The 72,089-nt window shown below is 42.5% G+C and overlaps 3 protein-coding genes across 3 annotated transcripts; all 3 read right to left on the bottom strand.

Moving 5' to 3' along the window:
• Positions 1-29,003: 29,003 nt before the first annotated feature.
• Positions 29,004-35,414, bottom strand: LOC115794024 (sialoadhesin-like). Its single transcript, XM_030749256.1, has 9 exons — positions 35,387-35,414; positions 33,292-33,361; positions 32,576-32,941; positions 31,243-31,533; positions 30,100-30,351; positions 29,734-29,994; positions 29,552-29,642; positions 29,246-29,338; positions 29,004-29,115 (listed from the first exon to the last, which is right to left on the bottom strand). Exons 2-9 carry the CDS (start codon positions 33,338-33,340, stop codon positions 29,004-29,006), a joined length of 1,515 nt encoding a protein of 504 aa, XP_030605116.1. The 5' UTR covers positions 33,341-33,361; positions 35,387-35,414.
• Positions 35,415-41,366: 5,952 nt separating this feature from the next.
• On the bottom strand, positions 41,367-47,746 carry LOC115794023 (myelin-associated glycoprotein-like). Its single transcript, XM_030749255.1, has 10 exons — positions 47,698-47,746; positions 47,152-47,517; positions 46,152-46,441; positions 45,382-45,595; positions 42,662-42,913; positions 42,299-42,559; positions 42,070-42,160; positions 41,676-41,768; positions 41,482-41,542; positions 41,367-41,402 (listed from the first exon to the last, which is right to left on the bottom strand). Exons 1-10 carry the CDS (start codon positions 47,744-47,746, stop codon positions 41,367-41,369), a joined length of 1,713 nt encoding a protein of 570 aa, XP_030605115.1.
• Positions 47,747-67,968: 20,222 nt separating this feature from the next.
• Positions 67,969-71,453, bottom strand: LOC115794022 (myelin-associated glycoprotein-like). The gene is given in 13 exon segments (XM_030749253.1): positions 67,969-68,004; positions 68,086-68,149; positions 68,281-68,373; positions 68,651-68,741; positions 68,857-69,069; positions 69,072-69,116; positions 69,212-69,306; positions 69,308-69,461; positions 70,014-70,304; positions 70,859-70,900; positions 70,903-71,142; positions 71,145-71,213; positions 71,405-71,453. Coding segments are annotated over 13 exon segments (1,482 nt in total).
• Between the last annotated feature and the right edge of the window lie 636 nt (positions 71,454-72,089).

Genomic DNA, 72,089 nt, shown 5'->3' with positions numbered 1-72,089 from the left:
GCGGCTGGAGGGATAGGGAGCTCCCGGGCGGATGTCGATGGCGCAGTCGTAGGGGCGATGAGGCGGCAAGGAGACAGCGTGATCTCTGCTGAACACTTCAGCGAGGTCGTGGTATATTTCGGGCACTCCGGAGAGGTCGGGTGGCGTGTTGTCCTTAGGAGATGCTGCGGGCGGGACGGAGGGAGTAGCGGCCTTAAGGCATCGCAGGTGACACTGCTCGCTCCATCCAGAGATGCTCCGAGTGGTCCAATTTATGTGTGGATTGTGTCGTTGAAGCCAAGGAAAGCCGAGAACGATGGGTGTCTGGGGAGACTCGAAAAGGTAAAATGAGATTAGTTCAGAGTGGTTACCTGAGAGAGTGAGCGAGATGGGGTCAGTCCGGTGGTTAATTGTGGAAAGTTTGGCGCCATCTAGGCCAACCACCTGAAGCGGCTGAGGAAGCGGGACGAAGGGAATACCATACTGGTGAGCGAGAGCACGGTCCAAAAGATTTTGCTCAGCCCCTGAGTCCACTAAGGCGAGCGCCGGATGACTCCCGGGAGGAAGGTTAATTTTTGCCTGGATGGTTAACCTGGGTTGGGAGGGACTAGCATTGACCGCGCCCGTCAGTATCCCCACCATTACCGACGGGCGGCCCCTTTTGGCCGAGTCGGGCAGGAATTAATGAAATGCCCTTTTAGTCCACAATAAAGACACTCACCGCTCGCCATCCTCCGGCGGCGCTCCGCTGCTGACAGCCGCGAGTGACCGAGCTGCATGGGCTGCTCCACCAGGCCAACAGGTGTCCCCGCAACCTCTGGTCCCTCTTCCGGGGTGTCATCCCGATCAGCCGGGGCCGTGCGACGAGAGGCCTGATGGGAATTGTAGTTTCGCAGCCCGCGCCGGGTGCTCAGGCGATCGTCCAGGCGAATACAAAGGGAGATCACAGCCCCCAGGGATGGCGGCAGGTCTCGGGTGGCGAGTTCATATTTGATTTCCTCATTTAGGCTGTTAAGAAATATACCTCTGAGCGATTTTTCTTCCCAGCCCGCCTCCGCCGCGAGGATCCGGAAGTCCACTGAAAAGTCTGCAACGCTTCTTTTCCCTTGGCGTGCATTTATGAGTTTTTGCGCGGCCGCCTCCGGACAGGAGCCCTTATCAAACACCTCTTTGAATTGAGATAGGAACTCACGGTAAGTAATTCCAGGGTCCCTCTGCAGCACCGCGTCTCCCCAGTCCAGCGCCCGTCCCCGTAGTAATCCGAGAATGAAGCCGATCTTGGTGCCGTCTGAGGCAAATGCGGTCCGCTGCTGTTGGAAAACAAAAAGGCATTGGGTGAGAAAACCCCCACATTTTCCCAGGTCCCCATGGAAAGGCTCCGGAGTCGGAAGGGCTCTTTCGATCGGTCCGGCTGGTCCCGGGAGGTCTCCCAGCGGCAGCTGGGGCTGTGGTGGAGCCGAAAAGAGGGGAGCGGAGGGCGTTCGTGATGCGGTGGCCTCCAGCATACCTTTCAGCTCCGCGAGCTGCTGCGTGGTGGCGCCCAGCTGGCTGGAAACCAGCCGCAGCATGTGCTCATGCCGCTGGAGAGTCTCCTCCTGTAGAGCCATGGTCCGATCCAGGGGGCTGGCGGTCGACGCGTCAGTTTGTGGCTGGATCATTCTGTCACGTCCACAGAACGAAAAGACACAAGGAGGGTGAGCGTTAACAGGTTTATTAACAGTAGAATGTGCGAAGGGAAGTGAGCAGGGGCGAGAGTTGTTGAGGGAGAGGAGAGGCTGCCTCCGACGAGGAATACGAGTGACGGTGGTCCCAAGGGTCCGCAGGAGCGGGGGGGCAAGACGGTGGCGGCGATGGAGCGCGGGCAGGAATCCACAGCTGACCTGAGGCGAGAGACGAGGAGTTAGATAAGACAAATGGAACAGGTAAGTCATTAGCCTGATACTGAGCCGACACTGACTGTAACTCTGTCAATGATCCAGCAATGAGTCGAGGTCTGCTGTCATCTTAAGAAGGCTGTGCTGATTGCCTCAATGGAGAACAGGTGTGGAGCAGCTCCATGGAGGGACCGCCCTCACAGGGCATGACAGATGCAATTGTCACAGAAGAAAAGTCATTCTCAGTCTCTTAATGCAGTTCTCAACACAGTTAATTTTTCATAACACAGAATCACCTGTGCAAAAGACACTACTACAATCAAAATCTTTTTCACATATGTCAAAATATGAAAAGGAAGTCAACTCTCTGTTGAATGAATAAAAACCTTTCACCACCATTTTAAGACATAGACATCAAATTTTTTTTTTACTAGTTTCAAAACTTTATTGACTTTGGAGGCAAACATGTGGGCATACAGACATTCAGCAGCCACTTCACTGGTTACACCTGTTTAACTACTCGTTAATGAAAATATCTAGTCAGCATTTAGGGACGTCAAGATAGAATGCAGTAGTTCAAATTGAGCATCAGGGATAAAGGTTGAGTGAAAGTGGCATGGTTGTCTGAGCGCTTCAGAAATTGTTAACCTGCTGGGATTTTTTGACAACTATATCTAGGGTTTACAGAGAATGTTGACAAAGAATGTACCAAAAATAGAAAATACCCATTGAGTTCTTGATGAAGACTCTTAGGGTCCTGTTGATCTTCTAGGCATTCCAGGATCCATGTGTGCGGCATCGAGTCATAGATGGCATTACGATGGTATTTGTTCTTCACATGTATTTGCTTTAACAGTTTGGCTCGTGCATATATTTAGTGTGTGTTTTGGGTTTGTAATGTTTGATAGTTTTACGTGTTCACTCTTTTTAATATTTATAATTGTTTCTAAATGTAAGTATTAGTTTTGCAGGAACCTTTTCATGTTTTTTCTTTAAAATTTGGCTTACAGCACCATCTTCTGCCCAGTATTAATATTCTGACTGCATACCAAAGGTCTCTGTTTATTTTAACATACTTAATATGAAGGTCTGTGTAAACATGAATTCCAAACAAATTGTCTTTGGCACAGATGATTAGTTTATGCGCACAAAAACCGAAGCTATTCACACAGTTAAAGCTCATGTATCAACAACATGAATCGAAACTGCTGAACTCTAAGCACATTTTCTATCTACATAGTATGTTTTGCAAATCTCTGAACACAAATTGCATCACACATTAGCACACTTTCTTCACCTAGGTACACTGACCATCAGTATCCAACATGCATACCAATTAGCCTCACTCATGTTGCACCTGCTGAAACTGAATTAAAAGAAAAATTCAAAAGAGGCCTCGAGTGACTTACACAGGGACTGGAGAAAAGGATAAAGCAGCGAGAACACAGAGTAAAAGTGAGGGGAGGCCTGGGAGGCAGATGGAAATTTGTGTCCTTGAATACATCTGAACATGTAAAATGTCCTCATGGAGCCAGAACATAGATGAACACTTCTGGTGGCCGTGCTTTGAATCATTTTTTGATACTCTGTACGACAAAATGTGGTTGAGTAGAACACTTTTTCTTTTTTGTTCATCATACACTAATATTCAGGACTCCTGTGTCGCTGTTCTTTGGAACTACATTTATCCCAATTCCATCTACCAAAAGATCCTGAACAGGTAGTCAGGATTCTGGAAAGAAGAACAAGTCACTCACAACCACTATCCATAAATAGAAATTCCACTCAGGGTACAAAAAACTGCACTCAATCTTGGGAGGCCTGAGAATGTTGAAACTGTATGATGCTGCTGGATAGTGTCTGAAGCACTGATGTTATATGAGAAGAGCTGGGCAGGGTAATAGCAGCAGCAGAACAGGAGAACCCTACAAAATGTCCACTAGGGGGCTACTCACCTGCACGTTTGAAATCAAACTGTCAGAAACAGACTCCGAGGGTGACATGAGGGCCCAGCATCCTTTAGCAGTACCTGTGCTCACAGGTCAGCACATGCAGCTTAACTGATGTGGTATTTGATAACCTATGACAACCCATAACTGTAGTGTCCCTAAAAAGTAATGTTACTGAACATAAATGATGAGCAAAATAGTTTTCAAACATGTTTATTAACTTTTTGTAAAATTTTGTAATTATTACACAATTATTAACACCTTAATGGTAAATCTTGACAGTACTCAGTTAATATTTTACAATAATAGCTCCAACTGCCATTTTACACATCATTGTATTTTCACTGCAAGTTTTAAAAAAAAGAAAATGTGAAATACAGATCGGAGAAAAAAATGTCATAAATAATAATAAAACATTTTTAATTAAATGTTTTTAGTAAGTTAGCAACTTTGAAATTATTGTAATACTTGATCGGTAACTTTTCAAAGCACATCATTTGAGCAGACAAACAAAGAAATGTTATGGATGAAAGGAATGATAACTGCAAGCACAAGTTTAAACATTACTATTTATACTGTATTTTACAAAGCTAATGTGAATTACAGATGAAAGAAATGGATGGTAAAAAAAAATTTGCTTTCTGACTTTTTGAAAACATTTTTTTTTAACTCACATCAGAGGACATATACATGAACTGCTGCTGGTTTTCCACACTTTATACACTGATGTATATAGACTCAGTCAATCTGCACAGAAAAAACAGAAAAAAAAATCTCTTCCTTTCTTCAGGCATGCACATCATGGATAAGTTAATAAAGAAAAGATTACTTATCCCTACTTTGGCATACACCTGATCATTGGCACACGTCAAAGCAAGGGATATCTTCCATGTTGTATATTTAATCATGGGAAGGATTTTTTTTTTTTTTTTGGTTGGTTGGAAACTGAAGTGAAGAATTAAAAGCTCTGTTGGGGCATGATGAACGAGCTCCACAGGTGTGTCTGACTTCATGCTGTTCAGGTTATTTGTTGTTGGTGTTGTGTCTCCTGATTGCCCCCTGCTGGCAGTGAAATGTTTCTAAGTATGTGAGAAAACACTTCTCACAACCTCTGAAATTAAACACTGGTTGTAAGAACCTAAAAAAATAAATAAATAAAGATGAAAAAATGTGCCTAAGGCTGTAATTGTAATTGTGACTATTATATGACAAATGTTGCTACAGTATATTAACAGATTCTCACACATGCACGAGTTACATATATATCTGCCATTATTGCTTTCAGAGCAACTTACCATTTTTTAACACCTCCAGTTCCAATCAAAATAATCAGCAAAACTGAACCTGCTCCAGAGGCAATAAAAAACATTCTGCATGTTGTCTGTCCCAAAAGAAAGCAAAAGAAATGGGAGTTTTCTGCAGTGTGAATTTAGAGAGATACAATCTATGCTGTTTTATTACCATTAACAGGTATAGAAAGCACGAGGTTAGCATTTCCCATCACATTGTTTGCCAAGCAGTGCACAACCCTGAAGGACCCAAAGTCTGTCTGCACAGTCTCAGTAGTAACTGAGTCATTTTTCTCTACTTTGCTGCTTTGCAGGACTGTCAGCAAGAACAAATTGAACCGTGCTGGGAAGCTTGGATTCTACAGTGCACTCACACTCTAGTCTGAGGAGCACTTAGAGGAAGTTTTGATGTCAGGGGCATCTTTAAGGACAACAATATAATTAGGAGACAGCCAGACATTTATGATACATGTTTGAATTAAAAAACACTTTTGTTGGATATATTCTAGTGTAACACCGCCCTTAAATACATCCTTCTTCATTGATAGTAGTGCAGTACAGGGCCTGTACTGAATGTCTGAAGACATTTGACGTCACAACTAGGGATGGCACGATACCACTTTTTTATGTCCGATACCGATACCGATATTTTACATTTGGATATCGGCCGATACCGATATAAATCCGATATTTAAAATTGATCCAGGCATTTAAAAACAAAACAAAAAAAAAGTCAACAGTCTCTCACACAACAAAACCAAAGTCTTTTAGTTGTCCCACATACAAGACTAAGGACCAGGGTGGACAGAGCTTTTTAGGCAGTGGCACCAAAGCTCTGGAACTGTTTACCACTCCAGCTCCATTTAGCTGACTCTGTGGTGTCATTTAAAAAATAGTTGAGAACTTCTCTGTTTAACCAGGCTTTCTGGTTTCTGACTTTATTAGGGCCCGAGCACGAACTGTGCGAAGGCCCTATTGTAATTGTTTCGTTTATTATTATTTTTTTTTTTATTATTATTTTTATTAGGCCCGAGCCTCACGAAGTGATCGGCGAGGAGCCTATTGTATTCGCTCGCGCGAAAAACGAAAAAAGGTCAAAGTCGAGCGCGAAGCGCTCGACTTTGACAACGGACCCTAAAACAAGGTAGGTCAGGTCGAACGCTTCTCGAAAACGTATATATGGGGGTGAATGGAACAGGCCATAATTGAAATCGTTAGCATCATCAGTTAGCTTGCGCGACGAAAGTGGGTCAATGACGAGCGCAACGCGCTCGTCATTGACCATGGACCTCACGACAACGTTGGTCGTGTCGAGACGTTTCCGAAAACGTATATATGAAGGTGACTGGAATGGCGCATTATTGGAATCGTTGGCGTTCTCCATTATTATTAGGCCCGAGCCTCACGAAGTGATCGGCGAGGAGCCTATTGTATTCGCTCGCGCGAAAACAACGGACCCTCAAACAACGTAGGTCAGGTCGAACGCTTCTCGAAAACGTATATATGGGGGTGAATGGAGCAGCCCATAATTGAAATCGTTAGCGTCATGAGCTAGCTTGCGCGATGAAATTGGGTCAATGACGAGCGCAACGCGCTCGTCATTGACCATGGACCTCACGACAACGTGGGTCGTGTCGAGACGTTTCCGAAAACGTATATATGAAGGTGACTGGAATGGCGCATTATTGGAATCGTTGGCGTTCTCCATTATTATTAGGCCCGAGCCTCACGAAGTGATCGGCGAGGAGCCTATTGTATTCGCTCGCGCGAAAACAACGGACCCTCAAACAACGTAGGTCAGGTCGAACGCTTCTCGAAAACGTATATATGGGGGTGAATGGAGCAGCCCATAATTGAAATCGTTAGCGTCATGAGCTAGCTTGCGCGATGAAATTGGGTCAATGACGAGCGCAACGCGCTCGTCATTGACCATGGACCTCACGACAACGTGGGTCGTGTCGAGACGTTTCCGAAAACGTATATATGAAGGTGACTGGAATGGCGCATTATTGGAATCGTTGGCGTTCTCCATTATTAGGGCCCGAGCACGAACTGTGCGAAGGCCCTATTGTAATTGCTTCGTTTATTATTATTATTTTTTTTTTTTTTTTTATTATTATTATTATTATTATTCAGGCAAATGAATTGGCTTTTTGGGGGCTTTATCATATTCAAAAACTCATGAAACTTTGCACATGCGTCACACCTGGTGAAAATTTAAGTATTTTAATGGGCTCGGGCAAGGGCGCGCCCAAATGGCTCGCTAGCGCCCCCTAAACTGGAGCCCCACCGCTGTGTTTCACGTACATGAATGAAACTTCATACACATGTATATCATGTCCAGGCGCACAAAAAATCCTCTTGGAGCCATGCCCTAAACCCAACAGGAAGTCCGCCATTTTGAATTAATTATGCAAATTTGGCGATTTGCAGCCCTCACACTTTTTCTAATAACTCAGAGGTTTTAGACGTTATCATCTTCATATTTGGTTTGTCTAACCTACACCCCCAGGGGAATCTAAATCTTGAAAATGGTGAGTTTTTGCCAAGGGGGAGGGGTCCTTATGCCCCTTTGAACTTTGATCATTCGCCATGAAATTTTGATTGCCTCTCATTCATACCTACATGATCCAATGTGCATCAAACTTCTCCAGTAGGATGAGGGTGCCCCCCTGAACACATACATATGACAATATTTAATATCAGTCGCAGCGCCACCTAGTGGGAACAGGAAATGTCATATTTTACACTTGGAGGTCCAGCTCCAAGGTGGTTTAGCAGAACCATCTCAAATTTCACCTGGAAAGCCTTAAGAAGTTGGACTTACTGTGTTTTCAAAACTGTGACTTTTTGACAAAAGGGCGTGACCCTTATGGGACGGCAAAGTTCGATGATTCGCCATGAACACAAAAATGGCTGTAACTCAAAGCCAACTTGCCCAATCTGGCTCAAACTTCAGTGGTGTGATAAGCACCCTGTCCTGAACACACTCATATGCATAAAGTCCATAAACGGTAGAGCGCCGCCTAGTGGCAGCTCGGAATATCTTAAAATAGCAAGTTTTTTGAGTAGCCCCGGAGCTACGTTTTATCTACATGTATGAAAATGTACATGCTCATGTAACATACTAAGACGTACAAAAAAGTCTCTTGGACCCATACCCCAAACCCTACAGGAAGTTGGCCATCTTCAATTGAAGGTGTCAATTTTTGCGATTTCCACGCCTGCTATTTGAACGAACTCGTCCTAGGGCATTTCACCCACTGACACCAAATTGGCTCCAGATCATCTACACAAGTAGCCCATCAAATATTGTGGAAATCTTTACAAAATATTAAACGGCCTTGTCACACCAGGCCATTAAATTTGGCCTTTGTTTTTCTCCCTCACCACCAAAATTGTTTGTGCACTTGTTCGCACATGCTTTGTCTGATCAGGCTGAAAATTTAATCACTCATGTACACACCCAGGCTGAATCCATAACTACAGATTCAAGACTGTAGGCGCAATAGCGCCCCCTACAGAAGCAAATGAAAATTTGTATGACCGTCCACAGAATTAGTTTTGCTCTGAAATACATGAAATATCTTTCACCATTCCTTACAAAATCCTCATCTATTTGATAAGCCTCCTGCCCTGAACACATTGATATGCATAAAGTCCATAAACGTTAGAGCGCCCCCTACTGGCAGCTTTAAATATCATAATATACCATGTTTTTTAGCTAGCCCCTGAGTTACATTTTATCTACAGCTCTGAAATTTTGCACACTCACGTAACATCCTAAGACATACAAAAAAGTCTCTTGGAGCCATACTCCAAACCCTACAGGAAGTCCAGCATCTTCAATTGAAAGTGTCAATTTTTGCCATTTTCAGGCCTGCTATTTGAATGAACTCCTCCTAGGGCATTTCACCCAGTGAGACCAAATTGGCTCCACATCATCTAGACAAACAGCCCATCAAAAAAGTCAATCACACCCATGCCCTATTTTGCATGCTGGAGCCGTGACCACACCCCCAAATATTCCATTGCGTCTATGCCGAGAGCAAAAGATACCTTTTCCTATAAAAGAATTCAACTTTCTAGAGACCCATCACGATCACAAAACCTCCGAGTGCGGCACGGGTCGACGAGCGCCACAGGTCGACGCGCGCGGAGTGCGAGGGCCCGATATCACCGCTTGCGGTTTTAATTATTATTATTATTATTTTTCTTTTCCGCAAATGATCGCAAATTTGACCCCCTGAACATTTACGAAAACGCACCAATTTTTGCACAAAATTCAGGACCGGTGAAAAATTTTGTTTTTTAATATCGCCATTAAAAAACTCAAAAAACCAGTGCAACTGCGCCCCCTGTCAAAATCAAAATACATTGCGCCTATGGGAGGCCTTGCCATGTAAAGTTAGCCCAAGAGTCATGAAATTCGGATCAAACGGAGATCTTGTGAAACCCAACAAAAATATATATTACACCAACTCCGGACAACAAACAGGAAGTCGGCCATCTTGAATTGAAGTTTGTGAAGCGCAGAGTCAGCATTTTTGCACACCTCGTACTTGAATTAACTTGTCCTAGGGCATTAAACCGACTGGCACCAAAATCGCTCAGGAACATCTTCACAAGTTGGGCATCAAAAGATGTGCGAGGTTTTATAGAATATTCAACGGTGTTGGCATGGCAACCGCGTGAATTTGGTCTTCGTTTTTGTCTCTCGCCGCAATTTTGTTTGTGCATTCGTTCGCACAATCTTTGGCCGATCAGTCTCAAAATTTAATAACTTGTTTACTGAACCGGCCTGAACCCACAATTAGGGAATCAAGTTTCTACATCCAATAGCGCCCCCTACAGAAGCAAACAAAAGTTTGTATGGAGGTCCACAATTTTAGTTTCACTGAAATGCATGAAAATTTGTGTCAACATTCTTGACGTCATCCTGATCAAAAAAGCCAATCACACCCATGCTCTATTTTCTAACACGTTGCCATGGCGGAGCCCGAAATGCCCCATTTTATTCTAATGGGAAAAAGCGAAAAATCCCCCATACTAAAGTTTCTGCTTACTTTGCCCGAAATACATGAAATTTGGTACACAGATTGCTGATGTCAGCCTGATCAAAAAAGTCAATCACACCTATGTCATATTTTGGACGCTGTTTCCATGACGATGCCAAAACTGCCCCATTTTATCCCTATGGGAAAAAATGTGAAATTTCTGCGATGGAAAAATGACCCTTGCTTTCTCAAAAATGCATACAAATGCCTGAAATTTGGTACACGCATTGTCCACATCTCCCTGAACATAAAACCTACAGGTGAAAATACTGTAATGTGTAAGGCGTTGCCATGGCGATGCCCAGAATATGGCATCTTTTTCGTTGAGTTAGACAATTCATGCATTTCAAAATTTCACACGTAGCAGCCAAAAAAACCGCTAAAACTGGCACGGCCGGAAAAGCACGGTTCAAATCGGCACCGGCGCTTGGGCGGCGGCCGGCGAGGGCCTATTATCGCCGCTTGCGGCTTTAATTATTATTATTATTTTTCTTTTCCGCAAATGATCGCAAATTTGACCCCCTGAACATTTACAAAAACGCACCAATTTTTGCACAAAATTCAGGACCGGTGAAAAATTTTGTTTTTTAATATCGCCATTAAAAAACTCAAAAAACCAGTGCAACTGCGCCCCCTGTCAAAATCAAAATACATTGCGCCTATGGGAGGCCTTGCCATGTAAAGTTAGCCCAAGAGTCATGAAATTCGGATCAAACGGAGATCTTGTGAAACCCAACAAAAAAATATATTACACCAACTCCGGACAACAAACAGGAAGTCGGCCATCTTGAATTGAAGTTTGTGAAGCGCAGAGTCAGCATTTTTGCACACCTCGTACTTGAATTAACTTGTCCTAGGGCATTAAACCGCCTGGCACCAAAATCGCTCAGGAACATCTTCACAAGTTGGGCATCAAAAGATGTGCGAGGTTTTATAGAATATTCAACGGTGTTGGCATGGCAACCGCGTGAATTTGGTCTTCGTTTTTGTCTCTCGCCGCAATTTTGTTTGTGCATTCGTTCGCACAATCTTTGGCCGATCAGCCTCAAAATTTAATAACTTGTTTACTGACCCGGCCTGAACCCACAATTAGGGAATCAAGTTTCTAGGTGCAATAGCGCCCCCTACAGAAGCAAAAAAAAGTTTGTATGGAGGTCCACAATTTTAGTTTCACTGAAATGCATGAAAATTTGTGTCAACATTCTTGACGTCATCCTCATCAAAAAAGCCAATCACACCCATGCTCTATTTTGTAACACGTTGCCATGGCGGAGCCCGAAATGCCCCATTTTATTCTAATGGGAAAAAGCCAAAAATCCCCCATATTAAAGTTTCTGCTTACTTTGCCCGAAATACATGAAATTTGGTATACAGATTGCTGATGTCAGCCTGATCAAAAAAGTCAATCACACCTATGTCATATTTTGGACGCTGTTCCCATGACGATGCCAAAACTGCCCCATTTTATCCCTATGGGAAAAAATGAGAAATTTCTTCGATAGAAAAATGACCATATCTTTTTCAAAAATGCATACAAATGCCTGAAATTTGGTACACGCATTGTCCACATCTCCCTGAACATAAAACCTACAGGTGAAAAAGATGTAATATGTAAGACGTTGCCATGGCAAAGTCCGGAAAATGGCATCTTTTTCCTTGAGTTAGCCAATTCATCCATTTCAAAATTTCACATGTAGCAGCCAAAAAAACGGCTAAAACTGGCACGGCCGGAAAAGCACGGTTCAAATCGGCACCAGCACTTGGGCGGCGGCCGGCGAGGGCCTATTATCGCTGCTTGCAGCTTTAATTATTATTATTCTTATTCTTTCTGAGTAAACGATCGCTAATTTGACCCCCTGAACATATACGAAAAGTCATCAATTTTTCCATGCAAGCCAGGTCTGGTGAAACATTTTGTTTTTTTTTGGCGCCATTAAAAAACTCAAAAAAGTGGCGAAACAGCGCCCCCTAGAATTTTGAAATTTTGCATTCCTATGGGAGGGCCGAAAAAAAAGTTACCCACAGAACCACCAAATTCTGGCCAGAAAAAGACCATATGAAGACTGACAAAAAATTACATTATGAAGTTGCCGCCTGACAAACAGGAAGTCGGCCATTGTGGATTGAACTTTGACCCTTGCCGAGTCACCATTTTTGCACACCTCGTATTTGAATCAACTTGTCCTAAGGCGTTTAACCAACTGTAACGAAAATCACTTGGGATCACATAGAGAAGTGGGGCATCAAAAGTTATTCGGGGTTTTATAGAATATTCAACGGTGTTTGCCCAAAATACATGAAATTTGGCTCACCGATTCACGATGTCAGCCTGATCAAAAAAGTCAGTCACACCTATGTCATATTTTGGACGCTGTTGCCATGACGATGACAAAACTGTCCCATTTTATCCCTATGGGAAAAAATGTGAAATTTCTGCGATGGAAAAATGACCCTTGCTTTCTCAAAAATGCATACAAATGCCTGAAATTTGGTACACGCATTCTTCACATCTCCCTGGACAAAAAACCTACCGGTGAAATAGATGTAATATGTAAGACGTTGCCATGGCAAAGTCCGGAAAATGGCATCTTTTTCCTTGAGTTAGCCAATTCATCCATTTCAAAATTTCACATGTAGCAGCCAAAAAAACCGCTAAAACTGGCATGGCTGGAAAAGCACGGTTCCAATCGGCACCAGCGCTTGGGCGGCGGCCGGCGAGGGCCTATTATCGCCGCTTGCGGCTTTAATTTAACATTGTATTTATTCAAACGTGTTGGGGAGATTGAGCTGCTTTGATGAAGTCTGGGAAAAACTTTAATATGCCTGTGTGTTAATGTCAGTTTGGCAAAATGCAGTGATTGTGGGCTCAGATACTCTACGGTCAAAAAGCGGTGATTTCCCTGATAAAATCAGGGGCATGCAAATGAGATCAAATTAAAAATAGACCGGTAAATGAGTGTTCGGCGGATCACTGTTTTGGTGAAGGTGTCACTGGAAAACCGCTTTTAATGCTGTATTATTCGTCTTAAATATTTATATTCTCCTATCCACGGGTTTCTGGAAGAGCGTACGTAGGCTGCCATGACAGACTGCTACTTCCACTGTTCGATTTTATACTTCTGGTTACCCAAAGTTAGAGCCAGAGGTAATGACAAAATTCGGTTACTTTGTGCTGTAACAGGCGGCTTTATTAGTTGGAACATGAGCTCGGATTCAACTTGTGCTGTTAGTTGTCACTACATCAGTCTGTACATTTTTTCAAATTATTTTATTCTGTAAATTTGTTTTTGTTTTGTTTTTTTTGTTTTTGTTTTTTTCCCCCAAATTATACTACCCAGTTGCACATCCTATTACTGTATTTTTTCCTTATGTTTTAAGTTTTCCTTTAATGTACAGCCTCTTATTTTTTTACGTTATTTTATTTATAGTGTGACACTACAGTATACAGCCTACATAAAGCTTAAACAATGCCTGCCTTCATGTAAACACGTAGCAGTTAGCAAGATGACAGCTGCGTGTCTCCCCGATCACAGCCTTCAGCCAGGGCAGTGTTTGTTTCAGTGATATACCTTCCACAGAATAGCTGCAGCATCACTGCATGATTTCCCTAATCGCGATACAGGAACAGCTGACTGTCTCCACCACTCCTCTTTCCCTTTGCATGACCCATGCTAAGCGCTTAGCTTGGCCGATGCGCTGGCTCGGCTCTACAGCTGCTTTAAGGAAAACAATGTTGCCTTGTTTGTTAAGCATTACTTTATTGATTTTATTGCTTTGAAGGTAATCTGGTGCTCTTATAATTACGCGATTTTCCCCGCCATCAACACCTTCGGAAAAAACAAGGTAACTGATGTGGATGTAGCTGACTTCAGGCCATAATTTCATGTCATTTACACAAGTGATGGGTGAGGCACTGTTACCTCGCTGCTTTTTAAAACATCCTTACAATGTCTCCACCTCCGATGTGGTACCATTTAGGCCAGGTAAAAAACTGCAGTGTTAAAATGTTAAACTGAACGGCAAGTGTGTAAGCCTGCAACCGTGAACAACAGCGCAAACGGAAGTAAACAACCGGTTTCCGCTATGAATTATGGGTAGTGGCGCGAAGTCAGGAATACTGTGGATAAAACCCATTGTAAGGAGAGGAAGGGGGAGAGAGTGGGGGCCGATTGTTAGAACGTGCACGTTCACACATGTAGGCGTACGTGGACGTACATGCACACGCATTGCTTTTTTCACACCTACATGCCATAATCATAAATCATAGATCACGCACGGACCCACACACGAGGACCCACATGCACGCGCTACTGTTTTCCCACCTCGGTGTGAAAGTCATAAATCATGTTTGAGGATAATGACCGTAATACTATGGCGATGGTACCTTGAAAAAGTAATCTGATTACTCCTTTAAAAAGGTAGCTTAGTTTACTGATTCCTTAATTTTAGAAATAAGTAAACTAAGTTAGATTACAAGTAACTTTATTAGTTACTTTCAACAGTTGCTGGTGTTGTGCCAAAAAGTGATCGTCTCCCATAAAGTGATTCCAATGTTGCTATGGGCTTTTATGTATGTCTTTGCTTATATTGGTAAATGAAGTGCAGTCAACATGATTTATGAAGGGCTTATATATAAATTGAAGACATACCTTGTTTTGCTAGAATCTTTAGGAGTCTGTGTTACATTATAATCTATCCAGTCCTTTTGGCCACTTAAAATGTCTGTGTAGAACTGTGAGGTTTGTTGCAATTTCTGCAGCCTTCTAAGCCAGATTTCTGTTTTAAAGACATTTTTAATGTCAATGACAGTGTTTACCTTGATTTAAAAAACTTGGATATAGAAGTCACTTTGCCAAAAACTGATTGCAGCTTCTACCTTGTGATAGAAATGCTGTTTCTCACTCACAATGACCTGATATATGTCAAACATATCTTGCATGAATGATGTTTCACTGATTACAGGTCAACAAGTAATTTACAGTGTGATGGAAAATTTTACTATAACTTCTATGTTGTTCAGCTATGGAGTGTGTGACCATAGAGTGACCGGTAGGTTGTAAAAACCAGATGCCTTATCTGTAACCTACACACACCCTTCCTCTCTCAGGACCCTCTGTGTTAATGGAGTCACATTCTTTAGTTTTATTGTCCTTTTGGTTAGTCTCTCTTTATGCAGGAACATGTAACTGGGTGAGGATCTCCTCTTCTTTATGGTTGGGTTAAGGAGGGGGAGAACAGGGGCGCGTAAAAGGGTATAAGTACATTGTGTTTCTGTGTAAGATTCAGAACTCACTTACATACTTCTCAGTGTGTGGGTGACTTCTCCTCGTACAAGTAATAAACCAGGTAAAGGAATCTTGTCTCTCATTTGATAAATAAATTTTCCATAACAACAATTTTTGCGATTGTCGGCAGGATCCAGTGAGCTTTTTCACGAAGGAACTGAGTGACGAGTCTTTGATCAAGCTGAAGGGGGGAAAAAAACGCTTCAGTCCTCCTGCATTTGCAAATTATAGACGAACTCGACTCTCCACTCCTTCGTTGGACAGCTGCCTCGATTCAACGACCCTGCCTTAGAGGCACGGCCGTAACACATCGCGTGAGAAAGATTCCACATAATTAAAATGGAGAAAAAGAACACATTCGAGGAGGCCTAATCACTTTAGGTTAAATAACACAATTTGTTTTTAACCTCTTTTACACGCAGCCAGCCTGCGTGCCACCTGCTCGCCGACAGGTGTTACCCTTTTAGGCAGTCCCCCAATGTCTATTCAACCCCGACAGTGACAGATACAATTTTAATTTACCTTTTTTGTCAAATTTATCTTTTACCCCAATTTCTGTTTCCTTACACGTAGCAAGAAGAAAACCTGTGAGAGACATCTCACTAGGAAAAAATGGGATCCCAGGGAGGTAAGAATGTCAATCCTCCTTCCTACAGTGCCATATGCAAATGATATTCGGATCCATATTTCTTCTTTATAATTGGAATGTGTAATGTGGGTTAAAGAGTATGCACAGGAAAAAAGTGAAAATGTGTAAAATGGTTGAATATGAAAGATAAATTAAATGTTTGAGTGTTTGGAAAAATGGAGATGGGAATGTAGGAGTAAAAAATAAATAGTTAAAGAACTCGGCGGAGAGCGAGTTCTCAGCGGAGTTTTAAGTGGCAGAACAGCTGATGCCCTAATTAATGGAGTGGCGGTTTTGGGCCCACCTCCATATGTTATTTGTGATACCTCCATCTCTCTATGCCTTTTTGCACCCACCACCTCCACCTCTTCATTGCTTGTCTGCGGGTTGTGCTGCAGCAGCGGCTGAGACAGCTCCACCTCAGAAGAGACTTCAACATTGCTCTCCCCTGTAGGAGGACAGACCAGATAGGCCGCTGCAAGCAGAGGCCTGAAGTGTGACAGCCATCACACTGAACTGAGCAGGAGGAGGAGGAGGAACCGGCACCAGAGGAACCAGAGGGGGAACCGGCACCAGAGGGGGAACCAGAGGGGGAACCAGAGGGGGAACCGGCACCAGACGGGGAACCAGAGGGGGAACCAGAGGGGAAACCGGAACCAGAGGGGGGAACCGGCACCAGAGGGGGAACTGGCACCAGGGGAACCAGAGGGGGAACCGGCACCAGAGGAACCAAAGGGGGGAACCGGCACCAGAGGAACCAGAGGGGGAACCGGCACCAGAAGAAGAGGAACCAGAGGGGGCACCGGCACCAGAAGAAGAGGAACCAGAGGGGGAACCAGAGGGGGAACCGGCACCAGACAAGGAACCAGAGGGGGAACCAGAGGGGGAACCGGCACCATACGGGGAACCAGAGGGGGAACCGGCACCAGACAAGGAACCAGAGGGGGAACCGGCACCAGAGGGGGAACCGGAACCAGAGGGGGCACCAGAGGGGGAACCGGCACCAGACGGGGAACCAGAGGGGGAACCAGCACCAGAGGGGGAACCAGAGGGGGAACCAGAGGGGGAACCGGCACCAGACGGGGAACCAGAGGGGGAACCAGAGGGGGAACCGGCACCAGAGGGGGAACCGGCACCAGAGGAACCAGAGGGGAACCGGCACAAGAGGAACCAGAGGGGGAACCGGCACCAGAGGGGGAACCAGAGGGGGAACCAGAGGGGGAACCGGCACCAGACGGGGAACCAGAGGGGGAACCGGCACCAGAGGGGGAACCAGAGGGGAAACCGGAACCAGAGGGGGAATTAGAGGGGGAACCGGCACCAGAGGGGGAACCGGCACCAGACGGGGAACCAGAGGGGGAACCGGCACCAGAGGAACCAGAGGGGAACCGGCACCAGAAGAAGAGGAACCAGAGGGGGAACCGGCACCAGAGGAAGAGGAACCAGAGGGGGAACCAGAGGGGGAACCGGCACCAGAGGGGGAACCGGCACCAGACAAGGAACCAGAGGGGGAACCAGAGGGGGAACCGGCACCAGACGGGGAACCAGAGGGGGCACCAGAGGGGGAACCGGCACCAGACGGGGAACCAGAGGGGGGAACCGGCACCAGAGGGGGAACCGGCACCAGAGGAACCAGAGGGGAACCGGCACAAGAGGAACCAGAGGGGGAACCGGCACCAGAGGGGGAACCAGAGGGGGAACCGGCACCAGACGGGGAACCAGAGGGGGAACCGGCACCAGAGGGGGAACCAGAGGGGAAACCGGCACCAGAAGAAGAGGAACCAGAGGGGAAACCGGCACCAGAAGAAGAGGAACCAGAGGGGGAACCGGCACCAGAAGAAGAGGAACCAGAAGGGGAACCAGAGGGGGAACCGGCACCAGAGGGGGAACCGGCACCAGACAAGGAACCAGAGGGGGAACCAGAGGGGGAACCGGCACCATACGGGGAACCAGAGGGGGAACCGGCACCAGACAAGGAACCAGAGGGGGAACCGGCACCAGAGGGGGAACCGGAACCAGAGGGGGCACCAGAGGGGGAACCGGCACCAGACGGGGAACCGGCACCAGAGGGGGAACCAGAGGGGGAACCAGAGGGGGAACCGGCACCAGACGGGGAACCAGAGGGGGAACCAGAGGGGGAACCGGCACCAGACGGGGAACCAGAGGGGGAACCGGCACACGAGGAACCAGAGGGGAACCGGCACAAGAGGAACCAGAGGGGGAACCGGCACCAGAGGGGGAACCAGAGGGGGAACCGGCACCAGACGGGGAACCAGAGGGGGAACCGGCACCAGAGGGGGAACCAGAGGGGAAACCGGAACCAGAGGGGGAATTAGAGGGGGAACCGGCACCAGAGGGGGAACCGGCACCAGACGGGGAACCAGAGGGGGAACCGGCACCAGAGGGGGAACCGGCACCAGACGGGGAACCAGAGGGGGAACCGGCACCAGAGGAACCAGAGGGGAACCGGCACCAGAGGGGGAACCAGAGGGGGAACCGGCACCAGAGGAACCAGAGGGGGAACCGGCACCAGAAGAAGAGGAACCAGAGGGGGAACCGGCACCAGAAGAAGAGGAACCAGAGGGGGAACCAGAGGGGGAACCGGCACCAGAGGGGGAACCGGCACCAGACAAGGAACCAGAGGGGGAACCAGAGGGGGAACCGGCACCATACGGGGAACCAGAGGGGGAACCGGCACCAGACAAGGAACCAGAGGGGGAACCGGCACCAGAGGGGGCACCAGAGGGGGAACCGGCACCAGACGGGGAACCAGAGGGGGAACCGGCACCAGAGGGGGAACCAGAGGGGGAACCAGAGGGGGAACCGGCACCAGACGGGGAACCAGAGGGGGAACCGGCACCAGACGGGGAACCAGAGGGGGAACCGGCACCAGAGGGGGAACCGGCACCAGAGGAACCAGAGGGGAACCGGCACAAGAGGAACCAGAGGGGGAACCGGCACCAGAGGGGGAACCAGAGGGGAAACCGGAACCAGAGGGGGAAATAGAGGGGGAACCGGCACCAGAGGGGGAACCGGCACAAGACGGGGAACCAGAGGGGGAACCGGCACCAGAGGGGGAACCGGCACCAGACGGGGAACCAGAGGGGGAACCGGCACCAGAGGAACCAGAGGGGAACCGGCACCAGAGGGGGAACCAGAGGGGGAACCGGCACCAGAGGGGGAACCAGAGGGGGAACCAGCACCAGACGGGGAACCAGAGGGGGAACCGGCACCAGAGGGGGAACCGGCACCAGAGGAACCAGAGGGGAACCGGCACAAGAGGAACCAGAGGGGGAACCGGCACCAGAGGGGGAACCAGAGGGGGAACCAGAGGGGGAACCGACACCAGACGGGGAACCAGAGGGGGAACCGGCACCAGAGGGGGAACCAGAGGGGGAACCAGAGGGGAAACCGGAACCAGAGGGGGAATTAGAGGGGGAACCGGCACCAGACGGGGAACCAGAGGGGGAACCGGCACCAGAGGAACCAGAGGGGGAACCGGCACCAGAAGAAGAGGAACCAGAGGGGGAACCGGCACCAGAAGAAGAACCGGCACCAGAGGAACCAGAGGGGGAACCAGAAGGGGAACCGGCACCAGAAGAAGAGGAACCAGAAGGGGAACCGGCACCAGAACCAGAAGGACTGGAACCAGAAGAAGAACCGGCACCAGAAGAAGAACCGGCACCAGAAGAGGAACCGGCACCAGAGGAACCAAAGGGGGAACCGGCACCAAAGGGGGAACCGGCACCAGAGGGGGAACCGGCACCAGAGGAACCAGAGGGGGAACTGGCACCAGAGGAACCAGAAGGGGAACCGGCACCAGAAGAAGAGGAACCAGAAGGGGAACCGGCACCAGAACCAGAAGGACTGGAACCAGAAGAAGAACCAGCACCAGAACCAGAAGGACTGGCACTAGAAGAACCGGCACCAGAACAAGAACCAGCACCAGAACCAGAAGGACTGGCACCAGAAGAACCGGCACCAGAACAAGAACCAGCACCAGAACCAGAAGAACAGGCACCAGAACAAGAACCAGCACCAGAACCAGAAGAACAGAACCAGAAGAACCAGAAGAAGAACCAGCACTAGAACCAGAAGAACCAGAAGAAGAACCAGCACTAGAACCAGAAGAACCAGAAGAACTTTCCTTGGTTTGTAAAATGGAGCCATGGGTCAGGTCATGTCTCCAAAGGGGGAATGCTATGAATGGTACCTTGAAAAACAAACTGGCCAAATGTCGTGAAGAGATGGGACTTTCCTGGGTCAAAGCTTTGTCACTAGTACTCATGTACATCCGAAGAAGAGCAAGAACAAATCTTTCTCCTTACGAGTCTCCTTTTGGGAGACTGCCGTGGATGGGGGGAAGCCCATCCACAATCAAAATCTTACTACAGAGTTGTATGAGCATGATATGTTAACATACTGTCAAACTTTGTCAAAAGCTGTTTTTCAGAACCAGGAGAACACAGAAGGAAGTGCTGGAGAGCTCTGAGGTGGCAAGGCCTGTTCTTGGTCTCATTGACTATATACACTGCAGTGAAGGTCGCTGAAAGAGCAATGTGGGTTCATGCCAGCCACTGCAAACCCTTCTTTGGACAGCCCCCAAATGAGAAGGGAACAACTCAGAACATCGTTGAGGACGACAATGGCTTATCACTGTGCTGAGAAACACTTCACTTGCACTATCTTCACCATCACCTTTGTTTCCTTGGCCATTGCCTTGTGGTGGTCTCTTGCGGGAGACCCATGCTGAAGTATTCCACATCAGGAAAGAGAGACACATACACCACCTAGAGCACACTTCTCCAGATAGTGAGAGATGGTTCAGCTATTGTACAGTGGAGACTGAAACGGAGCTGGAAGGGGAGTAATACTGTGATATTACTACATATGGACAGTAAAGTGAATTTGTCAACTTTTTGTGAGGCTCTTTCTACTTTGGGTGTTTAGGTTTATGGAAAAGTTATTTTATGGGTTCATGTCATTTTCTTATTGGGTACTATTTAACAACAGTATTTGCCTCATTTGAATTGTGCATCTTTTGCATTTTTGTTTAATTAACCAAGAAATGGATTAGACGTTTACACATGAAACCACATTGTAAAGGCATAAATAGTTATTCTGTGTCATGTTTGTTTCTACAAATGTTTGTAAGCTTAGCAGGTACTTCAGTTCACCTTCAGTAATTGCTTGAGAGCACTCTGAGTTTGGAAATGGTAATCTAATCTTCTGTCAAGTGAGTTGAGATCTTGATTGCCCAATAGCCTCAGCCTGGTATTGCGTGGACAATCATAATTCAGATTTATAGAATTGTTAGAAATGAATTGTATGATTTAGGATCAAATAATGAGTGTATGTGTAACACAGAAATGACAGTTAAAGAAATGTATTGAGGAAATTGTGAAATCAGAGCTAAGGGTAAAATGAGGAACTCGAAACTGTTGCTGAGAGACGAACAAGAGCAAAGTTAAAAACATGTAGAGACATGTCCTAAAATGGTAAAGAGCCTGAAAGACCCATATGTTAAATAGAAATGGAGTGATGATTAAGTGTGACACCCCAGTTGGATAAAGGCGATGGGGTGATGGTCTGTCATGGTGATGTATGGAAGCTAGGATGTGTCTTAGATGTAGACTATAAAAGGTGATGTGCAGAAGCATCAAATGAGAATTACAGGAGTTTCTTCCCCGGACAAGAACTGCGCTTTAGAGAGGACCGAGCCAAACCCTCTGTGGATTCTAATTTGACTTAGGACAGATCTGCCGGTATTCTCCCTGCTTCTCAGTTGAAGTTGGATGTGACCTTGCTGTTGGATTTCTATCTTTTGGACTTTATACTGAGTCAGAGAAGATTTCTGGATTGCAGCGTGAGGATTATAAAAAGGACAGTTGACAGAAGGACAGAAACGTCTTCCTTTTGGACTTCTCCTTTTTCCCCACTTCACGGAGGCAGCTTTCAACAGACTGGATTTGGGTGTGGTCGCTTCGGCCGAGCGGCTCACTCGAAGCCTTTCCTTTCCTAAAAGGATTATTGAACAAAATTGGACATTTCCATCCCCCTTTCTTCAGCAACACAGCTCATAAGTAATTCTTTTCTGATTGAAATTTAATTGTTTTAAGATTAACCATGATTGGTTTAAATTGATTTTGAATTATGAATTTTGAGTTAATTACTGGATTTTAAGGATTAAGAATTGATTTTGATTTATTGCTAATTGCTTGAGCTGAACCTGCATAATAAAATTTGACTCTAAAAAGTCAGAAGAGCTCTTTTGATAGTTATTTCTCTCCTTACTGGTACACTCAGAGCTAGATGTTAAAGCTAACTTACCTAGAGTTTTACTATCATGAGACTATTTGATCACACTAGTCTACAAATCCACTTAAAACTAATATATGTCCTTAGGGCTTTCTGCCTAGCCTTTAAATTTTAACCCGGCACATAACAAGTGCACGGATCCATAGGGGTAAGCCACCACATCTGACGGGACTGAACTTCGGGTCCAGCTGCAGGACGCCTCCTTGACTGGTCATTCCGAAGAATCAGAGGGAGCAGGGCAGATGTCAGGATTAACGGTGGTAAGAAGCCAGGCGAGTTACCCCGCCACAGCTTTAAGTAGTGCTACATTGAATCATTTGGGGTAATACTCCACTGAAAGTGTAGCCAGGACCCTGTTAAATGGAGAAACTGTCACAACTGAACCTGTGGGATCTAACACTTGGTAATGGTTTTTTAGTATTCATTTTGGGGATATGCATAAACTATTCATACATTTTTGTAAAGTTTTCAGTTTGTAAGTACTGATAAGCTTTTTGTTTCATGGGTTTTTACACTGAACAGTTCATTAGGTTATGTGATGTGCAAGTGTTCATGTTCTACAATAATTAGTTGAGTGTACAGTTTGTTACAGTTTGTCTAATGTGCTTATGAAATGTGTTTAAAAGGTAAAATTTTTATATACTGTAGTGTGATTAGTAAATCAAAAGGGTGGAACTGTGATGGAAAATTTTACTTTACCCTCTGTGTTAATGGGGTCACATTCTTTAATTTTATTGTCCTTTTGATTAGTCTTTCTGTCATGATCTGCTGTGGCTGGCAGGAGTGAGGACCTCAAAGCAGACACCAAAGACACGGGAATAAACTCAAAAACACAGCTTTAATGCTGGAGACAGGGATGCGGACACACAAGGAAGCAAACTAAAACTGACTGAAGACCGCAGGACAAGCACAAAAGACAAACACTGACGACAATGACGCGACAGGGACTGCCTGAAACACAGACCATATAAACACACTAGGTAACGAGGGGATAAGGAACACCTGGGAGGGAGACACAGGAAGGAAAGCTAAACACACTACACTAGAAATCAGACAGTACCAAAATAAGACAGGAACTACATGAATGAACAAAACCCAATACAAACTGGAAAACATAACAAGGACTCAATAAAAACAGAAACCAAAAGAACTAAACACAAAATACTGGGCACACAGCCCAGGATTCAATTCAGTTCAATTCAATTTTATTTATATAGTGCCAAATCACAACAAACAGTTGCCTCAAGGCGCTTTGTATTGCGGGTAAAGACCCTACAATAATACAGAGAAAACCCAACAGTCAAAAACCACCCCCTATGAGCAAGCACTTGGCAACAGTGGGAAGGAAAAACTCCCTTTTAACAGGAAGAAACCTCCAGCAGAAGCAGGCTCAGGGAGGGGCAGTCATCTGCCGCGACCGGTTGGGCTGAGGGGAGAGAAAAGACATGCTGTGGAAGAGAGCCAGAGATTAATAACAATTAATGATTAAATGCAGAGTGGAGTATAAACAAAGTAAATAAGGTGAATGAAAAGAAACAGTGCATTATGGGAACCCCCCCAGCAGACTATGCCTATAGCAGCATAACTAAGGGGTGGTTCAGGGTCACCTGATCCAGCCCTAACTATAAGCTTGATCAAAAAGGAACGTTTTAAGCCTAATCTTAAAAACAGAGAGGGTGTCTGTCTCCCGAATCCAAGCTGGGAGCTGGTTCCACAGAAGAGGGGCCTGAAAGCTGAAGGCTCTGCCTCCCATTCTACTCTTAAGTATCCTAGGAACCACAAGTAAGCCAGCAGTCTGAGAGCGAAGTGCTCTGTTGGGGTGATATGGTACTATGAGGTCTTTGAGATAAGATGGGGCTTGATTATTCAAGACCTTGTATGTGAGGAGAAGGATTTTAAATTCTATTCTAGATTTAACAGGAAGCCAATGAAGAGAAGCCAATATGGGAGAAATATGCTCTCTCTTTCTAGTCCCTGTCAGTACTCTAGCTGCAGCATTTTGGATCAGCTCAAGGCTTTTCAGGGAGCGTTTAGGACAGCCTGATAATAACGAATTACAATAGTCCACCCTAGAAGTAATAAATGCATGGATTAGCTTTTCAGCATCACTGAGAAAGGATGTTTCTAATTTTAGAAATATTGCGCAAATGCAAAAAAGCGGTCCTACATATTTGTTTAATATGTGCATTGAAGGACATATCCTGGTCAAAAATGACTCCAAGATTTCTCACAGTGTTACTGGAGGCCAAAGTAATGCCATCCAGAGTAAGTATCTGGTTAGACACCATGTTTCTAAGATTTGTGGGGCCGAGTTTCAGTTTTATCTGCATTTAGAAGCAGGAAATTAGAGGTCATCCAGGCTTTTATGTCTTTAAGACATTCCTGCAGTTTAACTAATTGATGTGCATCATCTGGCAGTGAAGGAATCTACTCTGTTGCACCAGCTGAAAGAAACAGTCCAATAAGCTTTTTCAAAACACCTAAACTGCATTCCCTGTGCAGTCTCCTACAGGCCAAAACACACTGGATGAACAGAGGCTGATTAACCTGATAACTGGCAGCAGCCCGCCTGCGGGCCTTTTGCAGTGCTTGCAGGAAGTAAGAGTGTGTGCGCCGTCGTGCATAAACAGTGTTTACAATACTTTTTCTGACCAACGGATTGTCAGAATGCATCAAAAACAGGCTACATTTCTTCAACAAAGTGACTAAATGACTCACAAGAGTGGATTATTTATTAGAGGATTTCGTTGCTGATTTGACCGGTTTTATTGCAGAATCCCACAAACGAACAGCTGTTACTCTGAAGGCGATTCATGATAACGTGTAACTTTTTATTCTCAGCTCATCCTCATATTATATGCAGTTTAGATGTAAATATGTATGTAATGGTGAGCTTGACATGCACCATTACACAGAAAATATCACCATATGCTATTGTTACGCCACTTATATTGTGTGTGTGTGTGTGCTTTACATATGGAAATTTACAAGAGCAGTGTTGGGGGAGGGAAGGTTGTTATAGGTCTCAATAAGGCTTTCATGGGGTTTTATTACGACAGGATGAGGACAATGGCTCAGTGCTTTTTTTGAAAAAAAAATGACATGAAAAAGACAAAAGAATTATTAGTTAAGCCAACTTCTCGTGAGAATTAAAAATTACAGCTACACAATCAATACCTTTAAGCAAATGCATGTGAAGAACAAAGACCACTGTAATGCCATCTTTCTTCTCATCGTCACACGAGCAAGTAAAGTGACAAACATGTCTGTGGTTGCTTTCTTTCTGTCATATGTGAGGTGCGGGTGCAGGTGCAAGGTGACTCATGAAGTTTCCATTCTGCTTTTATAACCCACTGCATCCAGTTTATCACATACAGCATCTCACTATTTTCCCTAATATGCTGTTAAGTGGGTGAGATCATCAAATTAATCATCATATGTTTATTTTTATAAATGGTTTCATTGTGTTTCTGTGAAATTTACATCATTGGCTTGATAATAACAGTATGCCTTTATGTTGCATTCCTTACCTTATCACCTTATCACTTATCATATACACACACACACATACACACACACACACACACACGCATACGGGTTTCAAAATTCCACTTGTTGGTATGCAGTTTAGCCGCAGTTCTTCTATTTTTAACCTTTTTTAATTAGATGTGCCAAATTGTGCATTTTCTGTAAGGCACATTAAACACATGAAACCTAGACTCCTTGAGTTCACCTAAACTAATGGCATATTTTACTTTATTTGGATTTTAACTTTTTAAGGTCCATTTCTTCTGCAAAAATAAATAAATAAATGAAAATATTCATTCATTTATGGACTCCAATTCCAGCTCCAAAAAAGATCCTGAACAGGTGAAAGAAAAGAGAACATGGTCGTAACCACTATCTGCAAATGCAAACTGCCCAGAGTATTAAAAAAAAACTCGATCTTTCGATAGTTTTCAGAACACTGATGTTTCTCATTCTCTGGAGCTTGAAACTCGACTTTTTTTGTTTCTTGGAAGATGTTTCACCTCTCATCTGAAAGGCTTCTTCAGTTCGCAAACCAAATGGTGAGAAACCCAGGTATGTTTGCCATTCTTTCAATAGTTAAAATTTAATGGCCTCAAGAGTCAAGGCTTTTGTGAAAGTTTGAGTTCAGTGAAAGTTACAGGGTGGGTCTGTTTTATCTGTCAGCTATGATGATTAACTTCCCTCTGTAAACGTCCTGTTAATATACCATAGATGAGACTTTCAACTCACATTTTGTATCCTTGCACAACACACACACTTCCTGGTTTTACCTTCAAGGTTCTTTTTTATTAACTAATTATTTAATCAAATATAGTCTATGAAGGTGCATTTAAGGGCTGATGGATTTGTTCATGCATGCATATAAAACAAACCGACACTTTAACTGATATGGAATTAGAATTTTCACTTCTCTGAATATTTACTTTAAAAGATGAAAAATAAACCCAAAACATAAAAGCTACTTTTTTTTTTTTTCAATTTCAGTCTCATAAACAGGAAAGAGAAAAATACACAATAAACACACAGTAGGTATTTACATTAACTGTTGCACTTATCAACTTTACAATTATTCCAGTACATCGTTTCATCAGACAAGGAAATGTTGCTGACCAAAACAACAATAAACACGCGATCTACTCACTGTATTTCACAAACAAAATATTAATTACAGATCACAGAATTATATAATGGACATGGATAATAATGTAAAGATTCACATTATTATTATTATTATTATTAGGCCCGAGCCTCACGAAGTGATCGGCGAGGAGCCTATTGTATTCGCTCGCGCGAAAAACGAAAAAAGGTCCCTCAAACAAGGTAGGTCAGGTCGAACGCTTCTTGAAAACGTATATATGGGGGTGAATGGACCAGCCCATAATTGAAATCGTTAGCGTCATGAGCTAGCTTGCGCGACGAAAGTGGGTCAATGACGAGCGCAACGCGCTCGTCATTGACAATGGACCTCATGACAACGTGCGTCGGGTCGAGACGTTTCCGAAAACGTATATATGAAGGTGACTGGATTGGCGCATTATTGGAATCGTTAGAATTGTTCATTATTATTATTCTTATTCTTTCTGAGTAAACGATCGCTAATTTGCCCCCCTGAACATATACGAAAACTCACCAATTTTTCCATGCAAGCCAGGTCTGGTGAAACATTTTGTTTTTTTTTGGCGCCATTAAAAAACTCAAAAAGTGGCGAAACAGCGCCCCCTAGAAAATTGAAATTTTGCATTCCTATGGGAGGGACGAAAAAAAAGTTGTCCACAGAACCACCAAATTCGCGTCACAAAAAGACCATATGAAGACTGACAAAAAATTACATTATGAAGTTGCCGCCTGACAAACAGGAAGTCGGCCATTGTGGATTGAACTTTGACCTTTGCCGAGTCACCATTTTTGCACACCTCGTATTTGAATCAACTTGTCCTAAGGCGTTTAACCGACTGTAACGAAAATCGCTCAGGATCATCTACACAAGTGGGGCATCAAAAATTATTCGGGGTTTTATAGAATATTTAACAGTGTTGCCATGGCAACCGCATAAATTTGCCCTTCGTTTTTGTGTCTCGCCGCAAATTTGTTTGTGCATTCGTTCGCACAATCTTTGGCCGATCAGCCTCAAAATTTAATAACTTGTTTACTGAACCAGCCTGAACCCACAATTAGGGAATCAAGTTTCTAGTTGCAATAGCGCCACCTACAGAAGCAAACAAAATTTGTATGGAGGTCCAGAATTTCAGTTTGTCTGAAATGCATCAAAATTTGTCACAACATTCCTGACATCATCCCGATCAAAAAAGCCAATCACACCCATACTCTACTTTCTACCGTGTTGTCATGGCGGCGCCCGAAATGCCCCATTTTATCCCTATGGGAAAAAGCGAAACATCCCCCATACTAAGGTTTCTGCTTAGTTTGTCCGAAATACATGAAATTTGGTACACAGATTGCTGATGTCAGCCTGATCAAAAAAAGTCAATCACACCTATGTCATATTTTGGACGCTGTTCCCATGACGATGCCAAAACTGTCCCATTTTATCCCTATGGGAAAAAATGTGAAATTTCTGCGATGGAAAAATGACCCTTGCTTTCTCAAAAATGCATACAAATGCCTGAAATTTGGTACACGCATTCTCCACATCTCCCTGAACATAAAACCTAGAGGTGAAAAAGATGTAATATGTAAGACGTTGCCATGGCAAAGTCCGGAAAATGGCATCTTTTTCGTTGAGTTAGCCAATTCATCCATTTCAAAATTTCACATGTAGCAGCCAAAAAAACGGCTAAAACTGGCACGGCCGGAAAAGCACGGTTCAAATCGGCACCAGCGCTTGGGCGGCGGCCGGCGAGGGCCTATTATCGCCGCTTGCGGCTTTAATTATTATTATTATTATTATTATTATTATTATTATTATTATTATTATTATTATTATTTCATTATTTATTTTACTTTTTTCTCAACTCCCATCAGAAGATGTAAATGTGGGCTGCAGCTGGTCTTCCATAGCTGTTACATATTGGCATATATGGACTCATCCCAGTCAGTCTGCATAGAAAAATAAGTTTAATTCACTGTCTTCTTTCATTTGGCACAAAATGCATTAACGAAAAAAACTTTACCCACCCCTGTGTTGCCATACACATTATCATTGGTGTAAATATCATTGCAACAAACATCCTCATAATTATTTTTCCTGCAGAAAGAATGCAAAAAACATTTTTTCCATTTACCCACAAAAGACATTAAATCACACATCTTCTTCAGTCATAGTTGATCATGAGAAAAGTTGTATTTGTTTGCAAACTAATGTGAAAAATGTATACCTTTTTGTTGGAGCATAATGACGGGACACCACAGGTGTGTCTTTTTTCAACGTGCTCATGCCAGATGTTGGTGTTTCTCTCGATCTTCCCCTGCTGGCAGAAAAATAATTTTAAAATTATTTTTCAAATTTAGAACATCTTTATTTAGAGCTTTTCACAACCTCTGACATTAAACTACTATAAAATGATTTAGCTATGTTCACAGATGTTTAATCACTGTTTTCCTTTTTTTCCTTAAATGTCAAATAGTGTGTAGATTTTTCTACTTACCCCTAATGACAATAAATATTTTTTATAACAACTCACCATTTTTTAACAACTCCCACTCCAGCAGCTGTCAAAATAATCAGCAAAATCACACCTACTCCAGAGGCTATGAAAATAATTTGCACACCATCTGTCCAAAAGAAAGTGTTTTTTTTTTTTAATGTAAATATAGAGCGATGATAATGTATGCTGTATTTTTGAGATTCAAAGTCATTTCTTACCATTAACAGGTAAAGAGAGTGTGAGGTTAGCATTTCCCAGTGTGTTGTTTGCCAGGCAGTGAACGAGCTTGAAGGACCCAAAGTCTGTCTGCAGAGTCCCAGTGATAACTGAGCTATTTTTTTCTACTTTGGTGCTTTGCAGGACTCTGTCAGCAAGAACAAAGTGAACCATGCTGGGAGGCTTAGACTCTACGATGCACTCACACTTTACCACATCCCACTCTGAGGAGCACTTAGAGGAAGTTTTAATGTCAGGGGCATCTGTAAGGACGGGAAATATAATTAAGAAAAACATTTATTGTATTTGTTTGATTAAAAAAAAATCAGTTTTCTTGTTGGATTTCTTAGATTTTTTTTTTTACTTACATAACACATTAAGCTGCATGGGGTTTGATCTGGCTCGTCCTTCCTTATTGATAGCAGTGCAGTACAGGGCCTCTACTGAGTGTCTGGAGACATTTAACATTGTGTAGGTTTGTCCCTTATACAGCAGAGCAGCAGTTTCACTGTGCCACTCGTAGCTGCTGACAGGGTTAGCATCACTGGAGCACTTCAGGTTCACAGTTTCTCCCTCATTTACATCTGACTGATACTCAACCTTCACATTCACTGGAGCATCTGCACAGACACATTTAGCCGTTCATGTTACTGTGAAGTATTTTGTCTTATTTTACATTGTGAGGTGAAACCTGAGCTTCTGTCAGGATTCTGACATGAGAAAATTCAGCAACACTGTGGAGACCATGAATGTGCTCACAAAATATCAAAGCAGTCCATCCAGTTGAGATTATTCAGTCAGCAGTTCATTGTCACACCACTAGACTTACATTGCTGTTCCTCATGTCACAAACTTCATAACTGGTGCTGAAACTCAATCTAAGATGTCACAAATTGAATTTAAAATTTTGCCAGTTTCTCTGTTGAGGTTTGGTTTTATTTTCAGTCTTCAGTCTATTTGCTTGACCTTTCTTTCCCTGAATTCTTTATTTTGTTGTTGTAAAATGCTGAAGAACAGTGTATTCTAGGTTTTGAAAAATGCTTTAAAATGATAGTGCTTATAGGGTTTGAAGGGTTTTCTTAGATGCATCCATTCATTTTCTTTCACTCATCCAGTTCAGGGGTGGGGATTTTCTTTTATCATCAAGCTGTTTTCATACCGGGACACTTATATTTTACTTACACTTTACTTTCTTGATTCTTTCACATCTTTAATGTGAATTTAAACATCCTAGGTCACATCATTCTCGAATTAATGCGTTCACAATATTTCCAGAATACTTGACCTCTGACCTTTCCCTTAGGTTTTAGTAGATGCATCTCTGGTGTGAATTTGAACATTCCAGGTCATATTGTTCTCAAGTTAAAGTTAAGGTTTTTGTGGAACAGACTCTGATGCCAAGACTATGACAATAGCTCAACCTTTTCTTTGCTGAGCTAAAAATGTTATCATTTAGAGTGTTTGAAGCATCAGCTGTTATTATCAACATGAAATGATAACTGCACACTTACATTTTACTTTAAGGGTCTGGGACGTTTCCTGGTGCTTTCCCCCGTGGTATGTTACTCTGCATTGTAAAGACTTGTTGTGATCTGTGCGGTTTGGATGAAAGGTCAAAGTAGATGTTGCCATCCACTGGCCATTTTGAAGCTCCTGTACTTGAAAACGCTGCTCTCCAGAGTGACTCCAGTGGAAAGCAGGTGGATATGTGGGGCAGGAGTGAGACACAGAGCAGGATGCAGACACAGTTTGACCCTCCTTTACCTCCTCTTGCACAGAGAAGTTGATGGGGTTTGGATCACCTGTGTTAAGAAGAAGAATCAAAAGTCTACTGAAATGCAACATGGGGAGTTATTAATGTATGTTTTAATCAAGCTTTGAATTATGGCCTTAACTTTTTATATTAAAGAACTTTGTTGATAAAAGATAAACATAATTTTGAAAATCCCACCCTGAGTCTACTGACTACTGAGGTTACCAACAAACAGTACACATGCATTACTAACACACACGACAAGCAAATACAGAGGAAAAAAACAGAAACAAAGTTACTACCTGTTCTGGGCAGATGATGACTTTTTGAACTCTGGCCTTGCCTTTCTTACATGTGTGTTAAAAAATGTTTTTTGGCAAAATCTAAAAACATTTTTGAAAATCATACCCTGCGTCCACAGAGTTTACCAACAGTTAACACCCATGTACTACTAACTCACATTTCAAGGAAACTTGGGGAAAGAGAATAGGAAGAAAGATATTTCCTGTTTTGTTCAAGTGGTTGCACACACACAAAAAAAAGAATCAGTTTTGGTTAAAAATAGAACACAAGTGTGTGTGTGTGTGTGTGTGTGTGGGGGGGGGGGGGCATTTAGTATGATTTCATCTTTACAAGTCTCCATGTTTCCTAATCAAACTGTAATTTACAACCTTTTTTCCAAAATTTTGGTTTTTAAGTTTTAGGACAAAGGAAACATAAACTTATCAAACTAGGTGGCGACCTCACACATCTGCTTAAAGAAAAAAATATTAAGCGGATGTATTTTAATAGCACAAATGAGGAACATGAAAACAGAAATGACAAACATCTGAAACCACTGCAACCACCCGGTTCATTTTTACTGCACACTTGTCTATCAAGTGAAACCTGCGAAGTAAGCCATAGAAACCAATACTGCTCAATAATATTGATGATAAAGTGCTCTCCTAAGCCTCTCCTTATTAGAAAATGCTCAGAAATGAAGAACACTAAAGATCAAATATCACAAAAACAACCCTGAACTGAGAAAGGATTATGGGACATAAAAGTGGGATTTTATTGATTACAGTATTTACTAATTTTTTACTTACCACCCACTAAAATAGAGGCTTTGTAATGTGAGTAGGAAAATCTGTTGTAGCCTCCAATTTCAATCCGAAAGTGAACAGGCCCGTGGTCATTTTGGTTAAGCTTTTCAATCATCAGAGAACAGTTCTTCTCTTCAAGCTTTCCCACCAGTTTTGTTCGTCCCTTATACTGCTCCAGAATTTCAGACTCAACTGAATGATAGATAACTTGGTCCCCCTTAGTGTTCCTCCATATCCCCGTGAAGCTTGTGGGTGTCTGTTGAGGGTTTGGGTAGTCATATGAGCAGGGGATCACCACGCATGAACCAAGGAGACCCTTGACTTCGTTTGGCACCTTAACTGTCCAAAGTGATGTTTCTGTTGGAGTAACTGTAATAAATTGCACAGCAAAATGTGATGAGCTGAAACACAGAAACAGGACAACTAACGAGAGGACAGCAGAAATGCATGAAACAGAATGAGAATTAGATTATTTGTCTGGACAAAAACAAGAAAACAAACAAAAAAACAAAACAAAGACACATCGTAAGAAAAAAAAAAAACAGTTGTAGAGCTGGTGTGACACACACATACATACATATATACATATATACATATATATATATATATATATATATATATATATATATATATATATATATATATATATATATATATATATATATATATATAAAAACATATCATACCTTTGATATGTATAAATAAAAAACATATCATACCTTTGAAGCAAATGCATATGAAAAACAAAAGCCACCGGGACCCATCCATCTCTTCTTGTCACTGCCAGATCTAAAAAAAAGTGATAACTATGTGTGAGTGCTTTTATTTCCCTTTGGGGAGAAGTGACTTCTTCTTTTAATACCCAGTGCACCCACTTTATCATTAACAAAATCTCACAGTTGTTTCATATGCTGGAGAATAGGATACTGCGCCATATTAATGTTCATTTATCACATTTTTTAAAAAGAATTTTCCTGCTCTATCTATGTTTCTACCCTGTGTTGCTTGATGTTTATCTTTAATCTATTTGCTTTCCTCTCACCCTCCAACGGGTCACAGCTCATAGCTCTCCCTACTTGAGTCTGGTTCTGCTGGAGCTTCTTTCCAGTTAAATGGGAAATTTTTCCTCCCTAATCATGAAGTGTTTCACTTGTTTGGGGTTCTCTCGCTGATAATGTAAAGTACCATGTTGTGACTTGCAGTATAAAACTAAAATGAAAATAATAAGACCTCTTAGCCCCAGTTACTTGAAAGTACTTTTAATACTTATATATTTTAGTAAGCTCAGTCTTCAAAGTTCATCTTAAGTTGAATAAAAGAAGTCATGATTAAAATGGCAGAAAATAGCATAGTCCTGTCCTAATTTATATTAGTGGTGTCATTCATTTGTAGGGTCTTTACCCACAATACAAAGCGCCTTGAGGCGACAGTTTGTTGTGATTTGGCGCTATATAAATAAAATTGAATTGAATTGAATTGAATTGAATTGAATTCATTTATTATGTAGAAAAGATATTTGTTAACAATAGTTTTGGTGGTGTTTATGTGAATTTGTTTTGTCAGCTAAACAAAGAAAACTAAACAATAAACAAAAGACTAATCAATACACTGCAAACCAAACAGTAGAGAATGGGAGGTTGTTTAACATTTTATTTACAAACTGTTAGACTACCTCCAGTACAATGTGTGGAGTTGTTAATCAAGCAGGGCTGCAACAATTCCTCGAGTAACTCAAATAATTTTATTTTAAAAAATTCTTGACAAAAATTTGCTGCGTTGGTGCTTCGTTTACACTCTGCAGTGTTCAAGTGTCACTGTGTAAGCGGAGTGTTTCATCCACATTGGCAGCATCAAAGTTCTCCATCATTGCAAAGGATTTCCTTCCTTTGGAAAACAACCCTTTAAACATCGTACTGAGGGCCTCCTTCAAATGATGTTTTTATGCTTTAATCCCTGATTAGCAACTAAAATAGACTTGCAATAGAAACGTATTTCAATGTGAAGAAAAGAGAGTAGTTGCTCCACAGCGAAAAATCTGCGATACATCTACGAAAGTGTCATGGTTCTGGGCTGGTAGCCCAGTGTTTTATGTTCCTTTTGTGTAGTTCTGTTTTTGTTGCGGCTTCTGGTTGTTTCTTAGTTTTCTTACAGTTTAGTTTCTCTGTACTGTCTTAGGTTACTTCCTGTTTTATTTTGGTATGTCTTTGGCCCTTGTGCTTTAGGGTTAGTTTTGCTTTTTGTGTTTCCTTCCCAGCTGTTTCCCATTTCCCCATTACCTGCTGTGTATATAATGTCTGTGTTTTCACTTTGTTCTTGTTGCGACATTGTCATAGTGTTGCCCCCGCTGTGTGCCTACCCTCTGTGGTTATGTTTTGCTGCTGGCCTGCCTGGTTCTGTTTCCTGTATTTTCCAGCAATAAAAGCTGAGATCCTGTTTTTAAATCTGTCTCCAGTGTCTGCATCTTGGGGTCCTCACCTGCCACACACATCGTTACATGACAGGAAGCTAAAAAATGCAGATGAACTGTTAATAAGACAATAGTATATTTCATCCGATTACTTGATTAATCTATAGAATACTCAACTGCTAAAATAATTGGTAGTTGCAGCCCGATAATCAGGCAATAAAAAAATCTATGTTATAGAAGAATGGACTATTTCTCTTAACAGATACTACCCACTGAAAGCAATAACATGTGCCATGTATGCAAATTAATACAAATGCACAGCTATCACAACAAACACATCAATGATGAGTTTAATTACCAAGGAGAAAGCACATTTTAAATATTTTTTATAAGGAGAATGACCGTACCTTAAGTTGTGTGTCGCTATCATAGGTGCAGTGCTTTCAACAAAGGATTTCCTTACTTTGTTGATGTCTACATGTAGTCACATGATGTGATGTCTGCTCATACTCTTGTGTTTTAATTTTGTTTGCTTTTAAGTTTTATGTACTAAAGTAATACAAAGTGTTTTCATGTGTGTAACTGGTTCTTAAACAGTTCCCAGAAAGAGAAACATTTTGACTTTTGTTTCTACTTCACAAAAAGGGACCCTTTCTACTTAAGATTTGTATATTGGTCTCATTTCCTCTTAAGCTGAGAGAGAGAACTGCTGATGATGAGCGATACTAACAACCCTTCACATACTTGCACTAACACTACAAGGGCTGTTTGTGGTTTCCGCTTCACTCTCCCCTCTGAGTTTCTTCTTGTGCAGCTGTTGCAATGATTGAATTGTCCACAGTGGATTAATAAATTTATGATACTGAGTTATACATGACAGGAAGGAGCAAATTTGTCCATGTAAAAAATGCACCAGAAAATAGAGAGTGTTCCCAGAGGGGAGAGAGTGGTGGTGGGAGAGAGTGGTGATGTGTAGGTGTGCTGTTAAGGGAAGAAGTGGGGAAGGAGAGATGGTAGCAGATATTTCAAAAAACTGATTTATGTATTACTCACTATAAAATTTACTTTTTGATCACATTGGTCTAGCGAGAATGTCTGCAAACTCAGAAAACCAATTGGACAAATTTGATTATCTCTGGTCCCCGCTGATCAATTCCATCATTTAGTGGGGGTGATTGGCTGTAGTCTCGTCTCTTCTGGGGCCTGGTGGGTGGCTGGGGGCAGGCCGGGGGGCCCGGGTGTCTGATGGGTCCCGGACTGGAGGACTGTGGCTACTGTGTTGAGGTGTCTGTGTGCGGGCCCTGGTTGGTGGGGTGGCTTGGATGGATGCTCTTATGGCCTTTGGGTTGGGGGCTGGGGTGCCTATGGTGGTGGGACTGGCCCTGGGCTGGGTGGCCGGCCCCCTCTGCAGGGGGGGGGGGGCAGGTGCCGCAACGAGTGGGGCCAATTCCCTGACTCTGCTCACTGCATTGCATGATGTCCTACCCCCCCCCCCCCGCCCCCCCCCCCCCCCCCTTTTTTTTTTTTTTTCTAATTACACTGTACAGCTCACAACACGTCATAGTACTCATAGGGCCTTGGGGGGCAGGTGTATCACACCGTGGCTAGTGGGTGGAGTTGCTGAAGTGGCTCCACTTATTTGTTCGTTGCTGCCTGCTCCTCAATTTTATCTACATCTTAGACATTGAGGGCCTTGGGGGGATGGTGTGGATGGGCGCTGTTGTCCAGTGCGCATGTTACATCTGTCCCCCCAATTTTAATAGCACTGTAGCTTTCACACAGTCATACACATTTCTCCCAATACATGCACCCACATACACCTAACATATCACCCCAACCATTTTGAGTGGGAGGAGGGGGTGGGCGGGTCTTCCCACACCTGGGTTTCATGCACCCTGCCGGGGGTAGGGACTGGCTAGTAGTTCGGGGCTGGGTTGGCTGCTTCTCTGGGGCGCTGCTGGCTCGGCGCTGGTGCCTGCTTGCCCACACTGAATGTCCATGTATGGTCCGTGGATGTGAGCATGGGTGTGTGACTGGCATGTATGTGTATGTATGAATATATGACAGCGTGTGTGTGTGCGTGTGGATAGCTGGTCCTGGGTCTGTGGCTTGTTGAGCCTTGGCCCCTGTGGGACACGGTTGCGGAGGGCAGGAGTCATCCCTGCCTACCGCTCCCCACTGCTCCCACGGATTGTCACTGCTGCCCCTGGGATGTGGGTGCCTGGGGGTCCTGGGGTGCATGGCCGGATGTCTTGGCGTGGCTTATGGGTGTCGGGCGGTTCCCGGGCGCTTGGGGCCTTGGGGCTGCATTCTCGGCTCGTGCTGGGGGGGCTGGCCTGCCGGGGGGGGGGGGGCGGGCTGCTCATTGCCTATGGCTCTCTGGGCTCTTGCCCGTTGACCATGGGGACCCCGTCTGGGGTCTTCCTCCTCTGGGGTGTGCGCGCAGTTGCCGTTGGGATGTGTGGTCTCAGTTCTTCTGTGCTCCTGGTGGGCCGTGGATGACCCGGGTCCCCTGGGTCTTTCTCTGCCTGCCTGTGGATCCCGTGGGAGGGTGGTTGCAGCTTCTTGCCCTCATTATTGAGTATGTTCCATGACAGAGGAACACATATACATTACTACAAACTACAGCAAGACAGTATGTGTGTGTGTATATGCATTTATATATATGTGAAGGTGTATGGATGTGTAGCTTTTATCTTCTATCTCCCCCCCCCATTTTTTTTTCTTTTTTCCCTTTTTCTTTTTTCCTTTTTACTTTCCATCTCTCTCTTCTTCTTTCCCTACCTGTCAGATCTGGCAAGAATAAATAAATACAATTAACAAGAATAGCCTATAGAAAATAATTATAGAGCACGTCTTGTAAAAGCAAATATGTTTGGTACAATAATGCCTTCGGATTATCATTCCGATTGCGAAAACTGCCAGACATGACAGGTCAAAAAAAAAAAAAAAAAAAAGGTTGGAAATATCCATGGTGAACACATATTTGTAGAAGAGGGACATAGGGTGACAAAAGAGTGGTCGAAGCTTCACATAGGTGAACTTCAGCTTATGCAGAAGTTGTAATCTGAAAGAGAAGAGATCATAAGATGATGCTAAGGGAGAATGTATAGACAGCATCAGATGGTAGTCTACAGGATATCAAGAAGAGGATGTGAATGAAGTCAGAGGCTTCAAGGATTAAATGGTGGAAGTTGAAAAAAGGAGAGTGTTGTGCAGATTTTAGGGAGGAGTTGAGGCAAGCTACAGTATAGGAGGTAAAAGAGTGCCAGAAGAGTTACCAGATATGGAGGAATTGGTGGGGGAAATTGCTAAGAATTTGGTGTATCCTCTGGATAGAGGAAAGGCAGCAAGGAGACATGGTGATGGAATAAAGAAGTACAGAAAAGTCTTCAAAGGAAGATGTTAGGAAAGAAAAAGTGAGATTGTCAGGGAGATGAAGAAAGCAAACAGGAGTACTGGGAGGGTAGGAGTATGGCAAAGAGGTGGTGAAGGCAATAGAAAAGACTTGTAGTGAGTTCATGTGAGGCTGGACGGCGAGCAAGAAAAAAAAAAGGACTCAATTGGTTAGGAAAATGTACTCACAAAGTGAAGTGAGTGATTTGGGAAGAAGGAAGGAGTATTGTGAGGAGCTTGTGAATGAAGAAAATAAGAGAGAAAGAGGAGAAAGGGCAAAATAAAGATAGTGAATCAGGAAATTTAAGATGGCGCCATCTTTTCAATTCAAGATGGCGGCACGCACAGACGCAGCGGCTCACGGCTCTTCCTTTCGGTGCTCTTTTTTGTACTTTTTGTATTTCATATTTGTTAGTTTTGGTGCATTTGTCTCTGCAAACAACTGCTACACACGCCAGGATCTTGTGGACATTGGCTACCGGCACAAGATATCAGTATCGAGTTTCTAAAGAGTAGAAAAGCAGCTGGCCCAGATGATGTATCTTTGGAGGTATGGACATATCAAGGAGAGATTATGCAGTGGACCTTTTAACCAGATAATTTAACACAATGACCCCCTATGAGCAAGCATCTGGTAACAGTGGGAGGAAAAAGAAGAAAAAGCGCCTTGTTTTAACAGGAAGAAACATCTAAAGATTCATTTGTTGTTCAAGTGCAATGAACTGTTAAATAAATTGATGTAATAATATAACCTGATTGTATTTGTCATAGCGGGTGGTGTGATTGGCAGAGATGGACCCTGATGCTGGACTCTTAAGTTAAGGAAAAAATGTAGGATTTTTTTTTTTTCAGCTACAGTACTTTTGCCATATTTAGAGCTCCAGTTAATCCTGCCAAGTAGACTACTTTGTAGGAGTTTACATACATAGTTCAGTATTATTATTATCATGACGACAGGGCCAACATTTCAATAACGTGCATATTCAAGATAAATAATCTATTTGTACCAGGCAGAATAATCACAGTCACAACTTCCCTTAGAAACCAGCCACAATACCGAACAAGTGAGCCTTAAGTAATTTGATGAATGAATCATTACGTGTACATCTGAATTATTACACATCAGGCCATAGGTGATTAATTGTGCAAAAGTGACAGAAATGTGTGGATTATTATAAATATTTAGGCAATTTGTCCATGTGGTTTAGCTTTATTCAACCTTTTAAAAGAAGCGCCTTTTACTCCAAAGGTGAACAGTTTCCAGATTGTGTCATGCTTGTCTACTTTTCATTGTGCAAGTTGGGATTGAACTGGAATTGGTCTAAGGCAACAATAGGAAGGGCAAAACTTAAACATCTTTTAGTTTGCATTTAAAAAATTTATTCAAAGATGTCAGTGTGCATTTGCATTAGCACAAGTAGAACAATGAAAATAGGAAATACCTCCAAAATGGCATTCTCATCAGTGTTGCCAGATCTCGCGACAGAAACAAGCAACCAGCTCTATGAAAACAAGCCCAAAAGAAGCCCAACTGGCAACCAACAACACTGTGTAAACCTGATCCCGCTTTTAAACAGTATAGCTCTATAGCTGCACGTACTACAGCAGGCCAACATTCTAATCACCTACGCTGGTCGGTCGGCTCGCGAGTGAATGTGCCATCATCCTCGGCATCGATTGCTAGCACCCAGGGGGCAATTTTCAGGCCTTGGTGTTAGTTTTGGATGATCAGTCGCCGGGGCGGCGATTCAAAAGTAGGGGGTAGATGTGGCTGACCTGGGTTATGGTGAGTGATTGCTCCCTTTTTCTCTCTCCCTCTTGCTTGCTCTCTTTACATGGCGTCATACCACACCTGCGGTTGATTGTAAAGTGGCATCCCCCAGGATAAAAGCATGCTGCTTGCGAGCCTTGTGATTCCTTTGCTTAGCGTGAAGTGTGCAGGGAAGTAACAGAGCAGACCTGTCAAATGTTGTGAACTCCTTGTGTGATTACGACAGTGTGGCCGCTGGATATATGAGCCTTGACTTTTAGCGTGGTGGTGTATCTACGAACCTGCCTTTCCAGATTCCCAGCTTTGTAAAACTGAGATATCGGCACCTGTTGCAGTCTAACATTCCTGCTGCGTGCTTCATCCATGACAGCAGTGATTTTCTCCTATCGCCAGCCTGCTGTTTTAAAATCAAAGCACTTTTACTACTGCAGCTTTATTTCTGATTTTATGGTTTTATGCTCATTCTGTTAACAAAGAAATTGTATTAAGCCAGAACCATATCTCTGTCCCGGTGTATAAATTCAAACCTGTGCATTTATTAAGGTGTTGCTTATTTTTATTTTTACACCTAAAATTAATATTTTCTGGAGGGTGAAATTCCCTCCGGTGGCGTTGTCGCAGCAATTAACTAAAACACCAAAAAAAGGCCTTGACCACATTGTCACACACACGGAAGATAAAATCTGTTGTGGTTTAAAGCAACAGTCTTTGGACACTTTCCATTTTTCTATTGCATATCTATGAAGGTGAATATAAGTGCTGATTCCACTTATTCATACAGGCACATTCAATGACCTCACAATTTAGCTAATAGAAAATTAAAATGTAAACTTCCCTGAATTTTTACTCCAGTTAAAACCTTAAGAGCTACCGCATGTTCTTTGCTGTTATTCTTATAAAGAGGAAAAGTGCTCTTTATGTTTTTATTGGATAACTAATAAAACAATAATGATAAAATCATGACTTGTCAACTTTAATTATTACAATGCTTTAATGGTAATTTTTCAAATCACATCATTTTATGAGACAAACAAAAGCACACATTTGAACTTTCCTGTATACTTACTAGATTTTTAGATAGATAGATAGATAGATAGATAAAATGGCACAAAACTGTTATATCAAATATGCAAAGCGATCCCTGTGACAGGGGAGCAGCTGAAAGTGGCTTTTTTTTGGGGGGGGCACAAACATGGACAGCAGCTGGTCTTCCACAGATGTTACACATTGGCATATATTGACTCATCCCCGTCAGTCTGCACAGAAAAACAAGATTAATTCACTCTTCTTTCATGCACAGAATGGATGAAAGAGGAAAACGTTACCCACCCCTACATTGCCATATACATTATTATTGGTGTAAATGTCATTGCCATGGGCATCCTCATCCTCTTTCCTGCAGAAAGAATACAAAAAGTAAACTTTTTAAAATATACATACAAATAAAATTAATTCACCCATCTCCTTGAATCATATTTAATCACGAGTAAAGGTCTGCTTGTTTGCCAACTGAGGTAAAGAATTAAAACCTTTTTGTTGGGGTATAATGAGGAAACTCCACATGTCTGTGTGTTTTCATGGTGCTAAAGTCAGATGTTGATGCACCTCCTGATCGCCCCCTGCTGGGAGATTTTTATTTAGAACATGAGAAGAACACCTCAAAACCTCTGAAATTAAACATTGACGGTCATGAGCTTAAAAATGACTCTCTGCTGCTACAGTTGTCAGTGGGATGAAATGTGACAGATATAACAGATGGTTATGCTATATTCACAGATTCTCCCATGTCATAAACATATATTTTATATGTATGGTGTTCATTTGTCTTTTCTTTAAATTCCTTATAATCTGTATACTTACATTTAATGACGATAAAAGGTCAGTATACAAATCACTATACAAATATTTTCTATAACAACTCACCATATTTTAACAACTCCCACTATGGTGGCTGTCAAAATAATCAGCAAACTCACACCTGCTCCAGATGTGATAAAAATAAGGTGCATGTTGTCTGTCCAAAAAGAAAACATGAGTTTTTATTTGATTTTATTTCATTTCATTTCATTTATTATTTTATTTATTTTTACCATGTAAATATAGAGCGATGATAATGTATGCTGTATTTTTGAGATTCAAAGTCATTTCTTACCATTAACAGGTAAAGAGAGTGTGAGGTTAGCATTTCCCAGTGTGTTGTTTGCCAGGCAGTGAACGAGCTTGAAGGACCCAAAGTCTGTCTGCAGAGTCCCAGTGATAACAGAGCCATGTTTTTCTACTTTGGTGCTTTGCAGGACTCTGTCAGCAAGAACAAAGTGAACCATGCTGGGAGGCTTAGACTCTACGATGCACTCACACTTTATAATGCCGTCATATGAAGAGCACTTAGAGGAAGTCTTAATGTCAGGGGCATCTGTAGGGACAGCAAAGAGAATTAGGAAATAGTGCATTTACTGTATTTGTTTGAATGAAAAGAAAAATCTATTTTCTTGTTGGATGCCTTCTATTTACTTACATAACACATTAAGCTGCACGAGGCTTGATCTGGCTCGTCCTTCCTTGTTGATAGCAGTGCAGTACAGGGCCTCTACTGAGTGTCTGGAGACATTTAACATTGTGTAGTTTTGTCCCTTGTACAGCAGAGCAGCAGTTTCACTGTGCCACTCATAGCTGCTGACAGGGTTAGCATCACTGGAGCACTTCAGGTTCACAGTTTCTCCCTCATTTACATCTGACTGATACTCAACCTTCACATTCACTGGAGCATCTGCACAGACACGTTTAGCCGTTTATGTTACTGTGCAGCATTTTGTCTTATTTAACACAGTGAAATCAAAGCTGAGCTTCTGTCAGGATTCTGACATGATGGTCTCACTAAGGGAAAACTTCAGGGAGTTGCCAAAGTCAGCAAAGTTTTGGAGACATGAATGTATTGACAAAATATCAGACAGTGGTGCACTGACAGAAAACTGGACTGACATCACTATTGGTTAAGCAACAATACAAAAAAGTCAAATGACAATGAAAATTAAAAAAAACAAATTGAAGATTAATTAAGTGAATGAATTAATGAATAATTTGTAAAGGCACACAGTGGCAGAAGCTGCAAAAAGTAGACAGTAATACATCAATTTTTATGGGGAGCACAGCTTCACATTTGATGCTGAGTGGAACATGTCTCATGTCAAATTTTTAAATTTCTTCCTGCTCAGGTTTGGTTTTACATTTCGTTCATTATATGTTTGGATTTTTAAATTTTTTTTTTTTGCCCTGATAACATTTTTTTTTTGTCTTTTTCAATTGTAATCTGTAAAATGCTCAATAAAGGACAGTGTTTACAATCATTGAAAGATTTTCTTTTATCCTCAGCATGTATTAATAACTACACACTTACATTTTACTTTAAGGCAGTGCTTCTCAATTATTTTCTGTTACGCCCCCCCTAGCAAGAAGAAAACTATTCGCGCCCCCCACTCCCCACCGTGACTATCCATCTCTGCATAACATTTTATCCTTATTAACATTAAAGAAAAGAAAAAAAGAAAGACATATGGTCAAACTTACAAAGAATAACTTTATTAAATCGTGTTTTAAGTCTGCAACAGAAAAGATTTTAAGTGCATCATTGCCTGAAATTAAAAATAAATAAATCCTTGTTTAAACTGTAAACATGTTTGACCAACTAATTGCACCATTGCAAAATTAAATCAAATCAATAAATAATATTTAATAATTATAATAACTAATAAACTACAAAAACAAAAAAAAATAACTAATTTATATTCAGTTCAGCAACATTAACTCAGGAGCACAATATATAAAACACTTGAACCTACAAAACAAAAATGAATTAAACATTTTGTGCTCATTTTTTCTTTCTTTTTTGATCAAAATGAGGAGGAAGTCAGGTTTAATGGCTACAATGAGCACGTTTTGCAGTGCACAGCTTTTCGAAGCGAGGTTCGAAGCATGATAGTGCAACTCTCAGCTCCTGCTCAATGTTTAGCTGGGACCTGTACTTGGTCTTCAGTGCAGCAACAGCAGAGAAGCCAATCTCACAAAGGTAAGATGTTGAAAAAGGAAGAAGAATGCTTATAGCTTTCTCCCCTAAGAGTGGATACTGCCTCTCTACACTCAGCCAGAATGCACTGAGTGTCTGTGATGTGAACCTCAGTCTCAATGTGGAGTCAGACGTCATGTCAATGAACTGCTCCTCTTCTGCAGAGCTGAAACCAGTTGGAGCTGGTGCACTGAAAGGGTCTCTCACCCAGTCATACTGGGAACTGTTTTCAGGGAAGTACTTTTTAAAGAATCCAATCAGTGAAGAAATATGCTGCTTAATGTGTGGAATCACTGAGATAGCATCATAGTCATTAGTGTCCACAAATTCATGCAGGTTCTCAAATGAATCGGTGTTTCCTTCATCAAGTTGCCTGCCCCACATTGCAAGCTTTCGGGTGAAAGAGCTAATCTTGTCTGTGACCTGAGGGAGGTGTTTATCTTTCCTTTGAAGCTGTAGATTCAGTTCATTTAGCTTTCCAAATATGTCACTCAGGTAGGCCAGTTTTCCCAGGAAGTTCTCATCACAAAATTTTTCTGCCACTTCATACTTGTGCTCCTGCTCAAAAAACACTCTTATTTGCTCTCTGAGCTCAAAAACTCGGGACAAGACTTTTCCTCGTGACAACCACCTTGCTTCACTGTGATAGAGCACAGCTTGATGTTCGGCTCCCATCTCCTCACAGATGGCAGAGAAGACTCTTGTTTTTAGTGGTCTAGTCTTTATAAAATTGACTACACCTATGATGTCAGTCATAACCTCACTTAATTCAGGGGAAAGTTGCCTGGATGCAAGTGCTTCTCTGTGTATAATACAGTGTGTCCACTCAGCATGAGGTGAGGCTGTCTTGATGAGTGCCCTAAGTCCTTTTCTCTTCCCTGCCATGGTTTGTGCACCATCACTGCAAACACCAATGCAGTTCTCCCACTTTAGCCCATTCTCAGTCAAAAAGGAGTCCAGAATTTTGAATAGCTCTTCAGCTGTGGCTCTGTCTCTGACATATTTACAAAAAAGTAGATCCTCACACAGGGAGTTTGACAAGTCAAAACGTACATAAGCAATAAACAGACAGTCTTTGTTGCTGTCAGTTGCTTCATCAAATTGTAAGGCAAAACGTTTGTCTTTGAGTTTATCTACCAGCTGTTCATGAAGATCGTTAGCAATGTCATCTATACGTCTGGCGACAGTGTCATTGGACAGAGGGATAGTTTTTAGTTTTGCTGCACTGGCGTCGTCCAGCATGACAGAGACCATGTCTAATGCTGCAGGCAGTATCAGCTCCTCTGCTATGGTGTGGGGCTTTTTGCACAGCGCAATTTGGTACGCCACCTTATATGATGCTAACAGCGCTCGATGGTTTACTGAAGTAGCCTTCACAAAGCGGGATGACTGTTGGCAATATTCAGCACGTTTTCGCTGAAAAAACTCTAGCGGCTTACCGGCGTGATTGGAGTGTAACGTATTTAAGTGACGCGCTAATTTATTTGGCTTCATGCTGTCCGCTGCGAGCATTTTTAGACACAGCAAACACACCGGTCTTTCCTCTTCTCCAACTGTAGTGACAGTGAAGCCAAGCGCTAAATACGCTTCGTCGTATTTCCTCGTCTTAGCTTTTGGGTGACTTTCTTTTGTCTCATTATCTTTGTCTCTCTCCGCTTTTCTTTTCATCCCTGTTAAAAACTTTTTCATGTTGGGGGTTGTTATGTTGAATAACGGAGGCTATAGACAGAACGCAGTCGGAGCTTTCTGTTGACTCAACACTGCTAACCAAGGCAAACCTGTTGTAACAATGACAGCGCCACTGCCGCCTACTGTAGTGGATGCGCAATTACACTTTATACTAGTACGGCCCAAAAAAAAAAAAGCCTGTTCCCCAGGGTCACACGCGCCCCCCCAGGTATCGCACCGCGCCCCCCAAAGGGGGCGCGCCCCACTATTTGAGAACCACTGCTTTAAGGGTCTTGGATGTTTCCTGGTGCTTTCCCCCGCGGTATGTCACTTTGCATTGTAAAGGTTTGTTGTGATCAGTGTGGTTTGGGTGAAAGGTCAAAGTAGATGTTGCCATCCACTGGCCATTTTGAAGCTGCTGTGCTTGAAAACGCTGCTCTCCAGAGTGACTCCAGTGGAAAGCAGGTGGATATTTGGGGCAGGAGTGAGACACAGAGCAGGATGCAGACACAGTTTGACCCTCCTTTACCTCCTCTCGCACAGAGAAGTCAATGGGGTTTGGTTCACCTGTGTTAACAAGAAAGATCATGAAAATCAGAAGTAACCTGAAATGCAACATGGAGAGTTGCATTTCAGTTTTAAGAGTTTTATCAAGCTTTGAATTATGGCCTTGCCTTTTTTATATTGAGACTGAGATTTTCAACACATGAATCAGATGTATTACTAACATACTATTGGGGAAATAAATAGTTAGAAAGATATTTCCTGCACTGTTCAAAATTTTCCCCACTAAAAAAGAAAAAAAAAATCAGATTTTGTTTAAAATATAAAAGGGAAAAGATTGGAGGCTTCATTTGGTATGACTTTATCGTTCCCTGTCTGCATGTTTCCTGATCAAACAGCAATTTAAAACCCATTTTCCAACATTTTGGTTTTCAAATTTTACAGTGAAACAAACAAACAAAATGTTAAAACCTTAAAACCTGTTAAATTGGGTGGCATCAAATATCATACAAGAAAAACCTTTAAAAAAAATTTTTTTTCAAGATTTCGGCTTTCTGTAACAAAACATGTCAAGTAAGCCATAGAAAACAACACTGCTGTATCATATTGATAATAAACCCCACACTATTCACTTATCTGTCATTGATACAATTGCATCGAGACAGACCGGATGTACCACAAATGCTCAGAAATCTATAATACTAAACAGCAAATATAAACAGTGGAAATGAAGAAAGGTGAAATGTGTTTCCTCACATTTTTACTTTACTTACTAATCATTGAAATGGAGACTTTGTTTTTTGCGTATGAAGCACTGTCATAACCTCCAATTTCAATCCTGAAATAAAAAGGACCTCGGTCATTTTGTTGAAGACTGTCAATCATCAGAGAGCAGTTCTTCTCACTGATGTCTCCCAGAAATCTTGTTCGACTCTGATGCTGCTCCGGAGTTTTAGACTCAGCTTGATGATAGAGGACTTGAACTCCTTCAGTAGTCCTCCAAATCCCTGTGAAGCTTTTTGCCTTCCCTCGTGGATCCGGGTAGTTAAAAGAGCAGGGGATCACCACACATGAGCCAGCTAGACCTTTGACTGTGGAAGGCACATTAATAGTCCAAGATGATGCTTCTGTTTGAGTAACTATAATGAATTTCACAGAAAAATGTGTTGAAATTAAGCACAGAAATAGGAAAACAAATGAGAGAAAGTACGTGCCTGGAGAAAAAATTAAATAAAACAAACCAAAAACTGTTCACTTCTATTGCTTATGAGAAGCAAACATTACAATTAAATGCATGTATTGTACAGAACATATCAAACCTTTTAAGTAAATGTACAGGAAAAAATGAAGCCCCTGTAAAGTATCCATCTCTTCTTTTCACTGCCAGATCTAAACAAAAGTGACAAATACTTGTATGGTTGCTGTTATTTCCTCTTAAAGAGAAAGAGGAAATAACAGCAACCGCTTTTCTGCCTGCTGCATCCCCTGCTTACACACTGCAGTGAAAATATTTTGCCAATTACAGCAGTTGAAATAAATGTGGATTTTTAAACATTAGTTCTCTCTCTTTTAAGTCCCTGTAAGTAAATGATTTAATAACTGATCAACATGCTGATTTGTTCTGCCTTACAGAAACCTGGTTACAGCAGGATGAATATGTTAGTTTAAATGAATCAACACCCCCTGAGTGACACTATCAGAATACTCGAAGCATAGGTCAAGGAGGATTAGCAGCAATCTTGCTTTCCAGTTTACTAATTAACCAAAGACCTAGACACAGTTCTAATTCATTTGAAAGCCAAACTCTTAGCCTTTTCCACCCTAATTGTTTCATTTGTTCTTATCTATCATCCGCCTGGTCCTTACTCAAGAGTTCTATTTGATTTCTCAGACTTTTTATCTGAATTAGTGCTCAGTTTAGATAAAATTTTAATAGTGGTTGTTCGATAAGGAAAGATCATTAGGAGAAATTAAACAAGATTTTTTGAAAATACAAATAGCTGATGGCCCATCAAAGCTGAAGGGAATCCCAGTAGAGTTAGGAATTAGGCAGGAACCCCAGAGTCTTGATGCTGGTGGTGGTGGGAGGAGGTCGGGTGCATGAATGAATCTTGAAGGGAGAATGACAGGTAAGCAGTGATATTGAAAAGCATGCTGAGTGGAGACTGATTGGACAGATAGAGACAGACAGATTATTGGACCAGAAGAAATGTGGGCAGCATTGAGTTTGATGGTGTGGAAAAGTTGAGTTGATGTCATATAGACAGGTGGCAAAAAACCCAGAAAAGAATGCGGATGAGTGATTTCAGATCTTCCATATTGAACTTCCACCTTAGCTTCATATTTCATCATCCATGTAGATGCTGAAAACTACAGCATCAGCACTGTATTTGATCTATTATTAGACTCAAATGACTTTCCTCAAAAAGTAAATGAGCCCACCCACCACTTTAATCACACTCTGGATCTTGTCCTGACATATGGCATAGAAACTGAACATTTAACTGTTTATTCCTGATAACCCTCTTTCATTACAGTAGAAGTCTTTCTGAAAGTGCTGTAACTAAGTTTATGGATATAATCCCTCCATTATTATGTTCTTTGATGCTATGTGCCAGCACAGTGCAAAGCAGCTACCTAAACTGAAAAGAAAGCCTCAAATCAGGAATGTCTTAAAGACATAGAGTACTTGACTCCGTGGTACAGCATAACTCACAAATGCGTAGCTTAAAGCAGATAACCTGTAAGCTGAAAAGGAAATGATGTCTCACTTATTTAGAAGGTTTTCATTTAGCCTGGAAAAATATTATATTGCTCTATAAAAATGACGTCCGTAAAGCTAGGACATCTTACTATTCATCACTGATTGAAAAAGTTAAGAACCACAGGTTTCTTTTCAGTACTGTAGCCAGGCTGACAAAGAGTCAGAGCTCTGTTGAGCCGAACATAGTATTATTCAGGAATGCATTAATGACATAAAGGCCTGGATGACCTCTAATTTCCTGCTTCTAAATTCAGATAAGACTGAAATTCTTTTACTCGGCCCCACAAATCTTAGAAATATGGTGTCTAACCAGATACTTACTCTAGATGGCATTACTTTGGCCTCCAGTAACACTGTGAGAAATCTTGGAGTCATTTTTGACCAGGATATGTCCTTCAAGGCATATATTAAACAAATTTGATTGCTTTTTTGCATTTGTGCAAAATCTCAAAAATGAGAAGTCCTGTCTCAGAGTGATGCTGAAAATCTAGTTCATCCATTTATTACATCTAGGTTGGACTGTAATTCATTATTATCAGGCTGTCCTAAAAGCTCCCTGAAAAGCCTTCAGCTGATCCAAAATGCTGCAGCTAGAGTACTGACAGGGACTAGAAAGAGAGAGCAGATTTCTCCCATATTAGCTTCTCTTCACTGGCTCCCGGTTAAATCCAAAATAGAATTTAAAATTCTTCTTCTGACATACAGGGTCTTGAATTGTCAGGCCACATCCCATCTTAAACACCTCATAACACCATATCACCGCAATAGAGCACTTTGCTCTCAGACTGCTGGCTTACTTGTGGTTCCTAGGATACTTAAGAGTAGAATGGGAGGCAGAGCCTTCAGCTTTCAGGCCCCTCTTCTGTGGAGCCAGCTCCCAGCTTGGATTCAGGAGACAGACACCCTCTCTATCTTTAAGATTAGTATTAAAACTTACCTTTTGATCAAGCTTATAGTTGCTGGATCAGGTGACCCTGAACATCCCTTAGTTATGCTGCAAAAGGCCTAGGCTCTCATTCCTTATGTGTTCAAATGACTCTCATATATGCCATACATGCCTTATGTAGAGTGATAGCAAATACATCAGTGTGATTTATTTCTGTAACTTCTCCAATGTCTTTTTTAATTTTCTAATATCTCTGTATATTTGTTATTTGTATATTTGTAACATTGTGTTATAGTTTTTATACTTATTTGTTTTTATGTAAGCACGAAGTACCGCAGCAATTTCCTAATGCTGTGAACCTGTTCACCCATATGGAAATAAAACCTTCTGATTCTGATTCTGATTCTGACTCTGAATGTCATTTCTGTGTAGCAAATTGTCATAGAACACATTGTAGGGCGCGCAGGTTGTAAGACCCCAGTGCAGGACTCAGGACAGGCAAGAACTAACTTAAAGCTTAGCTTTATTAGCTGGAAACCAGGAACATAGCAAGGCTGGACAGGACCAGCAGAACAAATTACAAAACTCACTGGAGAAGACAGACAGATGGGAAAGCATACAGCAGATGACAGCAAGGACATGACAACGAATGAGGGAAAACAGAGACAATATACAGTATATAGACTTGGGCAATCAGGGAAATAGGACACACCAGAGAAAACAGCTGAACAGGATCATACACTAATAGGAAGCTAAACTGAATATCAAACCCACGATACAAAAGACTATGAAAGTAAAACAGGAAGCGACTAAACATGATGGACATAAAACAAGACTAAGACATGTAGACAATGGGGCAAAAGATAAACAATACATGAGACTGACTAAAGACGGGGCACCACAGACCAAACATGCAGACAAGGACTGAATATGGGAGACACACACACACAAAAAACAGGCTCAAACACAAATAACCATAACTCAGGACAGAACTCAGAAAACAGAGTTAAAACAGATCCTTAAAATCCCAACAGTCAAAATGACATGGAAATTTAGCTAAAAGTATTAATCTTTTATGTTAATCACATGTTTAACCTTTTACAGTTAATTGTACTACAGTATAATCATTGTTATAATAATCCTTCAATACTAAGAAAGAAAATACATAGTTTGCTTCTGACTAGTGTGTTGAGAAGTCAGCAGTCGCTAGAAAGTATTTTCATAGATGATACACAGAAAAGAGGAAGTTGACTAAAAGCTGACAGACAGAGAGCTGTAAGTAACTGATTTGAGCACACATACACCAAGGCTTAAGGTCAGTTTGCTAAGAGTAATGATACCATGTATGTACAGGAGAAAGGAACACTTCCCGTTTTGCCCTGAAATCAATAGGATATGTAAACTGCATAAAAGCTGATGAACAGAAGTGTTCAGGGGAACTCCTCACATTTTTCTTGTAGAGTGTGTAGTGACTGCACCGGACTTGGAAGTTCTAATAAAGCTGCACTTCACTTATAACCTTCTCTTGATCATTATTCCTTGGAAATTCTCCTGACACAAAACGACACCCTATGAGGAAGTGTGGTGTCTGTACTGCTATGTTAAACTCTATATATGCATATATGGTCTCTTTCCTTAAAGCCTTTGTTGGTTTGTGCAGAAGGGTAACTTGAGAAAGGAATGCACAAAAGGCCCCTTGTAGCTTCTCTGGCCTTCCATATAAGGAGTTGACCATATGTCCAGCTATAGGTTAGGGGTTGAAGCTGTTTTCATAGCCATATATTATTTTATTTTATTATTTTATTTATTTATTTATATATTATTATTTTATTTATTTATTTATATATTTTTATTTTTATTTAGTATAGTCCTTGGGGTTACAGATCTTGTACAGCACTTTGGTCAACGTCGTTGTTTTAAATGTGCTTTATAAATAAACTTGACTTGACTTGACTTGACATATATGGGAAGTTAGGAATGTGGGGGTTTTGACCAACACTATATAACCTTTGTTCTCCCCTTGCTGATTTGAGTTAGGAAGATTGGGCATCCTCTCCCAGGTAACTAGGAAAAAAGCGCCTGTTTTGATATTGTCTTTTTGTAATAAACTTTTGTATATGCATTAAGACTTTGTCAGCGAAGGATTTCTTCAAACACAACATTATGGCATCAAGATCAAGAAACAACAGAAGCACTTGGCAACAGTGGGAAGGAAAAGCTACCTTTTAACAGGAAGAAACATGTGGCAGAACCAGGCTCAGGGAGGGGCAGTCATCTGTTCCTGCTGTGCAGTTACTGGTCACACCAACCTGTCCATGTTTCTGAGCTGTGTTGTTTGTTTTCTCTATGCTTTTCTTTAATCTATTTGCTTTCCTCTCACCCACCAACAGGTCGCAGCTCATAGCTGTCCCTATGGGAAATGGGAAATTTTTCGTCCTTACCATCACATCACCATATTTATTGTATTTTTTTTCTCCCACACTGTAATGTGTCATTTTGTGATTTGCAGTATATAAATAAAATGGAAATAATAAAGCCTCTTACCCCCAGAGATTTGAAAGTACTTTAAATACTTTTATATAGTGTCATGGTCCAGGGCCGGTGGCCCAGTATTCTATGTTCATGTTCATGTATAGTTCTGTGTTATTATGGTGTCTGTCTCCCCATACTGATGTGCTGTCCTTAGGTGTTTAGTCTGGGTGTCAAGTTACTTCCTGTTTTATTTTGGTAGGTTCCTGGTCTGTGTGCTTTGGGTTTAGTTTGTCTTGTACTTCCTTCCCAGCTGTTTCCCATTTGCCCATTACCTGCTGTGTATTTATTGTCGGAGTTTTCACTTTGTCCTCGTCGCGTCATTGTTAATGGTTGTTGTCCGCTGTCCTGTGTCTCTCTCTGTTCGTGTATGACATCTGGTCTGTTTCGTGTCTCTCCCCCCGTCTGGTGTGTTTCTGGGGAGAGCTCAGGGTTATCTTTTGTACATTGTGTAAATAAACGTGTGTGTGAATTACACCTGTCCCGAGTCTGCAACTGGGGTCCTCCTTCCTGCCTGCACAGCGGCCAGCCGTGACAGAATGACGCGACCATGAATGGACCCCGCAGACTCCAACCTGAACAGTGGCACTCGCCTGGTGCGGGGAGGACCGCCGTATTGGAATGGTCCCCGGCGACGCCACTCACCTTCTCCGCTTGAGCCGCAGGTTATCCGGACTGGTGGAATTTTTTTTGTCTCCTGCCGCTCGCTCACCTGCCTCTCCGCTCGCTGGCCCCTCCCTTCCTCAGCAGTCGCCGCCGCCATGGAGGAAGGGGAGTCCCCGGCAGCAGCTGTATGATTCGTCCCCGGAGCCGTGCGGTATGACGCCGTGGATTTCCACACCACGGTTTTCCACGCCGCAGCCACGGAGGACGAGATCCCGGAGGAAGCAAAGAGAAGTTTCCCTGGAGCCGACGCCCGGAATGACTCCGGAGGAGTCGTTTTTTTCGTTTCCTGGGACACAGGGGTCCCTGGCCTCCCAGCGCTTCCGTTTCTCCGCTGCCTGCTTCTGAGGGAGGGAGGCCAAGTTCCCGGCAGCAGCAGAGAGAATCTCTTCAGGAGCAGAGCGGTATAACGCCGCGGAGTCAGTCACCACAGCCTCAGGTTTTCACACAGCCGTCACTGCTTCATACACCATCAATCATTTCCGTGAGTGACTCTTTGTCTATGCCTGTTTCTTTGCACCCCAAAAATAAAATAATGGAACCAGATTTTTGTAAACCACTGTGTAAACAGCCCAGTGAGGGATTTAAGCAGGACTCCAGTAAACATGTTTTGGAATTGTGCATTCAGTGGTTTCGGCAACCCTGTGACAAGCAGGGGAAAGCCATAGCACACAGACTTCATGGACTAATAATAGAATACCCCTGGCTTACGGACTCATTACCACCATTAACTCATAGTTATGTAGAGCAAATACTGACTTGGGCTGAACTCCCTTTTCCTTCAAAGACTTCTGATACTTTGGCCACTGAAGAGCCTGCAGACACTAATTTCCATGCACCCGTTCCTGTTTCGTGGGTGGGGGCAGCCACGGACGGGCTGGCCTCTGCACCCGTTCCTGTTTCGCGGGTGGGGGCAGCCACGGACGGGCTGGCCTCTGCACCCATTCCTGTTTCGCGGGTGGGGGCAGCCACGGACGGGCTGGCCTCTGCACCCGTTCCTGTTCCGCGGGTGGGGGCAGCCACGGAGGGGCTGGCCTCTGCACCCGTTCCTGTTCCGCGGGTGGGGGCAGCCAAGTCCAAGCCCTCAAAGCAGTCTCCAGTGTCGTCTGCAGCGCCTCTCCAGGCACGCTCCACGCCGCCTGCAGCAGCAGCAGGCCCTAAGCCTCAGCTACATTCCACATGGTCCCAGTCACATTTAGCTGTAGCTGCAGCAGGGTCTCAGTCAGTCTCCACGCAGTCAGTCTCCACGCAGTCAGTCTCCAGCTCCAGTAGCGCCAGCCGTTTCCCAGTCTGCTCTCTCTAGCTCGCAGTCGTTTCCCAGTCTGCTCTCTCTAGCTCGCAGTCTGCTCCAGCCTCCGCCCATTCCCGGTGTTCGCAGCCAGTTGTCTCCCGGCCTGCTTCCACGCAGCCGTCTTCTGACACACCCAAACTGTCCCCTGAGCAGCCCCTGCTGCCCAGGACGACGGCCACTCAGCCGGCACCATGGCCCTCTACAGCCTCTTGGCCTTCAGCAGTGCCTCTGCCTGCACTACTTCGGTCCTCACCTCCATCTTCAGATTCACCGGATCAACCTGCTAAGTCGCACCAGTCGTCTGAGGGGAAGGCTGCGCGCCCTGCACGGCAGCCAGGGAATCCTGAACCAGTATTCGAGCCGCCCGGGGGTCCCGCTCAGCCCGAGCCAGAGGGTCCCGCTCAGTCCGAGCCGTTGGGGGTCTCTGCTCAGTCCGAGCCAGAGGGTCCCGCTCAGTCCGAGCCGTTGGGGGTCTCCGCTCAGTCCGAGCGCACCGAGCCAGAGGGTCCCGCTCAGTCCGAGCCGTTGGGGGTCTCCGCTCAGTCTGAGCACTCCGAGCCAGAGGGTTCCGCTCAGTCCGAGCCGCCCGTGTCTTCCGATGGTTCCGCTCAGTCCGAGCCGCAAGGGGGTCCCGCCCGGTTCGGCCCTTCCGAGGTTCCTGTGTCCTTGACCGCCCTGGGCTCAGGGGAGTCCGGGCATGTTGTGGCACTGGTGCGTCGTCGCCGCCGCCGCTGGGAGCGCGGTGGACCTCCAGTCCTGTCTTCTCCTCGTCGCCGCCGCCGCCGCCGGGAGCGCGGTCGGTCTCCAGTGTCTTCTCCTCATCTCCGCCGCTGCCGCTGAGAGCGCGGTCGGCCTCCAGTGTCTTCTTCTCGTTGTCGCCGCCACCGCTGGGTGCGCGGTCGGCCTCCAGTCCTGTCTCCTCGCTGCCGTCGCTGGAGGCGCAGTCGACCTCCCTCTTCCGGACTCTGCTTTGTGGCCCCTTCGCCTGTGCGGTCCCCTGAACTGTCTGTTTTCCGTCTTGGGTGTCCCAGCAGACCTCCTGAACTGTTTTGCCTCTTCGCCTGGTTTTTCATTTGGTCTGTTTTTGCTCTTGGTCGGGGCATTTCCTTAGACTGTTTCCCCTCTGCTCTGCCCCGTTTTGATGCCCCATGTTGGACTGTTTCCGGCCTTGTGCCGTTGCCTTTTGTTTTGGTCCTGTGTTTTTTGTTTTGTTCCTGTACTGGTTTGATTTGTTTTGTCTCCTGGGTTTTGTTTGGTTCGGTCCCTCCGTCCGGTTCCCCCTCCTCCCGCCCTGGTCTGGTTTTGGTTTTTTCTTTGTTCTTGTTGTGGCCGTCGGGAGCCGGCCCTTGAGGGGGGGGGTACTGTCATGGTCCAGGGCCGGTGTGTGTGTGTGTGTGTGTGTGTGTGTGAGAGAATTACACCTGTCCCGAGTCTGCAAACTGGGGTCCTCCTTCCTGCCTGCACAGCGGCCAGCCGTGACATATAGCTATTTGTCAATGCAAGCTCAGCCTTCAGTTCCTCTTGATTTGAATAAGAGAGATCATGATTATTTTTTCCTATAAGGAGAATAAATGTATGTTAAATTGTATGGTGCTATTATACAGGCAGTGCTGTTAACACAGGATTTCCTTTAGTTAGTTGATGCCTATGTGTTGTCGCATGATACGATGTCTTGTATTATTTCTGCTCACATTCCTATCTGAGTATTTAATTTCCAAGACATGAAACTAAAGTGTTGTGTATTGAATTGGTTCTTACACGATCCTAGAAAAACATTTTTTTTGTCTTGCTTAAACTCTACCCAAAAAACCCGCTAAAAATTTGTATGCTTGTCTCATTTCCTTTTCACAATTTGAAAGAGATAAGTGCCCTTGAAGGCAGATTTCATGACAGCCTTTCACATACAGTACTTGCACTAACACTGCAAGAGGCGTTACCCTTTCACCCAGTTTCTGAGTTTCTTGTGGGGCTTTTGTGTTGATTAAATTGTCCATTGTGAATTCTGTCATTTGTGGATCCCCTTTCCAACACTGAATTACCAACAGATAAAAATAAAGTAATACATTGTGTTTTGTGTGTTTAAGAGGTGGGAAGTAACCAAGTATAAATACTCCATTACTGTACTTAAGTAGATTTTTCAGGTATCTGTACTTTACTTGAGTATTTACATTTCTGACAACTTTTGACTTTTACTCCCTACATTTTCACACAATATCTGTACTTTCTACTCCTTACATTTTCAAAACAGGCTTGTTACTTTAGGTTTAGCAGTTGAGGGAGTTTTTATTTCCAGTCACTGCGCCTTCAAACATCAAAACGATCTGAGCCTAAATGGAGGAACAATAACACATAAGAGACAATTCTGCTGGCGTAAACTCCATCCGTGGGGTTTATCGCATACAAAGAGATTAAAGTGTTAAAACTATATATTATGTTTCATTTATAGCGCTGTCCTCAGGGGTTACAATGGGCACGACCGAGCGCAGATGTCCGTAAGTTGTGATGCTTTAGCATCTTCAGAGGTGGGAAATAACGAAGTACAAATACTTCGTTACTGTACTTAAGTACATTTTTCAGGTATCTGTACTTTACTTAAGTATTTATTTTTCTGACTACTTTTTACTTTTACTCCCTACATTTTTACGCAAGTATCTGTACTTTCTACTTCTTACATTTTCAAACAGACTCGTTACTTTTAACGTCAGAGAGAAGTTTGCATTTCCGGTCAGTGCGCCTTCAAACATAAAACGATCTGAGCCTAAATGGAGGAATAATAACATATAAGAGACAATCATACTGCGTATCCTCCATCACCGGGGCTTATCTCGTACAAAGGGATTAAATACGCAAACCCATATAAGTAATGTATCATTTATAGCGCTATAATCGGGCCGGACCGAGTCCGTAAGTTGCACTGTGGCACATAAACAGCTTAGCTAGCGCTACTGAAGAGGAGCGAGCATAAAGGGAGTAACGTGTGGCAGGTAAATGCAACGTTTCTAAATGCTCAACAAATATCAGCAAACACACAAAGTGTGTGCAGTTTGTCACACAGTGTGTCTGCTAGCTAAAAGAAGAGCTGCTGTATTTCAGGGAGAGCAAAGAGAGAGAAGTTCACTCAGAGATGGAGAAAGAGGACAGGAGAGGAAGAAGAGAGGTTAGATTTAAAGGTAAGGACTGGAAAACAAACTGAAGTATGCTGACTTTGTGTAATTCAAAGATTCTATGAAAATGCTGCAGTTTAGTGTTTAATAAATAGGTTAGTTTGTTGTACTGTATTTACAGTAAAGCTCTGTGTTGGACTGGAGCACAGTGTTTGTGTTCATGGTCAGAGTTACAGGTTACATCAGTGCAGCAGAGATGAGTTTGAATCAAAGCTGCTGATGCTGAGATTCATTCACTGAATCCAACATTTCTACAGCCTGTATGCTGTCAGTGTAGGGGATGGAAATCACCTAAGATAGCTGTGAAATACTGGGTTACATCTTTGTGAGTTCAGTTCATCCACACAGAGCAGTAAACCTCAGAGCAGCAGCAGCAGCAGGTCAGCTGATCACAGCCTGCACACCAACATCATTTACTGCAGCTCACAATAGAAAGCTGTGATTCATCTCCCCATGCAGAGCCACTACAGCTGATCTTAGGGTTCCTCCACCTTCTGAATCCCACTGTAACCCCTGAGTATCCTCATGTTGGTGTTTAGGTGGAGGCACAGTCACCCTCTACTATGGAGGACACAGAGAACAGAGCTGTGTTTAAATTCCCTTTCACAGATTGTGTCCTACATAACAGATTCAAGCTGAGTGCATTCATTAGAATTAAAATTTAGATTGGAATAACATTTGTATTCTCATGTACTATTTTATATTATTACAATAATATATAATGAGGTTCGGTTTGTTTTACACAAAAATAGCAGGTAGAAACATCCTCCAAAGAACTACTTTTACTTTCTTACTTTGAGTACATTTCAGAGCCTGCACTTTTTTACTTTTACTTAAGTAGAGAAGTTGAACCAGTACTTCGACTTTTACTAAAGTATTTTTTAACATAAGTACTTGTACTTCTACTTAAGTACAGAATGTCAGTACTTTTGCCACCTCTGAGCATCTTAGCTAGTGCTACTGAAGAGGAATAAAGTGAGTAATGTGTTGCTGGTCATTTCAAATGCAATGTTTCTAAATGTTCAACAAATATCAGCAAACACACAAAGTGTCTGCAGATTGTCACACAGTGTGTCTGCTAGCTAAAAGAACAGCTGCTATGTTTTCAGGGAGCGAAAAGAAAATGTAATAACTTCACTCGGATATGAGAAAGATGGAAGAAAGAGGACAGGAGAGAAAGATGAGAGGTTAGATTTAAAGGTAAGGACTGCAAAACAAACTGAGGTACACTAACTTTGTGTAATTCAAAGATTGTATGAAAACACTGCAGTTTAGTGCAGGATAAGCCGGTTAGTTTGCTGTGCTGTATTTACAGTAAAGCTCTGTGTTGGACTGGTGCACAGAGGCTGTGTTCATGGTCAGAGTTACAGGTTACATTAAGCGTAGCAGAGATGAGTTTAAATCTAAACTGATAATGCTTAGATTCATTCACTAAATTCAACATTTATACAACCTGTATGCTGTCAGTGTAGGGGATGTAAATCAGTTAAGATAGCTCTTGAAATACTGGGTTACAGCTTTTGGAATTTAGTTCATCCACACAGAGCAGTAAACCTCAGAGCAGCAGCAGGCCAGCTGATCAAATCTGCACACCAAGAAAATTTAGTGCTCACAATAGAAAATTGTGATTCTTTTCCCCACAGAGTCACTACAACTGATCTTAGGGTTCCTCCAACTGCTGAATCCCACTGTAACCCCTGATTACACTTACTGTATTTTTGTGTTTAAGTGTGGAGGCACAGTAACCCTCTACAATCTAGGCAAATTTCTCTCTCATAGCTTGTGTCCTACATAACAGAGTGCATTCATTAGGATAAAAATTTAGATTGGAATAATGTTTGTATTCTCATGTAATATTATTTTATATTATTATTATATTAATATAGCAGGTTCAGTTAGCTTTACACAAAACATCTGGTAGAAATGTCCTCCAAAGAGCTACTTTTAGTTTCTTAGTTTGAGTAGATCTCAGAGGCTGTTCTTTTACTTGAGTAAAGAAGTTGAATCAGTGCATCAGCCTTTACCAGGATATTTTTGAAGTATTTGTACTTCTACTTACACACAGAATGTCTGTACTTTTGCCACCTCTGGTGTGTTTACCTGTTCTTACACAGTGCCAGAAACTTTTACTTTCAGAAATTGAGACAAAAACCTCCCCTCATGAGCGATACTATAAACATCCTTTCACATACTTGCAAGAGCTCTAAAAGGGCTGGTTGTGGTTTCCCCCTTATTTAATCACAACCGAGTTTCTACTTTGCAGCTGTTGTTATGATCACCTTGTTGATCTTTCGAACAGTTAATTCAGCAAAAGGGGAGCTGCGAGTGAGGAAAATCTTCTTTGTAGATTAACTTTTCTTTCCCTAAATGCTCCAGAGGTTTTCTTCACATTGTGTTAGTACAGTGTATCACAAAAGTGAGCACACCCCTCACATTTCTGCAGATATTTAAGTATATCTTTCCATGGGACAACATTGACAAAATAACACTTTGACACAATGAAAAGTAGTCTGTGTGCAGCTTATATAACAGTGTAAATTTATTCTTCCCGCAAAATAACTCAATATACAGCCATTAATGTCTAAACCAGCGGCAACAAAAGTGAGCACACCCCTAAGAGACTACACCTGTAAATATCCAAATTGAGCACTGCTTGTCATTTCCCCTCCAAAATGTCATGTGACTCATTAGTGTTACTAGGTCTCAGGTGTGCATAGGGAGCAGGTGTGTTCAATTTTGTAGTACAGCTCTCACACTCTCTCATACTGGTCACTGAAAGTTCCAACATGGCACCTCATGGCAAAGAACTCTCTGAGGATCTTAAAAGACGAATTGTTGCGCTACATGAAGATGGCCAAGGCTACAAGAAGATTGCCAACACCCTGAAACTGAGCTGCAGCACAGTGGCCAAGATCATGCAGCGTTTTAAAAGAGCAGGGTCCACTCAGAACAGACCTCGCGTTGGTCGTCCAAAGAAGCTGAGTGCACGTGCTCAGCGTCACATCCAAATGCTGTCTCTGAAAGATAGATGCAGGAGTGCTGTCAGCATTGCTGCAGAGATTGAAGAGGTGGGGGGGTCAGTCTGTCAGTCCTCAGACCATATACTGCACACTATTGGTCTGCATGGCTGTCACCCCAGAAGGAAGCCTCTTCTGAAATCTATACACAAGAAAGCCCACAGTTTGCTGAAGACATGTCAACAAAGGACATGGATTACTGGAACCATGTCCTATGGTCTGATGAGACCAAGATTAATTTCTTTGGTTCAGATGGTCTCAAGCATGTGTGGCGGCGATCAGGTGAGGAGTACAAAGATAAGTGTGTCATGCCTACAGTCAAGCATGGTGGTGGGAATGCCATGGTCTGGGGCTGCATGAGTGCAGCAGGTGTTGGAGAGTTACATTTCATTGAGGGACACATGAACTCCAATATATACTGTGAATTAATAAAGCAGAGCATGATCCCCTCCCTCTGGAAACTGGGTCGCAGGGCAGTGTTCCAGCATGATAATGACCCCAAACACACCTCTAAGACAACCACTGCTTTATTGAAGAGGCTGACGGTAAAGGTGATGGACTGGCCAAGCATGTCTCCAGACCTAAACCCAATAGAACATCTTTGGGGCATCCTCAAACGGAAGGTGGAGGAGCGTAAAGTCTCGAATATCCACCAGCTCCGTGATGTCATCATGGAGGAGTGGAAAAGCATTCCAGTGGCAACCTGTGAAGCTCTGGTAAACTTCATGCCCAGGAGAGTTAAGGCAGTTCTGGAAAATAATGGTGGCCACACAAAATATTGACACTTCAGGAACTTTCACTAAGGGGTGTACTCACTTTTGTTGCTGCTGGTTTAGACATTAATGGCTGTATATTGAGTTATTTTGAGGGAAGAATAAATTTACACTGTTATATAAGCTGCACACAGACTACTTTTCATTGTGTCAAAGTGTCATTTTGTCAGTGTTGTCCCATTAAAAGATATACTTAAATATCTGCAGACATGTGAGGGGTGTACTCACTTTTGTGATACACTGTAAGTCCTGCAGTTCTGCTGTGTCCCAGTTCTGGTTCCCCCAGGACAGTTTCTTGGGAGTGGTAGTGATGAAGCCAGGTGATGCTGAGTTATGCATAACAGGAAGAAGCAAATCTGTCCATGTAAAAATGTACCAAAAAACAGAGAGCGTGAGAGGAGGGTGCCCATGTATAAACTACATCTTATGCAGAAGGTGCAATTTGAAAAAGTGGAGATTACAAGGTGATGTCAAGGGAGAATGTAGCTAGGCAACATCAGATGGGAGGCTGCAGGATATCCAAAAAGAGGGCAGGAATGAAGGCAGGACCAGGGGTGAAAGTAAGCCGGTACAGTCCGGTACTGCGTACTAGGGTTTAATATTTTTCCCGAAAATGACATGAATCAAATCCCGGGAAATGACGAGCCATTTCCCGGGAATCCCGGGAAAAAGTTTATTTATTTTTTTATTTTAATTAGGCCTTCTGTAGCCTGTGTCGGCCTTAACCTATTGTGATATTGTAGAGGTAGCTTTCCAGCTATGTCCTGTTATGCCCAGTAGGGGGCAATGTTGGCTTGATTAATGCAATAAAACCTACATCTCGACATTTGAGTGCTCGAGCTATGCGGTGTTGTATCGTTCCTCAACACTCCCTTAACAAATATAATTCGAATATTCCTCCATTGTACATGGAATTATACCAAGATATTTTACAGCTGCTGGTGCAAAACAATACGGTTCATCTCCACACAGCATTGATAAAGGCTCAGCCACGCTGTCGTGGCGACATCTGTTGCGCTATATCTCCACCAGTGGAACGCTGTAATAGTCATTGAAAAGTTAACTACCGTACTTCACTATAATATGACATAACACAGGGCCTTGAGTAATGCACTACGACTTGGTCATTGCCATTCTGGCAACAGCAAATTTATAACACCGTGTCTGAGGGTTAAAGTAGGTTCGCTGTGAATCGTCTTTTGAAAAACTGGCCAATCCTTATAGCCTAAAAAATATACATTTTACTCAACTCCATTTTAAAAGCGAAATATGTTAAAGTAATCTATTTCATGATACTTTCTTCACACATTAGGCCCGCATCCTAATTCATGATTGTTAGTAAGCAGCTGCAAACGAGGAAAAGAAACACTCGAAGTTAAACAGATATTTCTTTATTGTTCAGGGCAGGCATATTTTATAGGCTATATAATGCAATATAACAATATATAATAATATAAAATTATATAATACAAAATACCTTAGGGTAAACACATTACCTACGATTTCAACAAATTAAAGAGGAAAAAAGTACAACTGTGTAATACCTCTATTAAAACGCTTGAGATGAAGGCTGAAGCCTTAAACGGAGGCTGAACGTGCCTGAAATGAAGAGTAATGCTTTTCGCATTAACTCTCACCCTTCTCTTTCCTTAAATTTAACATTCTGAAGCTTTCTTTTCTTTCGGAAAGTCAAATCGACGCGCGCGACTTTTTTCCCGGTTTCCCGTCTAACGTTTCCCGGGAAACGGGAAATGGTTCTGATCGCATTTCCCGGGAATCCCGGATCCCGGGATTAAACCCTACTGCGTACCACTAAAAGATTCTGCGCCGGTACGCAGTACCAGCAAAAGTTGGAGCGGCTGTCTGCTATAAAGCCGTCATTCAGAACCGGTCACGGCTGTACTTTGGGTCAGAATAAATCTGCTAGCAATAAGCAGTCTAAAACACGACCTAATCAGTTAATAAATTGCTTTTTTTTTCTCATTTCAAATTGTTTCTGAACTGTTCGTGCTATGCTGGCACCTCAGATCTCTAGCTTCTCTCCCCTCAGAGACCGCAGACAGCCACGTCCCATAAGCGGAACAGATGTAGTGCATTTTATATGGCAGGCTAGACCCTCCTATTTTGATTGACACCTCGTTCGGCTAATCATGTAATTGGCTGCACCAAAATCAACCAAAACGCTACGTGACACCCCCTGGTTATTATTGGCTCTGGAAAACCCATTTCTTAATATGATTGGCCGAATAAGGTGTCAATCAAAATGGGAGGGTCTAGCCTGCCATATAAAATGCACTACATCCCGGAGGACAGGACACGGCCAGTTAACGGACAACAACATGGGTTTTCCATTAGGTGGAATGGCCTTGCCTAACTTCCAATACTCCTATTGGGCAGCGAACATCCGAGGACTGCTTCACTGGCAATATTTTCATTTGGAGACTTCACCTCCAGTCTGGGTGTCCATGGAGGTTCATGCTGGAGGTTCTGGAACTTCTCTGTCTGCACTTCTAGGTTCACCTCTTCCTCTTTCCTGTTCAGTTCCCTTCAGTGGTCCAGTGGTTAACCAGTCTCTTAAAATTTGGTCTCAATTCAGGAAAACGCTTGGTCTCCAGGCTTTTTCACTTTTAAGCCCTATTGCAGCTAATCACCTGTTTGTTTCATCAGCTGGCTTCCGGGTCTGGCATGAGAAAGGAGTGAAGTGCTTTGCGGATTTATATGCGGATGGATATTTTCTCAGTTTCTCTGATCTAACAAAAAAATTTGGACTTGCATCCACACATTTTTTCAGGTTTCTGCAGGTCAGGCATTATGTGCAAAGTATGACATCACAATTTCCTCGTAAACCTCCAGAGAATCCTCTCGATGCATTTTTGTCAGTCAATCCTACTTCCAAAGGTGTGTTATCTAAACTTTATAATCTAATTTTCAGCTTGCATTGTCCATCTCTGACTGCTATTAAAACAGTCTGGGAACAAGACTTACAATCCCCAATTTCTGATAATGTGTGGGACTCTGTTTTGGATCAGGTGCATTCATCTTCAATGTGCGCTCGCCACGCACTTTTGCAATTTAAAGTTGTCCATCGTGTACATTTCTCTAAAGCTAAACTGGCACGCATCTACCCAGGTGTGGACCCAACATGTGACAGATGTAAGAGTGCACCTGCGACATTAATCCACATGTTTTGGTCTTGTCCCTTTCTGGCTAATATCGGGAAATCAGGTCTTCCATACTTTATATGAAGTTTTGCTCTGTAAGATTGAGCCGAACCCCTATCTGCCATCTTTGGAGTTGCCACAGTACTGGATTACCACGCTACAAACAAAGGATGCTCTCATTTTCATCCATTTAATTGCCAGGAGGGCTATCTTATTAAGGTGGAAGGATCCAGCTCCTCCTTCTCATTCACACTGGATAAGGGATATTATTGTGCATGGACTTCGAAAAGATAGATTTACTGTCCGAGATCATGAAAATAGATTTCATAAAGTTTGGCGCGCCCTTCTTGTCAGTTTATGAGAAATCTACTACTATTGTCTCTGAGTAGCCCCCCCCCCTCCTTTTTTATTTTTTTTTATTTTATTTATTTATTTATTTTTTTTTACTTTGAGCAAAATGTTATCTTATATCTGTATTGTACTTCAGTTCAGTTTTGTGTGGGTGTGTCTGCTGTCTGGGGTTTTGTTGTGGGTTAAAATCTGTTAAAATATGATTACTACACATGGCTTTTGTATTGTACCAGAGGGCCGTAGTTGTTTCAGGTGATTTTGGTGCGGCCAGTTAACAGGTTAAAACGTTCACTGCTACGTTTAATGTCGGTCTGCTTTTTACAAACTCTCTCAATTAAAAGCAAATAGAGATTAACTAAATGTGTTTCATGTTATTCCTGCTCAATTTCAACAACACAGCACAGCTTCAAAAACACTGCTTATGAACCAAGATTTATATATATATATATATATGTGTGTGTGTGTGTGTGTGTGTGCTGTCCTAGTACCCGCCGCCAAGAATTTAAAAATTAGTTTTCAACCCCTGGGCAGGACCAAAGATTAAATGGTGGAAATTGAAAAGGAAGAGTGTTGTGCAGATTTCAGTTCAGAGCTGAGGCAGGCTGTGGGTGTTATTTGGTGAATTCTCTGGATAGACAAAAGAGGCAACAAAGAGACTCAGTGATCGAATGAGAAAGTAGGGACAAAAAGACAATTCATGAAATGTAGTGAAGGAGAAAAATGTAGAGAGATAGACTGAGATGCTTGTGCGTAGCAACCCCCTAAAAGCCAAGAAGAGGAAGAAGAAAAAGAAGAAGTGAAGCGGATGGACAAGGACTAGATGCATTCTTTGCTGCAAATATGCCTAAAATAAAATCCAGCTTGGACAGAAAATTTGACTAACTACATACCAAGAAATGACCAATGACCTGAACAGGACCTTTTTATTTGGGGGATATCTAACTAATGTCAGCTGTTCCAGTAGATAGCCTTGCTTTGCCCTGACTGTTTGAAGGCAAGTTTGTTTCTAGATAGTTTAGCTGGTGCTCCATTCTAGCTTGTTGGTCATTAAAGCTCTCTCCCTCTACACTGTCCAGCACTGTCCTTTGGTTCTTTTTGAACTCACAGATTCACAAATGACACATGACCAGAGGCATTCATCAGAACAAACAAGGCAAGTGGTGGTTGCCTAGTGAAATAGGAAAACAGACATCCATTAAAAAAACAAAGTGAAAGAAATCTCTCAACAGCATTCCTTGTCACTGTTTGTTGTCCATCTTTTACATTACTACTATCTCGTGGCCACAAATAGCCAGTGTCACAGAAAGCATACTTGCCTTTGATGTCACTGAAATCCATAGATGTCTTGATGTTATGGGCTTGTCTGTGTCCTAATAAAAAAAAAAAAAACTTCAGCTGGTCAAGCTGAGAGGCCAGCAGCTCTTTTCTGGATGCTTGTGCATATGCATTGCTTATAAACCTCAGGTCTTTGACAGGAGACTGATGGGAGATCAGTGTGCTAGACAAGCTGCTGCTGGCTCTGCTCTGCTCTGAGATCAGTCACCATCAGGACATTTGTGGAGACAGAGGTGACATTCTGTGATTATCATCATAACACATGTTGCCTGTTTTCTCTTTTATTTGAAAACACCCCATCCTCATGCATCTTTGTGCATTCATTCAAATTGTTTTATGTTTGATAATTAAAATGAAGGTTTTAAGCATTTATTTTAAATGAGTGTCCTTGAAGTAGCAACAATTTTTAAAACAAAACAGCTGGCTTATATTCAAACACAGAGTAGGGTGAACACATCACAACAAACATCTGCATTTCAATGTGAGAAATTGGACTAATAATTACTAATGTTTAAAGCTACTTTAACACATCACTTGCTGTAAAACAACAAAACTGCAGGTTAAAGGTTGAAACGATAAACAAATATACTGTATTGTATTCAAACACAATTTTTCCCACTTTTTGCCTGAAAGCAGGGAAGATAACATCTGTTGTGGTTTAATGATCTTTGTGCTTTCCCTTTTTCTATTCTAATAAGTGGGACAGGAAGACAAAAGATAGAAATGCAGTGAAGTCCCACATAAGATGTGTTGCTTACATCTGTGAGAGTGAATGTAAGTGTTGATGCCAATTATTTATACGTGCACATACAATGGACTCACAGTTTAGCTAGTATAGAATTAAAATGTATACTTCCCTCAATATTTACTCCAGTTAAAACATTAAGATGTATTGCATGTTGTGATATTAACACCTTGTGTTATGAATTACTAATAACAAAAAAAAAACAATAAAATAAAATAGTTAAATTAAACCTATCTAGCAGTATGCAACTTTACTTAGTAATTAAGTAAATATTTAATCATCTTTCAAAGCATATCATTTGATCAGAGAAATGCACAAATTTGAACTTTTACAAAAATTTTACCAAATGTTACAAATTGAATCAGAAATGACAGAAAAACTGTTACATAATCCATCCATCCATTCGCTTCCGCACATCCTGTTAAGGGTCGCGGGGGGGCTGGAGCCTATCCCAGCTGTCATAGGGCGAGAGGCAGGGTACACCCTGAACAGGTCGCCAGCCTGTTGCAGGGCCAACACAGAGGGACAGACGACCTTTCACACTCACATTCATGCTCTCATTCACACCTATGGGCAATTTAGATTAGCCAATTAACCTAACCCCAGTAAGTGCATGTCTTTGGAATGTGGGAGGAAACCGGAGTACCCGGAGGAAACCCACGCAAGCACGGGGAGAACATGCAAACTCCACACAGAGAGAGGGAGAGGCCTGGGCCAAGGTGGAATCGAACCCAGGCCTTCCAGATGGTATTCTAACTGTGAGGCAGCAGTGCTAACCACTGCGCCACCGTGCTGCTGTTACATAATATAAATGTGATATACTACAAAAATATCAAGAAGAGTTTTTAAATATTTTTCTTGACTGCCATCAGAGCACACAACGTTGGACTGCAGCTGGTCTTCCACAGATGTTACACATTGGCATATATTGACTCATCCCAGTCAGTCTGCATGGAAAAACGAGATTATCTGACTCCCTCCTTTCATGCATGCATAGAATGAATGAAGAAAAGTTTACCCACCCCTACGTTGCAATAGACATTATCGTTGCTGTAAACTGCATTGCAGTACACGTCCTCATAGTTCTCTTTCCTGCAGAAAGAATGCAAAATGAAAATGGTTTTCTTTAAAACACACACACACAAAATCACATCTCCTTGTATCATATTTAATCATGAGTGTTTTGTTTTGTTTCTTTGAAAACTGAGGTGAAGAATTAAAACCTTTGTGTGGGGGCATAATGAGGGATCTCCACAGGTCTGTCAGTCTTCAGAATAATCAGGTCAGATGTTGGATTCTCTCCTGATCGCCGCCTGCTGACAGAATTTTTTTTATCTTCTTAATTCAGAACATCAGAAAAACCCTTTTCACAACCTCTGAAATTAAATATCAGCAGTCATGAACTTAAAAAATTGAATATCTGCTCTTATACTTGTCACTGTGATGTAAAGTAAGTATGACAGATGTTTTAAAGCTTTTCCAACATGAATGACTTAAACATATGTCTTTGTACAGGCTGTTTGTTTTTCTTTAAATGCCTTATAGTGTGCATAGATACCTTTAATGATAATTCAATTTTGTGTAACAACTCACCATATTTTAACAACTCCCACTACGGTGGCTGTCAAAATAATCAGCAAAATCACACCTGCTCCAGAGGCGATAAAAATAATGTGCATGTTGTCTGTCCAAAAAGAAAAGCATGATGATCATTTTAATTAATTAATTTATTTATGTCATCAAAGTATAGCGTGTTAATAATCTGTGCTTTTTTGTTGAGATTCAAAGTCATTTCTTACCAGTAACAGGTAAAGAGAGTGTGAGGTTAGCATTTCCCAGCGTGTTGTTTGCCAGGCAGTGAATGAGCTTGAAGGATCCAAAGTCTGTCTGCAGAGTCCCAGTAGTAACTGAGCTATTTTTTTCTACTTTGGTGCTTTGCAGGACTCTGTCAGCAAGAACAAAGTGAACCATGCTGGGAGGCTTAGACTCTACGATGCACTCACACTTTATAAGCCGTCATATGAAGAGCACTTAGAGGAAGTCTTAATGTCAGGGGCATCTGTAGGGACAGCAAATAGAATTAGGAAATAGTTGTGCTTTTATTAAATATGTTTGAATGAAACAGAAAAATCTGGATTTCTTCTATTTACTTACATAACACACTGAGCTGCACGGGGTTTGATCTGGCTCGTCCTTCCTTGTTGATAGCAGTGCAGTACAGGGCCTCTACTGAGTGTCTGGAGACATTTAATTGTGTAGGTTTGTCCTTTATACAGCAGAGCACCAGTTTCACTGTGCCACTCATAGCTGCTGACAGGGTTAGCATCACTGGAGCACTTCAGGTTTACAGTTTCGCCTTCATTTACGTCTGACTGGTATTCAACCTTCACATTCACTGGAGCATCTGCACAGACACATTTAGCCGTTTATTTTAGTGTGCAGCATGTTACACAGTGAGTTCACAGGGGCTTCTGTTGCATTTAGCACCACATCATGGTGGAGCTAAATTAAAACTTTAGGGAATGATAATTCTCAAAGCTATTTCAAAATGTTGTATTTGATAAAGAGGATCAGACAGAATTTGCTGTTCTTTGTGTCACAAGCAGTGTAAATACCAGACAACTTAATGCTGACTGTGGTGATAATGTAGATGAGTCACGATGACTGTGAATCCTGTGACTGTGACTGAAAGTAGTCCTGCAGAAGTTGCAAAAATTAGACCATAATGAATCTATTTTTATGGATAACACAGCATCACATTTGGTGCTGAAACAAAATCTAACGTGATATTTCAAATCGTAAAATTTAGCAATTTTTCTGCTTAGGTTTGGTTTTAGATTTCATCTTCATTCAGTTTATTTATGAAAACTCTAAACTGTTTCACATCTTATAAAGGTTTATAGTAGATGAAAGATTTTCTTTTACCCTCAGCATGTATGTATAACTGCACACTTACATTTTACTTTAAGCGTCTTGGATGTTTCCTGGTTCTTTCCCCCATGGTATGTTACTCTGCATTTTAAAGGTTTGTTGTGATCAGTGCGGTTTGAATGAAAGGTCAAAGTAGATGTTGCCATCCACTGGCCATTTTGAAGCTGCTGTGCTTGAAAACGCTGCTCTCCAGAGTGACTCCAGTGGAAAGAAGGTGGATATTTGGGGCAGGAGTGAGACACAGAGCAGGATGCAGACACAGTTTGACCCTCCTTTACCTCCTCTGGCATAGAGAAATCAGTGGGACTTGGGTCACCTGTGTTAATAAGAAGGATCATGAAAATCACAAGTCTACTGTAATGCAACACAGAGAGCACTAAATGTCTTGAGCAGTCTTTTTATGTTTTTTAAAAATTTGAATTAACCGCTTACCTTTTTATATTAAAAAAGTTTGTTGATAAATTATAAATTAAGTTTTGAAAATTATAACATGAGACTGAGATTACCAACACAGAAATCAAATATCACTAATACACACTACAAGGAAATATGTGTGTGTGTGTGGGGGGGGGGGGGGGGGGGGGGGGGGGGGGGGGGGGGGGGGGGGGGGGGGGGGGGGGGGGGGGGGGGGGGGGGGGGGGGGGGGGGGGGGGGGGGGGGGGGGGGGGGGCCGGTTTTGAGCTGTTGTCCACAAAAAAGAGACACAGTTTGGTTTAAAAAATAACAGGACCAGAGTGGGGGCTTTGTTTGTCATGAATTTATCTTCCCAAGTCTGCACGTTTTCCTAATCAAACTGTAACTTTCAAACCTTTTTTCCAGAATTTGATTAGGTGATTTTATTGTTCACAGTGTTTACTAATATTTACTTACCAATCACTGAAATAGAGACTTTGTTATTTGAATAGGAAAACTGTTGTAGCCTCCAAGTTCAATCCTAAAGTGAAAAGGCCCTCCATCACTTTGTTGAAGATTTTCAATCATCAGAGAACAGTTCTTCTCTGTGACGTCTCCAAGAAGTTGTGTTCGTCTCCTATACTGCTCCAGAATTTTAGATTCAGTTGGATGAAAGATGACGTTATTTCCATCATTGGTCCAAATCCCCGTGAATCTATTGACTGTGGCATGTGGATAGTTGTAGGAGCAGGGGATCACCCACATGAGCTGAGGAGACCTTTAACTGAGGACGGCACTTCAACAGTCCAAGATGATGCTTTTGTTTGATTAACTGTAATAAATTGCACAGGAAATGAGAACAACCAATGAGAGAAGGACAGCTTCAATGCAGGAAACAAAGTGCACATTCCTCTGAAAACTGCCAAGACCAATAAAGACAAATCATAAGACAGAAAGCAGACTGTTCAGTTCTAGAGTTTGTGAGAATTAAAAATTACAGCTAAATATATACACTCACCATACCTTTAAAGCAAATGCATATGAAAAACAAGAGCCACTGTAGAGCATTCATCTCTTCTTCAGCACAAATGACAAATATATGTTGTTTGCTTTTATTCCTCGTGGGGAGAAGTGACTTGTTTAGTTTCCATTCTGCTTTTAATACCCACTACATCCACTTTACCACACACACCACACAAAAATCAGTGTTGTTTCTTATGCTGTATAATGGGGAAGCCCATCTTATTAATCACCATTTGTCACATAAAAATAGATTTCCATGATAAAAATGTATCTGATTTAATACATTTGATGGTTTGATGATAGGGACTTTATCAAAGGAGTCTTGGGAGAATAACAGAAAAACTGTTAGGAGATAGGGAACAAGATGAGATTATGAGATAATAAATACTTTATTTTCAAGTGTTTAGCAAATTGTTTTGTTACAGCAGTTCAAGTCAACGAGGCCTCTTAGACCCAGTGACTTGAAAGTACTTCTACTACTTCTGCAGAGGTATTTAATACAAGCTCAGTTTACAAATTTCACCTTGAACTCAAGCTGAACTTTGCAATGACAAAAAAATTATAGAAACAATAATAAAGTCATGCCCTAATTTATATATGTTGTGTCATTCATTATTATATAAAAAGAGATACTTGTTAAAAATAGTTTTGGTGGCGGTTTCTTATGTGACTTTGTTTGGTCAGC

This window comes from Archocentrus centrarchus, chromosome 16 (assembly GCF_007364275.1).
Source record: "Archocentrus centrarchus isolate MPI-CPG fArcCen1 chromosome 16, fArcCen1, whole genome shotgun sequence".
Taxonomy (NCBI): Eukaryota; Metazoa; Chordata; class Actinopteri; order Cichliformes; family Cichlidae; genus Archocentrus; species Archocentrus centrarchus.
This window is presented reverse-complemented; position numbering and strand designations above follow the sequence as displayed.

Excerpts from the sequence above, each read along its gene's own strand:
- LOC115794024 (XM_030749256.1), bottom strand. The coding sequence starts at position 33,340 with ATGGATGGGTCCCGGTGGCTTTTGTTTTTCATATGCATTTGCTTCAAA. Across the intron at positions 31,534-32,575 it reads AGCCTCTATTTTAGTGGGTG|GTGATCCAAACCCCATCAAC; the intron begins GTAAGTAAAAAA and ends TTCTTAACACAG. Across the intron at positions 29,339-29,551 it reads GTGGGAGTTGTTAAAAAATG|CAGGGGAAGATCGAGAGAAA; the intron begins GTGAGTTGTTAT and ends TTTTTCTGCCAG.
- LOC115794023 (XM_030749255.1), bottom strand. The coding sequence starts at position 47,746 with ATGGATACTTTACAGGGGCTTCATTTTTTCCTGTACATTTACTTAAAA. Across the intron at positions 47,518-47,697 it reads CCTGTACATTTACTTAAAAG|TTACTCAAACAGAAGCATCA; the intron begins GTTTGATATGTT and ends AATTCATTATAG. Across the intron at positions 41,403-41,481 it reads ATAATAATGTATATGGCAAT|ACTGACGGGGATGAGTCAAT; the intron begins GTAGGGGTGGGT and ends TTTTCTGTGCAG.